This window comes from Crotalus tigris, unplaced genomic scaffold (assembly GCF_016545835.1).
Source record: "Crotalus tigris isolate CLP2741 ecotype Arizona unplaced genomic scaffold, ASM1654583v1 scf7180000019756.288389, whole genome shotgun sequence".
Lineage (NCBI taxonomy): Eukaryota > Metazoa > Chordata > Lepidosauria > Squamata > Viperidae > Crotalus > Crotalus tigris.
Genome location: NW_024097696.1, coordinates 159,305 through 231,393, shown reverse-complemented (window position 1 = coordinate 231,393; position 72,089 = coordinate 159,305). Strand labels below are relative to the sequence as shown.

General features: G+C 41.2%; 1 protein-coding gene across 1 annotated transcript; it reads right to left on the bottom strand.

Moving 5' to 3' along the window:
- Positions 1 to 29,164: 29,164 nt before the first annotated feature.
- On the bottom strand, positions 29,165 to 62,638 carry LOC120317654 (ceramide synthase 4-like). The gene is made up of 10 exons (XM_039364398.1): positions 62,359 to 62,638; positions 54,341 to 54,458; positions 54,019 to 54,137; positions 52,937 to 52,994; positions 44,833 to 44,883; positions 40,548 to 40,640; positions 38,622 to 38,750; positions 37,372 to 37,478; positions 31,216 to 31,372; positions 29,165 to 29,369 (listed from the first exon to the last, which is right to left on the bottom strand). The coding sequence occupies exons 1-10, from the start codon at positions 62,526 to 62,528 to the stop codon at positions 29,172 to 29,174; spliced, it is 1,200 nt and encodes a 399-aa protein (XP_039220332.1). The 5' UTR covers positions 62,529 to 62,638; the 3' UTR covers positions 29,165 to 29,171.
- Between the last annotated feature and the right edge of the window lie 9,451 nt (positions 62,639 to 72,089).

Below are 72,089 nucleotides of genomic sequence, written 5' to 3'. Positions count from 1 at the left end.
CCCTGGGAAGAAATAGCTATGGATTTTATAGTGGACCTACCTGAAAGTAGGGGAAATACTGTCATCTGGACTGTGATAGACCTGTTCTCGAAACAGGCTCATTTCATCGCCTGCAAAGGACTCCCATCTGCCCAACGCCTGGCCAAATTGTTCCTGAAACATATCTACCGGCTGCATGGTGCCCCTAAGCGAATAATCTCAGACAGGGGGGTGCAATTCACAGCGAAGTTTTGGAGAAATTTCCTTACATTGATTGGATCATCTCAAGGGTTATCATCTGCTTTTCATCCAGCCACCAATGGGGCCGCTGAAGCCGCTAACAAAATGGTGGAGCAATATCTTAGGTGCTACGTTTCCTACCAACAGACGAACTGGACTGATCTCCTCCCTTTCGCGGAGGTGGCATACAATAATTCCGTGCACAGCAGCACCGGCTACACGCCTTTCAAAGTAGCCACAGGGAAAGAATTCAACCCAATACCTGAATATCCTCAGTTGCCCTCCGCTTCACAGACACTTGATCAATGGGTGAGAGGGTGGGAAGAAGTTTGGAAAAACACAAAAACTTCTTTAAAAAAGACTTTTGAAACCTATAAAAAGCAGGCTGATAAAAAGAGGGCTCCCCAAAGAACATTCCAAGTTGGGGAAAAGGTCTATCTGTCAACTAAATATCTACGCCTCAAATTGCCCAGCAAGAAATTGGGACCAAAATTCTTGGGGCCTTTCCCCATAGTAAAGGTCATCAACCCAGTCACAGTACAACTAAAACTCCCTAAACTGTTAGGGAAAATTCACCCAGTTTTCCATTGTAGTTTGTTGAAGCCTTATCGAGGCTCCACTTTGAGACCTCCTCCAAAGAAGGCACCTGGACCCCTCGTAGTGGCAGGGCAGACCCACTATGAAGTGAAACGTATTCTTGACTCCAGAATCTTTAGAGGGAAATTACAGTACTTAGTACAATGGAAGGGATACCCATTGTCTGAAGCCACCTGGGTGAAATCGAGTGAAGTGAACGCCAACAGATTGATCGAAACACCCCAGCAAACCGAAAGATAACACTTAACATATGCTTTTGTTTACTTTACAGGATCTGTCCTTCTTGTAAGGGGGGCCAGATGTCAATGCTGCAAATATTGTATATTCTTGCTTTGACAATATGCAAAACTGTCTGGTATTTATTGGGTTAATACTTAGCTTAGAGTGGGGGGGGGAAAGCCCGGGAAAGAAAGAGGAAGTAAACTTTTGACCTTCACACTAATTGGATAATGTGACCTGTTACTGCATGAGAAGGGAGGGGTTTAGCAAGGAAAGCTTGATGCAAGCGAAAGGAAGTTCAGATTCTGGCATCAACCGTCCATCATGGTGACCGGCAAAACTGTAGCTCTGCAATAAAGACTTTAGGAAACATGCCTGAAAGTTCTTTGATGTGCTTCATTAGTCGGAACATGTGACATCCGCATGCTCACTGCCTCGTGTGCGTGCACTGGCAGGCTGGGCTGGGGTGGGCTGGGGCGATGGGGGCCGCTCCCTCATCATCTCTGGGGTGGCCCCATGGGCTAGATCTGGGCACATTGCAGGCTGGATCCTGCCCCCGGGCCTTGTGTTTGACATGTCTGCCTTAAGCCCTTATCTGAGGAGGTTTAGCATAAGACAGCCTGATGGTGGGATTGTCTTTCATGGTTCCCCTTTTCTGGAACTGCTAGTCCACTAAAGCACGGATGTCTCTGGTCTTCTGGAAGCTGGTAGAACCTGCTTCTCCCTGAAGATCTTTGAGTATGAACTACTCCCAGCTGCACCCTATGCCGCCATTTTATGTGAGAACTCTACAAATAGATGTCTCTCTTAGCTTGTGGAAATGAGCTCTCTTAATTTCTCAAACAGTAATTTGACTCTGTAATTGTGTAAGGATTTTCAGCTCAGAATCCAAATAAATCCCAATGAGATTCGAACCCAAGGCTACTGAAAAGAACACAGCCTTATTTTTGATCAAAGGCAAAGCTGGATGACTTCCAACTGGCACAACAAGGCAGAGGAGAAAAAAACACACCCTAATCAAAACGTTTTTCACTTTTATAGCTAATACATGTTCCCATGCTAACAGTTCCTACGTAGCTAAAATTTTTCTTTTCATCCGAATACACCTTTCCTTATCTATCAAGTTAAGCACAGCTTGTTAAAGCTCTGCACTTCAAATGACAAAATTGCTGGCATCCAGCCCTGGGCTTCTCTCCTTGAGCAGTTACACTGAAGCTTTTTCTCTCTCTGAGCAGTACTTTTAAAGTTACAGCTAAACTTTTTCTCTTTGGTCAGCACATCAAAGTGAGGTATGGAAAGCGAGCAGGAAAGAATGAGCAATAGCTGGGTTATACATAAACCAAGTGCCACCTATAAAACATTTTATATAGGTTTATATAGGTTTTCTTTGTAAGAAGTTGACATTGTTAATTTATAATTTCTTTCCCACAAGTTTTGCCATTTTTTCTAAATCTATATTATATCCAAAGTTCTTTGCCCATGTTATTATTGTTTCTTTTACTTGTTCATTTTCCATTTTCAAATTCAATAAAAAGTTATCACCTTGAATTCCATTGACTCTTATCTACCGCTAATTTGCTTTGACTATTAGTAGTTCAGATTCTTGTAGAGACCATAAGCTTATAATAAACCTATTTGATCATTTGAACTGCCTGGATTTCTGATTTCCTGTGCTTGACATGGTGTCTTTGCTGCACACCTCAGCTAACGGATCAGCAGAGAGTTCATCCATTTCCTCTGGTTGGTTGGATCTCCTGTAGTACATACCTGGGTTGGAAGGGACCTGGGAGGTCTTCTAGTCCTGTCCCAGACAAGTAGCTGTCCAGTCTCTTCTTAAAAGCCTCCAGGGATGGAGCACCCACAACTTCTGGAGGGAAGCCATTCCATTGGTTAATCCTTCTCATTGTTAGGACCTTTCTCTTTCATTTCGGGTTGAATCTCCCTCTGACTTCAAGTCCCAGAATTCTCCGGTTGGACTTGGATCCTAGAATCGTCCTGGTTGGAAGGGATCTTGGAGGTCATCTAGTCCAACCCCCTGCTCGAGCAGGAGACCCTATACCATTTCAGACAAATGGTTGTCCAGTCTCTTCTTAAAAGCCTGCAGTGATGGAGCACCATAACTTCTGGAGGCAACTTCTGTTCCACTGGTTAAATGTTCTCACTGTTAGGAATTTCCTCCTTAATTCCAGGTTGCTTCTCTCCCTGATTAATTTCCATCCATTATTTCTTTTTTAAAAATACATTTTATTAGTTTTAGTAGGGTTAGGGATAAAATGGGATCAGGATTAGGACTGAGGTTTGGGTTACGGTTGGGGTTTTCCCAGGTAACATTTTCAATATTTAGCAAACAGCATATTGTCTGGGTACATGTATTTAATTAACAATATAGTTAATTATCATAAACAGTATTCATTAATCATTCAGTAGCCTTCTTCTTACTAATATATATTCAAACTTACATTTCTTTCTTTCTGACTCGTTTTTCTAGCCATTGGTAAAAGTTATCCCATGTTCTAAGGCAGACTGAGTCTTCTTTCTCTTTAATCTCTACCGTCAATCTATCCATTTCTGCGCACTCTAGAATATTCTTAATTAGTACTTCTTCAGTTGGTAAGTTTTCATTTTTCCAATACTGGGCAAATACAATTCTTGCTGCTGTCAATACATGTAGTATTAGATATCTGCAATCTTTCTCATACTTGGCTCCTATTATTCCTAACAAAAACAATTCTGGTTTGAAGTCTATTTGTTTTTTAGTCATCTTCTCCAACCATAGATGTATTTTAGCCCAATACCTTTTTGCTTTAGGGCATGTCCACCAGATGTGGTAATAAGTACCTGGCCTTTGTTTGCATTTCCAACAATTGTTTGAAGTTTTTTTAAACATTTTCGCTAGTCTCACGGGTGTCACGTGCCATCTGTAAAACATTTTATATAAGCTTTCTTTATATGGCACTGCTTTAGTTAATTTAATATTTCTTTCCCATAATTTTTGCCACTCTTCTAATTCTATAATATATCCAAAATTCTCTGCCCATATTATCATTTTTTCTTTTACTTGTTCTTCCTCCATCTCTTAAATTTAACAGGAATCTATAGAGTTTCTTGATCAACTTTTCATCTGTTTTGAACAGTATCTAATTAAAGTCTGTCTGTTCTTTATAAAATCCCTTTGTTTTAACATCTTTTTCATATCTTGTTTGAATTTGCAGATATGGCCACCATGCTAGATCAATGCCTTGTCTGTCTTTCAATTTTCCTTCATTGTCCAAAATATTTTTATAAGTCACAACTTTATTGTAGTTAATTAAATTTGGGTAAGCAAAAGCTTCCATTGTTGAAAGCCATTTAGGTATCTTAATGTAAATTTTTCTTTTATTCTTTCCCATTCTGAAAGAAGTGCATTCCTTATAAAATGGTTTTGAAAGTATCTACGTATTTTATTCTTTCCATACCACAGAAAGGCATGCCAACCGATTTGCAGGTCATGCCCCTCTAGGTACAATAGTCTTTTATCTTTAAGTATTATCCATTCTTTAAGCCATGTTAGAATAGATGCTTGGTGGTATAACCTCCAGTCCGGCAGTCCAAATCCTCCACTGTCTTTTGCTTCTTGTAGCATTTTCACTTTGATTCTAGCTTTTTTTCCTTGCCAGATAAATTTCAATATTATTGTATTCAGTTCATCAAAAAAGGCTTTTCCCAGCCTTACAGGGATCGTCTGAAATAAAAAGAGTATTTTTGGTAAGATATTCATTTTCACTGTTGCTATTCTCCCCAACATTGAAAGTTGGAGATTCTTCCAGTTTTCCAAATCCAATTTTATTTGTTTTAGCAGTCTTACATAATTATCTTCTTTTTCTGTTACACATCTTGCTGCTAGATAAATTCCCAAATACTTAACTTTTTTAACTATTTGAAGAATTTTTTTTGTTAGTTGATTCTTTTGTTTTTCTGTTAAGTTCTTTGTCAGCACTTTTTCTATTTTCTCCAGAAGTTTAGTGCTTGTTTCCAATGGATCTTCCAGTATAAAAACCAAGTCATCTGCAAATGCTTGTAATTTATATTTTTCATTTTTTCTCTCCAGTCCTTTAATTTCTGTATCTTGTCTAATGTTTCTATTCAATACTTTCAATGTTAATATAAATAGTAATGGGGATAATGGACAACCCTGTCTTGTGTCCTTTTTAATGTTGATGTTTTCTGTATGGTCTCCATTTATAATTATTTTGGCAGTCTGTCAGAATCCAATTATATTTCATCTTTAATTATCAAATATAGAAACTCCCAATTCTGCCTTCTCTGGATTCTGCCATAAGAGGGAGAGAAGGGGGAGAGCAAAGGGGCTTTATGGCCCTCACTTCCTTCAGTACACTTCAAAGGGCTGAATGCTGAATGTGTGTTTATTGTGACCTCTAAGCGTTAACATATCAAAGAAGGGTAATTGCCTTTCATGTAGTTATCTGAAGTCTCCATCCAGATGGAAGAAAGAAGAAAGGGGGTGGAATTGTGATACTTGAAACTATCACTGGAAGGGGGTTTGATTGGGTGGGACTACTGGGGAACCCCTTAAAACCTTGAATGGGAGAGCTTGAACCCCAAGTCCTGTCTAGCATGCCTGCAACCATTTTCTCTTAATAAAGGATTCCTGTTGGAAGAATTATTCCAAGAGTTCTGTCTTCTTAAGATGCAAAGTGGGGTGGGTCCTTACATTAGACAGGACTTGCAAAATTAATCCACCTGGAAGGGAGACCCTTGCCGGGGGATTTTGCAAAAATTTACCATGTCAGACAACGAAGCAAGAGAGGGGGAAAACTCCCTGGAAAGAGAGCCGCTGACCCAGTTGGAACCTTGCCAGATGTTGGAATCCGAGAGGCCAGATTCCTCAGGAGAAGAAGTGGTGGAGACACAGGACCACAAGCCTCGCTGGTCGATGGGCGTTGGAAAGAAAAGTGAGTGGGAAAAGGAATCAAGAAAGGTGACCCTGAGACGGGGGACCAAGCAACCAGAATGGAAGCAGGAGATGGAGAAATCCCTGCACGCAAGTGAAGAGGGAGGAAGCTGGGCACCGTACTCAGACTGGATCCTAGAGAAAGCTATTGACTTGATGAAGAGAACTCTCAGCTCCCTAGGAGAGGAGAATACTGAGCCCTACGGCCGCCCCAGTTCCTGGAGCCACAAAGGGAGAGACACCGAGGGGGACGTGGAACCTGCAACCCCAGGGACATCTACTGATCCAGGAGCCCCCACCCCCTACCGGACCACAGATGGTAATCCAGACGGAAGAAAGAAGAAAGGGGGTGGAATTGTGATACTTGAAACTATCACTGGAAGGGGGTTTGATTGGGTGGGACTACTGGGGAACCCCTTAAAACCTTGAATGGGAGAGCTTGAACCCCAAGTCCTGTCTAATGTAAGGACCCACCCCACTTTGCATCTTAAGAAGACAGAACTCTTGGAATAATTCTTCCAACAGGAATCCTTTATTAAGAGAAGTGGTTGCAGGCATGCTAGACAGGACTTGGGGTTCAAGCTCTCCCATTCAAGGTTTTAAGGGGTTCCCCAGTAGTCCCACCCAATCAAACCCCCTTCTAGTGACTAAATTTTTTACTTGTGTTTTCTTTCAGGTGGATCTCTCTTATTTTTAAGAGGGGCCGGATGTCAGAATCCAATTATATTTCATCTTTAATTATCAAATATAGAAACTCCCAATTCTGCCTTCTCTGGATTCTGCCATAAGAGGGAGAGAAGGGGGAGAGCAAAGGGGCTTTATGGCCCTCACTTCCTTTAGTACACTTCAAAGGGCTGAATGCTGAATGTGTGTTTATTGTGACCTCTAAGCGTTAACATATCAAAGAAGGGTAATTGCCTTTCATGTAGTTATCTGAAGTCTCCATCCAGACGGAAGAAAGAAGAAAAGGGGTGGAATTGTGATACTTGAAACTCTCACTGGAAGGGGGTTTGATTGGGTGGGACTACTGGGGAACCCCTTAAAACCTTGAATGGGAGAGCTTGAACCCCAAGTCCTGTCTAGCATGCCTGCAACCACTTCTCTTAATAAAGGATTCCTGTTGGAAGAATTATTCCAAGAGTTCTGTCTTCTTAAGATGCAAAGTGGGGTGGGTCCTTACACAGTCTCTTTACAATAAATTGTTTGAATTGCATTTATAAAGTTTTTTTCCAAAGTCCATTTCTGCAAGCTGCTGAAACATGTTCACTTTCCATTTCCAAAATTAACAAAAAATTATACATTTTCTTAATTAATTTCTCATCGGAGATTAACAAAGTCTTATCAAATACAGTTTGATCTTTGTAGAACCCATTCATTTTCACATCTTTTTCATATCTATTTTGCATCTGTAAATATACTCACCATGACATGTTGATCCCCTGATTTTCCAGTTCTTGCTTAGATTTTAAATTCCCATCCATATTTAGAATATCTCTATATGCCCATACTTTTTCCAAATCTACCAAGTTCGGATGTACAAATGCCTCCATCGTTTAGCCACCCTGGAATTGTTAAGTGTATTTTAGGTTTAATTTTTTCCCATACTTTTATCAAGGCATTTCTTATAGAGTGATTTTTGGAAATACTTATGAGCTCTGTTTTTTCCATACCATAAGAAAGCATGCTACCCCAATTGTAAATCATGCCTCTCTAAATATAACAATCTTTTATTTCTAAGCATATCCATTCTTTCACCCATGTTAAGACAGATGCTTGATAATACAACGCCCATTCCGGCAACACAAATCCTCCATTTTCCTTAGCGTCTTGTCATGTTTTCATCTTAATTCTGGCTTTCTTCCCCTGGCAAACAAAGTTCAAAGTTAATGAGTTTAAATCTTGAAAGAATTTTTTCTCAAGTTTTATCGGAATTGTTTGAAATAAAAATAAAATCTTCGGCAGTACATTCATTTTTGCTGTAGCAATTCTTCCTAATATTGAGAACTTTCCTGGCAATTTCTTTCATCTTTCCAAGTCCATCTTTATTTGTTTCAATAATTTTGTATAGTTGTCTTCTTTTATTGACGAACATTTGGCCGAAAGATATATACTTAAATATTTAACTTTTTTCACTATCTGTACCTCTGTTTTCTCTAGCATTTGCTTTTTCTGTTTATCTGTGAGATTCTTAACTATTACCTTAGTTTTTTCTTTCTTTATTTTTAATCCCGCCATTTCTCCATACTGTTCTATCTTTCCCCATAGATTAGGAATCATCTCTAAAGGTTCTTCTAGAACAAATACTAGATCAGGGCTTTTCAACTGGTGGTACACATACCACTAGTGGTACACGACCACCTGGCTGGTGGTACGTGGCGTTGCCTTCCTCCCCCCTCCTTCCCAGCTCACTTGCTTGTTAAAATTGAAAACATGCTGCTTGGCGACGGCCTGCAGGAACCCTACTGAGGGCACGCGAAGAGCGCAGGTGCAGAGCGAGGCCCCACCCTCCCCAGGGACTCGTTGTGCAGGATCCGTGTCGCCCTTCCCCCCTTCTTACTTCAGAAGCAAGCACAAGCCTGGAGGGGACAGAGCCATCCACTCTCAGGTAGGTGTTTGAGACCACTCACGTCGTGGCCCTCAGTGCCCTCTCACTGCTTCTTCCCCCCCCTCTCTCTCTTTCTCTTCCAGCCTCAGTCTCTTCCATTTACTTTTCCTCTCCCCCCCTCCCACGAGGTTGCGATACCACTCACGGCCCTCACGTTGCCTCCCGGGGCTCAAGTCTTTTCCCCCTCTCCTCTTCCTGAGGTGCCCGGCTTTACGAAGGGGAAAGCAAAGAGGCCAGATGGCGTGCGTCGTCCCAGAGGACTCATCCCATGGTAGCAGGTGAGAATCAAGGCCCACGTTTGTTTTGCTGATGCTGATCAGATTGATGACTCGGGGGCCGGCCGTGGGCGGGGGGGCTGCTCCCTTGCTCCGGGCTCGTTGAGCTCAGCTCTCCACTCCCCACTCCCGATACCAATCGAAGTGGCCACAATGGTGCCGCACACTCAGTAGCCACCCATCAAGTGCCACCCTCCACCTGGCACTCATTGGCCACTACGCGCTGCCTGTTGGGCACAGTGCGGTCTCATCGGTCTCATCAGTCTCAGTCCGGCCGCCCATGATAGGCATCTGATGGTGACTCGGGGGACAGCCGTGGGCAGGGGCTGCTGCTCCCTTGCTTCGGGCTCGCTGAGCTCCGCTCCCGATACCGATCGAACATTGCAATGCCCGCATGCTGGGAAACCAATCCGGGCACCGCAGCGGAAGCCACAAGCTATGGGGGATCCTTGCTGCCGCTGTTGGAGCCAGCTACAATGAAGCACCAGCCAGCTGCTTCAACCAGGCACCAGCGGCCTCCTCGGGATGCCCCGCCCATTGGTGACATTGCCGCACCACATTCCGTGACTCCAGGGAATCCCCGCCCTGCCGGAGCCGGCCACAATGGATCGCTGGCCAGCTGCTCTAACCAGGCTCCGGCGGGCTGTCCTAGGGTGTGCCGGAGTCTCGCATGCTGCCCAGTAGGCTGCTGTCAGCTGTTCTTCCTGTGTGGGTCTAATGGTCGGGCTGGCTGGGGATTGCAGGGGCTGGTCTCCCTTGGGCCGCAGCTTGCAGGAGGGCTGGCCCACTCAGGAGAGCCTCCAGCAGGGATCCTGGGGCTTCCCCGGGGGGCTCCAAGGCCATGAGGCCCTGGCCATGCTTCTCCCAGGGGGTGGAGCACCCGGGTGCAGGGCCAATCAGGAGCCCTGCAGGAGGTAAGTCCACCTAAGAGAGAGAGAAAAGGGAAGCAAAAGTGCCCCCCCCTCTCCAAATGGCGGAGGAGGCTGTGTGGAGACCGATGTGGAGCAGTGTCTCAATTCCTAAGACCATCAGAAATATGTGTTTTCCAATGGTCTTAGTCAACCCCTGTGAAAGGGTCGTTCGACCCCCAAAAGGGTCATGACCCACAGGTTGAGAACGGCTGTTATAAAGGTCTTTCCTCTGTGAAACATATGGACCACTGTTTTGGTTTACTTCACTTTTCCCCATCTACCCTCCTTCAATAACCTAGCAAGCCTAAGAAAATGAAACTGCTGACAGGATGATGGTTGCTAAGCCATGGAAACATAAACCAAGGTTAAAATGAGTGGATTGTCATTTTAGCAGTTGGGTTTGGAGTACCTATTGAGGGAAACTGAAGTGCTTTTTCAAATATGCCCAATTGTCACATGTTCCGACTAAAGAAGGACTTCAAAGAACTTTCAGGCATGTTTCCTAAAGTCTTTATTTGCAGAGCTACAATTTTTGCCGGTCACCATGTTGGACTGGTTATGCCAGAATCTGAACTTCCTGTCGCTGGCATCAAGCTTTCCTTGCTCAACCCCTCCCTTCTCATGCAGTCACAGGTCACATTATCCAATTAGTGAGAAGGTCAAAAGTTTACTTCCTCTTTCTTTCCCGGGCTTTTTCCCCCCGCCCAGTCTAAGCTAAGTATTAACCCAATAAATGCCAGACAGTTTTGCATATTGTCAAAGCAAGAATATACAGTATTTGCAGCATTGACATCCGGCCCCCCTTACAAGAAGGACAGATCCTGTAAGGAAACAAAAGCATATGTTAAGGGTTATCTTTCGGTTTGCTGGGGTGTTTCACATGAAACTTTTCGATCAATCTGTCAGCGTTCACTTCACTAGATTTCACCCAGGTGGCTTCAGACAATGGGTATCCCTTCCATTGTACTAAGTACTGTAATTTCCCTCTAAAGATTCTGGAGTCAAGAATACGTTTCACTTCATAGTGGGTCTGCCCTGCCACTACGAGGGGTCCAGGTGCCTTCTTTGGAGGAGGTCTCAAAGTGGAGCCCCGATAAGGCTTCAACAAACTACAATGGAAAACTGGGTGAATTTTCCCTAACAGTTTAGGGAGTTTTAGTTGTACTGTGACTGGGTTGATGACCTTTACTATGGGGAAAGGCCCCAAGAATTTTGGTCCCAATTTCTTGCTGGGCAATTTGAGGCGTAGATATTTAGTTGACAGATAGACCTTTTCCCCAACTTGGAATGTTCTTTGGGGAGCCCTCTTTTTATCAGCCTGCTTTTTATAGGTTTCAAAAGTCTTTTTTAAAGCAGTTTTTGTGTTTTTCCAAACTTCTTCCCACCCTCTCACCCATTGATCAAGTGTCTGTGAAGCGGAGGGCAACTGAGGATATTCAGGTATTGGGTTGAATTCTTTCCCTGTGGCTACTTTGAAAGGCGTGTAGCCGGTGCTGCTGTGCACGGAATTATTGTATGCCACCTCCGCAAAAGGGAGGAGATCAGTCCAGTTCGTCTGTTGGTAGGAAACGTAGCACCTAAGATATTGCTCCACCATTTTGTTAGCGGCTTCAGCGGCCCCATTGGTGGCTGGATGAAAAGCAGATGATAACCCTTGAGATGATCCAATCAATGTAAGGAAATTTCTCCAAAACTTCGCTGTGAATTGCAGCCCCCTGTCTGAGATTATTCGCTTAGGGGCACCATGCAGCCGGTAGATATGTTTCAGGAACAATTTGGCCAGGCGTTGGGCAGATGGGAGTCCTTTGCAGGCGATGAAATGAGCCTGTTTCGAGAACAGGTCTATCACAGTCCAGATGACAGTATTTCCCCTACTTTCAGGTAGGTCCACTATAAAGTCCATAGCTATTTCTTCCCAGGGTTGAGAAGGGTCTGCCACGGGTTGCAGTAACCCAGGAGTTTTCCCCGGGATTCTTTTCATTGTAGCACATACAGTACAACTTTTTACATAGTTTTCCACATCCTTTTTCAGCCCCGGCCACCAGAATTGCCGGCGGGTGAGGTGTAGGGTTTTCAAATATCCAAAGTGTCCAGCCTGCAGCCTGCTTTACATCGTGGCTGTGGTTGAGAGCATTAAGACGGAGCGCTTCTGGCAAATATAACTTCCCCCCTTTGTAAGCCAAGCCATCCCTGCATGTTAGGGACGCTTGATTATCTTTGAACCATTGGTCAGTGAGGAGCTCTCGTTTTATTTTCTTCACTCCAGGGTCATCCGGATTGGGGACCCTGCGAGGTGTAAGTTGAGTGACAGTTTGTGGATTGGGAATAATTGCCTCGTTAACCTGCTCTCGTTCACTTTTGTACTGGGGTAACCGGGATAGCGCATCAGCTAGAAAGTTCTTTCCTCCTGGTATGTACTTTAGAGTGAATTTGAAGCGGTTAAAGTACTGTGCCCACCGTACTTGCTTTGGTGACAATTTGCGAGTAGTTTTCAGTGCCTCTAGGTTCTTGTGATCAGTCCATACCTCAAATGGCACCTTGCTCCCTTCTAGATAGTGTCGCCAGTTCAATAGCGCCCACCTAATTGCGAAGGCCTCTTTCTCCCAGATTGCCCATCTTCGCTCGCTCTCAGTGAATTTCTTAGAGGTGTAGGCACAGGGTTGCAGGATCCCATTTTTGTTCTTTTGAAGTAACACTGCTCCAACCGCCACATCGCTGGCGTCGGCTTGAATCACAAAGGGTTCCCCTGGGCAGGGGTGCTTTAGAACCGGTTCAGCGGCAAATAGTCTCTTTAAATTCTCAAAAGCTGTTTGACAGCTCATTGTCCATGCTAGTGGTTGGCCCGGTCGTGGCTTCCCTCCTCCTTTGCCTGTTTTGAGTAGTTCTGTAAGAGGAAGGGCAATCTCGGCAAAAGAAGGGATGAATTGACGATAAAAGTTGGCAAAACCCAGAAAGCTTTGGAGCTGTTTGCGAGTCCTAGGGGGTTGCCATTCGATTATAGTTTTTACCTTGGCAGGATCCATTTCAATACCCTCATTGGAAATTCGATAGCCAAGATAGTCTAATTGGGTTCGGTGAAATTCACATTTTGACAATTTGACATAAAGCTTGGCATTCAATAGTTTTTTTAACACTTCTCTCACTAGCTTTATGTGATCATTTATGTTTGTGCTGTATATCAGGATATCATCAAGATACACCAAAACCCCTTTGTACAAGTGATCATGTAGAACCTCATTAATCAACTGCATAAATACAGCTGGGGCCCCCTGTAGTCCAAATGGCATGACTTTGAACTGATAGCTCCCCATAGGGCAGTTGAAGGCAGTTTTCCACTCATCTCCCTCTTTTATTCTCACCCGGTAGTATGCCTCTCTTAGGTCTAACTTAGTGAAGACACTCCCCTTAGCCAGGTGGGTCAATAAATCCTTTAGGAGGGGGAGGGGGTATTTATTTTCCACACTTACAGCATTGAGTCCCTTGTAGTCTACGCAGAGACGAAGAGACCCATCTTTTTTCTCTTTGAACAACACAGGGGCTCCCACGGAAGATTTGGCCCGTTCAATAAACCCCCTCGCTAGGTTCTTGTTCACATATCGCTGCATCTCCTCCATTTCGAGGGGGGACATAGCATACATCCTCGGATGTGGGAGTTTGGCTCTGGGCACCAGTTCGATGGAGCAGTCATTGGGTCTGTGAGGGGGTAGAGCATCACATTCTTTTTCACTGAACACCTCCGCCAGGTCCAAGTATTCTTTGGGGATGACTGGTTCACCTGGGGTCAGTGAGATGGCCATGTGCGCTCGCTCATTGGGTGGCCTAAGATGCCCGGTAACATCTGTTGAATCAATGGGGGGATCAGGCCCTATAGGTAGTCTCACAATTCTCATTCCTTTCTCCCACCAGATAAATGGCTTCCATTTGTCCAACCAGGCTAGTCCCAGGATCACTGCCTCGGTCATCTTTGGAGCCACCAGGAAACGAATAAACTCCCAGTGTGCACCTATTTCTAGGCGTAAGGGCTCAGTTAATTGTGTAATAAGAGTCCCTCCCATCAGGGAGCCATCGGCTTGCTCAAATCTCATCGGTTTGGAAAGCTGTTTTGCCCTTATGCCCATTTTCATGGCAAACGCCAGACTAATAATGCAGCGGGTACATCCCGAATCAATTAGTACGTTTAAGTCTATTTGTGCCCCAGACGTAGGGATTACAAGTTTGGCGGGCAGTGAAAAAGGCAGGATTTGTTGACTCACCATTGGGTCGTTTTCTCCTTCATCGTTGCTATCAAAGAAGGGAAGAGCAGGGGCAGGTCCACCTGGAGTCTTGGCATTCTCCTGTGTGTGGGGTGTAACCTGGGCGACTGGTTCTTGCGTGAGTCGATTGGATTTTTCTCTTGTTAGCCGCTGAGCAGGTTTCTTTTGCATCGCCGGTCCTGGCTTGCTCTGCAGTCGAGGGTAGGAGACTGGACAGGTGGCCGCTCGGTGTCCTCCTTGTCCACACCGGAAACACTCGAAGGAAGGGCGTGCATGTGGCCTGGGTCTCTCAGCCCTTGCAGTGGTTGAAGGCTTTCATGGGGGTGATTGCTGTTCAGGTAGCTCTGGTTGCTGTTCGGGTTCCTGTGGGGGAGGCTTTTTATAGCGAGAGAGCTTAACATCCAGCTTCACGGCCGTCTGGTACCACTCCTGCAGCCGATCAGGTACTTCTCGATAGATGCAAGCCTGGGAGAGGTGATCATCTAATCCCTCAATGAAGTGATGGATGAGGGACTGCTCAGGCCACCCCTCTATTCGACCTGCCATCTTGCGGAACTCTCGCACGTACTCCAGGGCAGGCCTCCCTGCTTGTTTTATTTTGTGAATTTGTCCTGCTGCTTTGAGGCCGATGGATGGGTCTTCAAATCGTTCTCTCAGTCCTAAGAGAAAGAGATGGGGATCCTCCAATTCGAGGGCTTGCTCGCTATATAGATTGTTCAGCCATTCAGATGCTTCTCCCTCCAGGTTGGCCCCAATGACGTCAACCATGGCCCCTGGTTCCGGATAGAGATAGGCCCAGCGATTTAAATGAGAACGCACTTGGTTGAGGAAAAAAATCAGCTTCTCTGGGTCCCCATCGAATGTTGCATTGAAGGGTGGTGCAAACACAGGCTGCTGTGGCCCCCACTGGGGCTGGTTCCATGGCTGCTGGCCAGCGGGGTTGGATGGTACCCCCTGCTGCTGTAGGCCTCCCAATGGTGGCTGTGCAAGTGGGGGTTGTAGTGGTCTTCTCTGTTGTTGGACTGCAGGCGGTGGTGGTGCCCTCTGCTGCTGCTGATCATTCATCTGCTGGGGAAACCCATCTACCCATTGCTGCAGATGCCTCAGACTGGAACTCACCCTCTCTTCAGGGTTGGGGTCTCTGGCTGGCAAAGGCAGGGTCTGACAGGCTTCCTGCTGGGCTCCCCATCGCTCTTGTGGCCACCCCAGTTGCTGTAGGCCCCAACCTGGCTGCAGATTTATGCCCAGGGGTTGCACGTTTGGGGGCTGTGGCCAACCTCCTTGCTGTGGCTGTTCTCCCCCCAGCTGCTGATTTCCTGGCTTCTGTACCACCCCAAGACATTGCAAGGCCTCTATTAGCTGTGGTAAGTTCAGAGGACATGGATCAGCCACTTGCTGGGGAACCCAATTTCCCCTTTGCTGCAGAGGATTCAAACTGGGATTCTCTCTCTTAGGAATGAAGGTTTCACTTTGTAGGGACTGTTTTCTGTTTCTCATTTCTAAGTTTTGAAATCTTTCCAATGACTCACCCATAACTGTGTTATCTGTCCATGCTGCTTTTGAAGTCTTCGCTCTCAGCTGGGAAATCTGCCAACTTTCTCCCTCCCCCGGCTTGCTGGCTGTCGCTTTCCCCCCCCCGGGGAAACTGCTGCAGCTACGGGGCTGGTTTCAGGCAATCGTTCTTTCTCCATGATGAGATCTCCCCCGAAACTTTGCCAGCTCCTTTCAGGCATAGAGGCAGCTGTTGATAGATCGGGACGTAGATCGTTTGAAAAAAGTGTGGATTCTGGCATGATGTCACATGTTCCGACTAAAGAAGCACTTCAAAGAACTTTCAGGCATGTTTCCTAAAGTCTTTATTTGCAGAGCTACAATTTTTGCCAGTCACCATGTTGGACTGGTTATGCCAGAATCTGAACTTCCTGTCGCTGGCATCAAGCTTTCCTTGCTCAACCCCTCCCTTCTCATGCAGTCACAGGTCACATTATCCAATTAGTGAGAAGGTCAAAAGTTTACTTCCTCTTTCTTTCCCGGGCTTTTTCCCCCCGCCCAGTCTAAGCTAAGTATTAACCCAATAAATGCCAGACAGTTTTGCATATTGTCAAAGCAAGAATATACAGTATTTGCAGCATTGACACCAATAGGACTTTAACTGACCTACTGAAGAATCTTGCACAAATGTCCCCCGATTGTAATTTGCTCTGGGTTGATATCTCCTCTCTGGAGGTGTCCACTCCTTTGAACTCAAAAAACCATTGAAGACATTTCAAGGCATTGTGGGAAGGTTTTTCCTCTTTGGATCTTATGGACAACTGGTTTAGTTCAGTTCTGTTTTCTCCCCTTTTCCCCCTATCAACAAAACTTTATATTGACTTCCGGTGGTTCCAGCGACGACGAATGGCGGCGTTTTACAAAGCCGCCCGTTCCTGGTGCGTGTAAAAGCCGCGGGACTTTGACAATCAGCTGTCCCGCGGCTTGAATCTCCTCCCTGGCAAAAAGGGAGGAGGAGAGCTCTCAGGTAGAGGTAAGACCTCCCCTGGATTCCTGTTATTTTGGGGATCGGAGGGTAGCGCTCCCTCGGAGCCTGAGCAACTCCGCGTTCCAGGGAGACTTCATTCCAAAGCTTTTGGGATGAAGCAAGTTGCCGCTTCCACATCTGCTTTCTTTTTCCAGCTGCTTGTGAGTATTTGAAAGCAGACGGAGCAGACCAGGAGAGACTGTACTCAAGTTTGATGGTGCCTTTAACCTCAGCAAGTTTCCTCTTCCTCTTCTTTTGTTCACTTTCCCTTTAGAAGAAAGGGAAAGTGGAAAGTAAAATGGCGATCGTCTTTCTTGCCTGATTTGCATTACAAAGTTAAACTTGGATACAGATTAACTTTTTAAACACAGAAGTAAGAATTTGGTTTTTATTCTTTCTTCTTTTTTCTTCTTTATTTTTTTTTTTCTAAGAATATTTAAAAGAACTGTGCCCCCCCTTTTTTCCCCAATAAGAATCTTTCTTCTTGGAACTTTAGAAAATGGCTTCAAAACGTCTGCCTCCCGCCCCTAAGGTTCCTATTTCTTCTCCAATGCCTCAGCCTGCATCTCAGAAACCAAAATCACCTCCACCTTCTCCTCCTCCTCCTGCAATTTCTCTTAATGATTTACAAGATGCTTTAAAACAGCATGCCTTGGATATTAAGGAGGAGGTAAAAGATCTTATAATTGCAGAGAGGGCTAATACAGAAGTATTATTGGAGAAAAAGAACAAACAAGTAAGAGACCATATCCTTCTGGCCTTTCAGGGCTTAGCCCTGCACATAGAGAGGATTGATGACCAGATGGAAAAGATTACTGAAAATGCAAGGATGGAATTTAGAATGCAGGAGGTAGAGAACAAGATAGAAATTACACAGGATGAACAAATCATTTCACAATATAGGGAAATGGAACACGCCTTGCGTATCAGAGGCCTGAGAGAGAACTCTCAGGAGGACTTAAAGATGCTTATTGTGAAAGATATTGCTCCTAATATTGGCTGGCGGCCTGAAATAATTGAGAATGAGATAGAAAAATTTTTTAGAGTTAATTCACGGGTTGCTAGACAGAGAAATCTACCAAGAGATGTGGTTATTTATTTTTCCAGAAGATCTATCCGTAATGAAATTATACAGGCTTTTTACAAACAAAAGTTTCAAATTGCTGATCAAGATGTGATAATTTTAAAAGAGATACCTCCAAAAATCTTAAGAGCCAGAAAAGATTTTACTTTCCTGTCTGATGAGCTAAAACATCGTCAAATTTAGTTCAGATGGGAGATTCCAAGAGGAATAATAGTAAAATATGAAGGGATACGTCATAGATTAACTACTGTTTCCAAAGCAAGAGATTTTTATCAGTCTATCTTAAAAGCAAGATTGTCACCACCTCCACAAATAAGGATGACGGAAGAGTCTCTTATGGCAGGAGCCTCATCAATGATGGTTATGGAACAAGCTGCACAGAATTCTGACATAAAAGAGCAAAGGATGACACGAGCTGCCCATAAACGTAAAGAAAAAGAGCAGTTGCAGAAGAGTGGTGAAAGTTTGGTTGCTACAGAGCCTGTGGGAGGGGCAAGACCAAAAAGATCTTCGACAGCAGATTTGCAGGCTATGCTCCAGAGGCTCCAGGCCGGTGGAGATGGTCAGGTTCCTGACCTGGAATGTTAATGGCTTAAATGTGCCACAGAAACGAAGAAAGATATTCCATTATTTGAAACAACATAATAATGATTTGATATGTTTGCAGGAGACTCATATAACTTTAAAGGATTCTAAATTCTTGATGAATTCCCGTCTGGGCACACATTTTACTGCTCCAGCCCCTGGGAAAAAAGGGGGAGTGGTAATTTATGTGAAGAAAACTTTTTCAGCTAAACTAATTGAGGCTGATTCTGAAGGAAGATATCTTTTTGTGGAATTATTATTACAAGGCCGAAAGGTTCTTATTGTTGGACTATATGCTCCCAATCAACAACAGAAACAATTTTATAAATTGCTGCATGGCAAGATATCTCAGTTGGATTATAAATCGGTAATTTTGATGGGTGACTGGAATGGGGTTCTAGACCCAACCATAGACAAAAGAAGTTCCTCTAAAACTTTTATTCATACTAAACTACCTATGACTTTCTTTGATTTGAAGGAAGAACTGGAGCTTATTGATATTTGGCGAGAAAGGAATACAAGTGACAGAGACTTTACTTTTTATTCTGATAGACCCCAGTCATTTTCAAGGATTGATTTTTTTTTTTGATTACTAGTGACTTCCTCCCTAGAGTGAGGAAGATGAAAATTTTTCCTAGAACATTGTCAGATCACAGTCCTGTGTGGATGGAGTTATATTCAGAAGATGGGAATAGAAGATCTTGGAGACTGAATGAGAACTTATTTAATCGGGAGGAGTTCGTACAAAAGTGTAAAGAACATTTAAAGGACTTTTTTATTATAAATATGAATAAGGGAACATCGATGTCTATGGTGTGGGACGCTAGTAAAGCATATATGAGGGGAATCCTGATTCAATTGAATAAAGTTTTTAGGGAAAAAGGGTTACAAAGACGTAGAGAAATAGAAGAAGAGATTAAATTAAAAGAACAAGAGTTGGTTCTTAACCCTACTGATAATAATTTAAAGGTATCCATAAAGATGCTTAAGGAACAATTTAACATGTTGATGGCAGATCAGGTGGCTACCAATCTGTCGTATATGAGATATAATACTTTTTGCAATGCGAATAAGCCTGGGAGGTGGTTGGCTTATCAGTTACGAAAGAAACAGAAAGCTAGAATCATAGAGAAAGTAAAATATAAAGGTACGGAGGTTTTTCAGCAAGATTTGATTAGAAAAAGCTTTTTGGACTTTTACACAAAATTATATTCAAGTGATAACATAAGGGGTTTGGATATAGATAAATATTTACAATCAGTACATTTTCCTAGACTTTCAGAGGAACAACAAAATGGGATGAATAGTTTAATTACTGTGGAGGAAATTGGTTTAGCTATTAAGCAGTTAAAAGTTGGAAAGTCTCCTGGAACAGATGGACTGACTTCTAGGTACTATAAGATCTTATCTGAAGAAATGATAGAGCCATTAAAGGAACTTTTTAATAGTATTTTGTTGGGTATGCAAGTTCCTCCTTCTTGGAAAAGAGCCTTTATATCACTGATTCCGAAGGAAGATCAGGATCTTACAGAGCCTAAGAATTATAGGCCAATTTCATTATTGAATGTTGATTATAAGATCTTTACAAAAATTTTGGCTAATAGACTAATGCAGGTTATGAAAGACTTGATTCATAGTGATCAAGCAGGATTCATAACAGGGAGATATATGAAACATAATGTTAGACAAATTATTAATTTAATCGAGTATTCGGATAAGAATAATCAGATTCCTGTGGCTTTTATCTTTTTGGATGCTGAAAAAGCTTTTGATCAATTGGATTGGCAATTTTTATTTTCTTTGGTAGAGAAAATGAATTTTGGGGATAATTTTTTACATGCACTTAAAGCTATATATCAGCAGTAATCTGCACAAATTGTTGTAAATGGGGGATTGACTGAGAATTTTAATATTCAAAAAGGGACAAGACAAGGATGTCCATTATCCCCATTGTTATTTGTTTTAACATTGGAAATTTTATTGATTCAGATTCGGGAATCAAAGTTAATTAAGGGTGTAAAGATAAGGAAGAATGAGTATAAATTGCGGGCATTTGCGGATGATTTGGTTTTAATTTTGGAACAGCCGAATCAGGCAATTGATGGTTTATTAGAACTTATAACACAGTATGGGAATGTTTCTGGTTTTAAAGTTAATAATTATAAGACTAAGATATTATCTAAGAATATGTCAGTTAAAGATAGGGAAAGTTTGATTAAAGCCACAGGTTTTCAGAAGGTAAAAAAGGTTAAATATTTGGGAGTATATCTAACTGCTTCAAATGGAAAATTGTATAAGAACAATTATGAACCACTATGGGCAAAAGTCCAAAAGGATTTAAGAGATTGGAAAAAATTGCAATTGTCATTGTTGGGGAGAATTTCAGCTGTAAAAATGAATGTTCTACCAAAGTTTCTTTTTTTGTTTCAGATGATACCTATTCTTAAAAAAGAGGCAAATTTGGAGGAATGGCAAAAGGGTATCAATAATTTTATATGGGCCGGGAAGAAACCAAGGGTTAAATTTAAGATATTACAGGATGCTCGAGAAAGAGGGGGACTTAAGGCACCTAATTTGAAATTATATTATGATGCAGCCGCCCTAACTTGGTTAAGTGATTGGCTTAATTTAACAAATATGGATATTCTTTTTTTGGAAGGTTGGGATTTAATATATGGTTGGCATGTATATTTAATTTTTAATAAGAAAGTTGATCGGACTTTTAAATCACATATTTTGAGGAATGCCTTACTTCGTGTTTGGAAGAAGTATTATTATAGATTAAATTATAAAATACCTATCTGGGGGGTTCCCAGACATGCAATTGAGGGAACTTCTAAGGGGACAAATTTCGACAAAATCTCGTATAAAGAATTGTTAATTTGTTCTGGTTCGAATTGGCATTTGAAATCCCTAGATGTATTAAGGCAGCAAAATATTCTACAATCATGCTTTCAATATTTACAAATAATGGATAGATGGACTGTAGACAAGAAAGAGGGAATAACACTAGAAGATAGACAATTGGTCATTCAGATTAAAAACCAAAGTCCAGCTCATATAAAAAGAATATACAATGTTTTATTAGAGTTAGATTCGGAAACAGAATTGGTTAAAGACTGTATGATTAAATGGGCTCAGAATATACAGGAGCCAATCTCATTGGATTTATGGGAGACAATTTGGATAAGAAATGTTAAATTTACACAAGCTCAAAATTTGAGAGAAAATTTTTATAAAATGTTTTATAGATGGCATTTAGATCCTAAAAAATTATCTTGTATGTATTCCAATATACAGCCCAAATGTTGGAGATGTGGCAATAATGATGCGACATACTTTCATATTTGGTGGAATTGTAAAAAAGTAAAGGCTTTTTGGATTATGATTTGGTGGAACAGTCAAAAGATTTTTAGAAAAAAGATAAAGTTTACACCTCAACTATTTTTACTTGGTATTTTTGTTGACTTAAATGAAAAAGAAACTACTTTGATGTTGAATTTATTAACTGCAGCAAGGTTACTAGTAGGTTTATATTGGAAGAAAGATTCCTTGCCTACTTTAGAAGAATGGATATTTAAAGTATCTAGTTTTGCAAAAATGGCAAAAATTTCTGCTTATTTAAAGGATCATACACAAGAAAGATATATTACTGTATGGGGAAGGTGGATAAATTATATTCAGAAAAAGTATGGAATTAATTTCATTTATTTTATGAGTGAATATTAAATATTATAGAGAATTGTTTTATAGGTTATGGAGTTAAAGGTTAATTATGATATTTTTTTCTTCTCTCTTTTTTTTTCTTTTTTCTTAATTATTATATTTTTTTCTTATTATTAACCCTGTATTCTGCTCTGGGAAGTGAAGGGAGGGGGGTTGGGGGTGGGAGGGAGGGTAAGGGGGGGTTTCTACTTTAAAATTTTATTGTATTTTTATAAATGATTGTATGTTTTTTAAAAATAAAATAAAATTTTTTTTTAATAAAAATAAAATAAAAAATAAATAAATAAATAATAAAAAAACTTTATATTTAATTTATATTATATATTTTAAAATAATTTTTTAATCTGTACTGAGATGTATTTATATGGTAGTATATGGATATTTAATCTGTAATTCAATAAATTTATATCGGGACCTTCCTGCCTAAGAATCTGAAGACTACCTAAAATGTCCCAGAATACCTGCCATGACTGGACATTGGAGACCCTCTGTCCAAGCCTCCTCATGGCTGGTTTCATCCCTGATGCATACATTGTGTGTAGTGCATGTGTCAGAGCATAAATAGCATTGTAGATGTTGTAACTTTCACCTGTCAAGCTTGTTTCAAAAAGTAGGCATACTAAATTCTCCTTTCCAGTACATATTTTTTTGCCGGTCTGTAGAAATTTCACTTGGTTTGTTGATCTTGCAGTTAAAGATCATTTCCCCAAAATACTGGAGAAAGACATCCCCTCATGGGTAGAAAGAGTCTAAAGGCAGGAGGAAATGGCTGAACTCTGAGATAATAATAATAATAAAGTTGGAAGGGACCTTGGAGGTCATCGAGTCCAACCCCCTGCTCAGGCAGGAAACCCGATACCATTTTGTACAAATGGCTGTCCAGTCTCTTCTTAAAAACTTCCAGTGTTGGAGCATTCACCACTTCTGGAGGCAGGTTATTCCACTGGTTAATTGTTCTAACCGTCAGGAAGTTTCTCCTTAGTTCTAGGTTGCTTCTCTCCTTGATTAGTTTCCATCCGTTGCTTCTTGTCCTGCCTTCAGGCACTTTGGAGAATAGCTTGACTCCCTCTTCTTTGTGGCAGCCCCTGAGATACTGGTACACGGCTATCCTGTCCCCCCGTCATCCTTCTCTTCATTAAACTAGATATACCCAATTCCAGCAACTGTTCCTTATATGTTTTAGCCTCCAGTCCCCTAATCATCTCTTTTATATAAATATTTTATTAGATTTTATATGGGTAGGGAGAGGATAGGGTAAGTACAGGTATGGAAAGGGATAGGGATGAGGAATTGAGGGTAGGGTAGGGAAAGGTACAATAATGGGGTAACTCCTAACAATAATCTCATGCTTTAACAAGCAAACTACCGTCCGGATATACATATTGAATAAACATAGTTTATATAATACTAAACATTATAATGAGTAGAGTTGGCTATAATCATATAATTAGAAATTAATAAGTAAATACAATTCCTCTAAGTAGGTAACCTTAATTAATAAAATATCAACTAATTCTAACTGTCGCCACTAGTATTTAAAATCACTAATAATAACGCTATTGTTAACATAGAAGATAAAGCTTAGTGAAAACCTAAAACCATATATTCTATTTAATTTCAAGCTCTTTTCTCAATCTGTCATATTTCTAACCATTGATAAAAATTTTCCCAAGTTTTAAAGTAAATTGAATCTTCTTTCTCTTTCATCTCCAAGGTTAATCTATCCATTTCTGCACATTCTAAAATTTTGCTAATTATAATCTGATCAGATGGTAGATTTTCATTTTTCCAGAATTGGGCAAATACTATTCTTGCAGCTATTAAAACATGTAGTATTAAATAATCATTCTCTTTACCATAATTAGGTCCTAATATTCCTAGCAAGAACAATTCTATTTTAAATTCTATCTGTATTTTCATCATCTTTTCCAGCCATCTATGAATCTTAGACCAATATTTCTTTGTGTTAGGGCATATCCACCAGGCATGGTAGTAGGTACCTGGCTTTTGTTTACATTTCCAACAAGTATTCAATACATTTTTAAACATTTTCGCTAATCGAACTGGTGTCATATGCCATCTATAAAACATTTTATATAAGTTTTCTTTGTATGAGGCTGCTTTAGTAAGTTTAATATTTTTATCCCAAAGTTTTTGCCAGTGTTCTAAGTCTATGGAGTATCCAAAATTCTTTGCCCATACTATCATTGTTTCTTTTACTTGTTCTTCCATCTTCCAGCTTAGCAGGAATTTATAAAGTTTCTTAATCAAGTTTTCATCTGTTTTTAAAAGTATTTTATCAAGTGGAGTCTGCTCTTTATAAAATCCTGTTGCTTTTGTATCTTTTTCATATCTTGTTTGGATTTGCAAATAGGACCACCATGTTAAGTCAATACCTTGGTGTTGAAGAGCTTGGCTGTCTTTAAGTTTTCCATCCTTATCCAAGAGATCTTTATAACTAACAATTAATTAAGTTTGGATATGCAAATGCTTCCATTGTTGAAAGCCATTCAAGTATTTTTGTATACATTTTGTGTTTAATTCTGTCTGATTCTGAGAGCAATACGTTTCTTATAGCATGATTTTGAAAGTATTTATGTGCTTTAGTTTTCTCGTACCATATAAAAGTGTGCCAACCTAGTTGGAGATCATGTCCCTCTAAATAAAGAAGTCGTTTGTTTCTCAATGTAATCCATTCTTTGAGCCAAAGCAAAATGGCTGCTTGATAATAAAGTCTCCAATCCAGGAGTCCAAAGCCCCCTCTGTCTTTAGAATCTTGTAACAGTTTACTTTTAATTCTTGCTTTCTTTCTTTGCCATATAAATCTTAATATTGTTGCATTTAAATTGTCGAAAAATGTATTGCTCAATTTAACAGGAACTGTTTGAAATAGAAAAATTAGCTTTGATAAAATGTTCATCTTAACAGTCGCTATTCTTCCTAACAGTGATAACTGAAGATTTTCCCACTTTTCCAAATCTATTTTTATTTGTTTTATTAATCTCTCATAGTTATCCTCTTTTAATGTTGTATATTTTGCTGTTAGGTAGATACCTAAGTATTTAACTTTTTTAACTATTTGAAGATTTGTCTTTTTGGCAAGTTGGATTTTCTGTTTATCTGTTAGATTTTTTGTTAGTACTTTAGTCTTTTCCCTATTTATTTTCAGTCCAGCCACTTCTCCAAATTTCTCAATTTTCTGCAAAAGTTTGATGGCTTAGAGTGGCTCCTCTCAGATAAAAACCAAATCATCTGCAAAGGCCTGTAATTTATATTTCTGGTCTTTAATCTCCAATCCTTTAATTTCTGTGTCCTATCTGATATTTCTAGCCAATACCTCCAATGTAAGAATAAATAACAAAGGGCACAATGGACATCCCTGTCTAGTGCCTTTTTTGATATCAAATCCATCTGTATAGTCTTCATTTAAAAGTGTCCTTGCTGTTTGTTTCTTATAAATTGCTTGAATTGCTTTTATAAAATTTTCACCAAAATCCATTTCCTATAACTGTTGGAACATAAATTGCCAATTTAAATTGTCAAAAGCTTTTTGTGGATCAAGAAATATGAGTGCCATCTGATTCCCTGGATGATTTTCATAATATTCCAAAACATTTAAAATAATCCTTAAGTTGTTCTTTATCTGCCTTTTAGGCAGGAAGCCGTTTTGGTCTGAGTGAATAAATTCAGTCAAAAATTTTTTCATTCTTTCCGCCATTATTGCAGCAAAGAATTTATAGTCCACGTTTAGTAGCGATATTGGTCTATAGTTTTTAATTTGTGTAAGATCAGTATCTTCTTTGGGTATCAAAGTAATATTAGCTTCAGTCCATGAATTCGGTATTTTTGTCTCTCTAAAAATTTCATTACACAAGTCTTTCAAGATTGGAGTTAGAATATCTTGTAAGGCTATGTAGAATTCATGAGTGAGTGTTTCAGAGAAATTCACCCTTTGACCACTAGGGGTCACTGCTTGCATCTGTGGGTACTTCAGTGAAGTTCACCCTTTGACCACTAGGGTCACTGCTTGCGGGTCAGCCACCAGGGTGCTCTTCCTTGAGGTTCACCCTTTGTCCACTAGAGGGCTCTCTCTGTGCGTAATTAAAGGCTCATGTGAAGTTCCTTCTTTAACCACTAGGGGGTGTTTGGAGAAAGGTCAGCTAAATTCTGTCTTCTTAGTACCACATTGCATGTTAGTGGCCACCTGGAGGTTACTGATCTTCGACCAGCTCCCATAAACTTCCACCATGGTTGTTACGTTGCAAGCTGTTGACTGCCTAGAAATTACTGAGCTCTAACTAGCTCCTATAAATATCCACTTGGTCGCTACAGCTTTGTGATAATAAGCAAGGTTAATTTGCTGCCTTTTTTCTCCTTAATTTGCCCTCAGCAAAGACACCACCAGGAGTGACTGCTTGCATGAGTGATTACTTCGGGTGAAGTTTACTCTGTGCTCACAAGGGGGTGCTGGTTACTTTGGATGAATTCAGGGAATTTTGCTCTTTGACTATCAGAGATACACTCTGCATAGTTAGAAATTTCAGCGAAGTTCCTCTTTCACCCCCAGGGGGTGCTATTAACTTGGATTGGTGCAAGCCTGCTATTTGCAGATCAGCTACCAAGGTGGGGGGTGCTGTCCTTTCAGCAGGGCTGTGAGGCAGAAGGCCTGTAGTGTAATTTTTAATTACTTTGCTTAAAATTAGATTCCAACTTGGGTCTTTAAGAACATGCAGTTATAATGATTAGCATTCCAGAGCCAATAAACTTGCACATAAATTCGCTGGCTTAGTCTGTTTGCAAACATTAAATTCAAGCTTTGTTAGCAAGTAATAAAATGTGGGCTTGCTGTTTGCAGGTTGCCACTAGAGGGGGTTACTACATTTGCTATTTGCAGCAGTGGGCTTGGTTCTGTCTTTGAAACCAGAAATCTTTTTTCCCCTCTCAGATTGCTTGGTTACTATGGCAACATATTAGTTCCTTAGCTTGGCATTTGGGGACAGCCGGAGCAAATGCTTGTTTTCAAGCAACACTGAGCTAGCAGGGGGGGGGGAATCGCCCATTCTGAACGTTAGACAAAGGCAACAGAGCTTTTTGATATGCTTTGAATTGCTAGCAGGTTTGCAGAAGATACATATTCTTTAACAACATCAATTAGCTCTCTTTCTTTTGAATTAGCACATTGCAACAGGCAGGCTGAAGAGCTTTGAAAGATCCCTTAAACAAAGTAATTAATGGGTGGGTTACATCAGATCACGGTCATTGGGAGGTAAACATCTGGTGTGGAAGAGGGGGCTTGCATTGACCTACAACCAGCCTATGAACCCCTCAGAATCCAAATCAACCACACAGCCAACCAGAGACAGCACTGACCCTCAACCAACCCACGCAAGCTCCCTCTTCCCCACCAGCAGTTCACCTCCCAATGACCCCAACTTGATCACAAGACCCATCACAAGCCTCTCACTGATGAACTCACACCTGACCCATCACAAGACCCTCACTTGACACACCCACACCTGAAGCCCTTATAAACAGAAGAACACTCACATCCCCTACACTCTGCTAAAGATGTTACCTATGCTGGTAATGAAACGTTCAGAAACCAACCCACAACCTTGGAGAATGAACCTTCACCCTACACCCAAGCTACAGATATTTGCCACTATGGCCTGCTGGTTCTTATCATGTAAGTTTTGTAGGCCATCTAGTGTCCAGTTGGTTTCAGACACTAAACAAAGTAATAAAAATGAAATACTGCAATCTTGGTCATCTCATGGTTCTAGCAAGAACCAGTCAGAACTTGCAGATTTAGGCTGCTATGTGGATTGTGTTTCAGAGATATAGTAATAGTAGTAAAGTTGGAAGGGACCTTGGAGGTCATCTAGTCCAACCCCCTGCTCAGGCAGGAAACCCTACACCATTTCGGACAAATGGCTGTCCAGTCTCTTCTTAAAAACTTCAGTGTTGGAGCATTTACTGCTTCGGGAGGCAGGCTGTTCCACTGATTAATTGTTCTCACTGTCAGGAAGTTTCTCCTTAGTTCTAGGTTGCTTCTCTCCTTGATTAGTTTCCACCCGTTGCTTCTTGTCCTGCCTTCAGGTGCTTTGGAAAATAGCTTAATTCCCTCTTCTTTATGGCAGCCCCTGAGATATTGGAATACTGCTATCATGTCCCCCCTTGTCCTTCTCTTCGTTAAACTAGACATACCCAATTCTCGCAACCGTTCCTTATATGTTTTAGCCTCCAGTCCCCTAATCATCTTTGTTGCTCTTCTCTGTACTCTTTCTAGAGTCTCAACATCTTTTTTACATCGTGGTGACCAAAAATGGATGCAGTATTCGAAGCGTAGCCTTACCAAGGCATTGAAGAGTGGTATTAATACTTCACGTGATCTTGATTCGATCCCTCTGTTAATGCAGCCTAGCACTGTGTTGGCCTTTTTGGCAGCTGCAGCACACGGCTGGCCCATATTTAGGTGATTGTCTACTAGGACTCCGAGGTCCCTCTCACAGTTACTACTATTGAGCATGGTGCCACGTATGCTGTAGTTGTGCATTTGGTTTTTCTTGCCTAAATGTAGAACCTGGCTTTTTCCACCATTGAATTTCACACAGTTGGCTTAAAAACAAACCAAAATGCATTTTAAAAATGTGCTTTGGGCCATCAGGCGCACATTTCAAGAACCTTCCTAGAAGGTTCATTAGAGACTGCCGCCTGGTGGCCAGATGAGGGAGTGCCCTAAACCTCCTGACCGCTCCTTCCTTAACAGGACCATCGTCTTCCTTTAAATTGGAGAACTCTTTCCTGCACAAGGAAGAACTTGCTCTGGGGGACTTGTAGAGGTGGCCGGACATTCAGTGACCCTGAATGGTGTCTCACGTCCGGGGCTTTGTTGGCAAATTGCCATCCCCCCCAAAAAGATGAGGGGGTCTATTTTCCAAAGCACCAAGAGGCAAGACAAGAAACGATGGTTGGAAACTAATCAAGGAGAGAAGCAACTTGGACTTAAGGAGAAACTTCTTAATGGTGAAAACAATTAACCAGTGGAACAACTTGCCTCCAGAAGTTATGGGTGCCTCATCACTGTAGGCTCTGAAGAAGAGACTGTATAGCCCTTTGTCTGGAATGGTATAGGATCTCTTGCTCGAGCATGGGGTTGGTCTAGAAGACCTCCAAGGTCCCTTCCAACTCTATTATGCTATGTTCTAGGGTGAAGGGGGAGCAGTGATCAGAGGCTCAGCTGGCTTCCAGGCTTTAGTGAGACCACTGAAGGGGAAACTCCCACTGCTCGCCTAGTGAGGCAGGGCACCTGGCAGTTGGGCTGGTGATCAATGGTGCTGTTTTTCTGCTCTATCTTCTGGCCCACCTCATCATCATCATCATCATCCGTGCTGCTCTCCGAGTCTCTCCGCACATCCTTTTTCACCTGCAAGAGAGAAAAAGAGACTTTCCTTCAGTGGGTTCTTTCATCACTCCCTTTGTAGGTGGTCACCAGCAGAAAGGCAACATCTATCTCAAGTCTACAACACAGTCCTTTCAGCAGTTCCAAGAGGCTCCACTCAGGTGATGCTGAAGACACAGATAAGCCTCCAGGTAGCTTTAATGGCTCACTAATAGAATGCAAATGAACATCTGTCTGCAAGGAGCATAAATCCTGCCATTCCGCACCACCCAGTCAGAGCTGAAGAAGCTTCTTGGATGAGAAGCGAAACGTCTTCAAAGAAAACCAAGAAAGTCCAGTTGCAACATGGAAAAGCATCTTTGGGATAACTATGACCTGGAGGACTGAGAATCTCCATAGACAGATCCTAGAAGGGGCTGCCATGTTCCAAGCGACCGTTATGTAATGCAGCCACTTAACAGAACAGAATAATAGAATAACAGAGTTAAAAGGGACATTGGAGGTCTTCTGGTCCAACCCCCTGCTTAAGCAGGAAACTCTGTACCATTCTGGAAGATGGTACAATCTCTTTTTAAAAATTTCCAGTGATGGAGCACCCACAATTTCTGAAGGCAAGCCATTTCAGTGGATAATTGTTCTCACTGTCAGGAACTTTCTCCTGAGTTCTAGGTTGCTTCTCTCCTTGATCAGTTTCCATTTGTTGCTTCTTGTTCTGCTTTGGAAAATAGCTTGACTCCCTTTTCTTTGTGGCAATCCCTGAGATATTGGAAGACTGCTATCATGTCATCCCTGGTCCTTCTCTTCATTAAACTAGACCATGGGTCGACAACCCGCCACTCTGGAGCCGCATGTGGCTCTTTCAGCCTTCTACTGCAGGTCCCAGGCCATTTGCAGAGAGAGAGAGAGAGAGAGAGAGAGAGAGAGAGAGAGGGAGGGAGGGAGGGAGGGAGAAGAGAGGGAGGGAGGGAGGGAGAAGAGAGGGAGGGAGGGAGAGAGAAGAGAGGGAGGGAGGGAGAGAGAGAGAGAGGGAGAAGAGAGGGAGGGAGAGAGAGAGAGAGAGAAGAGAGGGAGGGAGGGAGAGAGAGAGAGAGAGAGAGAGGATATGAATGTATGTGGTTGTCCTTACTGGACTTTTAGTAAAGAACGTTTAATGAAATAGTTTGATTTTTTTTTAATTAAGAGATGAGGTATGGGGATAATTATGCTGTATTTAAACATGGTAGATAAGCTACTAAAATTGTTTTTACCTGTTGGGATGAAGGAGAAAGTTTTCCCCCCCCCCCTCTTTCTCCTGTCCTTTTCTTCCCCCCCGCAATTTTTTTCTTTTCTATTTTTCTATTTGTAGTTTTTATAGTTTGCACCAGCTTTTTATTTCATAAATACGAGGAGGACTCAAATAGACATTGAGTATTTTATTTGAAAGTAACTCTTTTTGGGGGGGGGGAGTTCAGAATGTTTTTGTTGCATGCAGAAATAAAAATTTGTTTTCTTTGTAGTTCATTGATTTCATAAATGCAACACACTATAGTTTTTTTATACATAGCACAAAGGTAAAAAATGATATATGCAGTTTTATCTTCATTTTAGATGTCAAAGGGGTTTTGTGGCTCCCAGTGTTTTCTTTTCTGTGGGAAACGGGTCCAAATGGCTCTTTTGAGTGTTTAAGGTTGTTGACCCCTGAACTAGACAGACCCAATTCCAGCAACCGTTCTTTATATTTTTTAGCCTCCAGTTACCTAATCATCTTTGTTGCTCTTCTCTGCACCCTTGCTTGAGTCTTTTTTTTACATCGTGGTGACCGAAGCTGGATGCAATCCTCCAAGTGTGGTCTTCCCCTCCCACTCCCCAAGTGTCCAATTTCTGATCTTACCCTGCCATGGATCAGGAACTTATAACTCATGAGGATGATTAGGTAGGACCAAAAGATGAAAAGGAGCTGCAGGACCATCAGGAGGGCATTGAAGAAGTAGTAGCCGAAGAAAGGCTGGTAGAACTCCATGCATTCGTAATATGTGCTGTGGAGAATCCTTGTGGAGGGTCAGGGAGTACAAAACAGAATGGGAAAAAAAGGTTACCCTGATCAGTGCTTTTTAAGACTGGGATAATCAATCAGGTTGGAATAGAATATAACAGAGCTGGAAGGGATCTTGAAGGTCTTCTAGTCCAACCACCTGCTCAAGCAGGAGACCCTATACCATTCCAGACAAGTGGCTGTCTAGTAATAATAATAATAATAATAATAATAATAATAATAATAATAATAATAATAATAATAATGATGATGATGATGATGATGATGATGATGATGATGATGATGGACATGGCTCACTTCCTGTGGATCAAGCGGCTACGATGGCTGCTTCTCACAAATCAGCCCATTCCTGGGTTGTGTAAAAGCAGCAGGACTTTTACAATCAGCTGTCCTGTGGCTTGAATTTCTTCCCTGGGAGAAAGGGAAGAAAAGAGATGCTCAGGCAGAGGTAAGAGCTCCCCTGGATCCCTATAATTTCAGGGATCGGAGGGTAGAGCTCCCTCGGAGCCTGAGCCAACTCCGCACTCCAGGACGTCTTTGTCCCGAAGTTCTGGGATGAAGCAAGGCGTCGTCGCTCCCACATCTGTTTTTTTGGGGAGGCTTGTGAGTATTCAAATGCAGACGGAGCAGACCAGGAGAAAGTGGATTTATTGTGACTTTAACCCCTGCAAGCATCTTCCCCCTCTTTTTTTGTTTACTTTCCAATTTCTGGAGGCAAGCTGTACCACAGGTTAATTGTCCTCACTGTCAGGAAATATGTACCACTCAGGTGATCCTGAGGACACAAGTAAACCTCCAGGTGGCCTCAACAACTCTCCAGAAGAAGACAAATGACCAGCTGTCTGTAAGGAGTATAAATCCTTCCATTTCCCCACCATCCAGTCAGAGATGAGGAAGCTTCTTGGATGAGAAGTGAAACGTCTTCAAAGAAAAACAAGAAAGTCCCGTTGCCTCCAGAAAAAGCACCTTCGGGACAACCAACTAAGAAGCTCCATAGACATTTACCTGTACTATTAGTAAATACAAGAGGGAAAGGTTTAGACTGTAAATTACATGCAGCAGAGACTTGTTCCTTTGGCTCATCTTGTACCCTGGGTTAACAGCCATTTGTCTGAAATGGTATAGGGTTTCCTGCCTGAGCAGGGGGTTGGACTAGATGACCTCCAAGGTCCCTTCCAACTTTATCATTATTACTACTACTACTACTACTACTACTACTACTACTACTACTACTACTACTATTATTATATGGATCATTGCACAGTCAGCCAGATGTTCAGACTGGATTTGGCATTTTGTCTACCTATCGAGTCCTTACCCAGGACCTGGGATAGGCAGATGTGGATGTTTGATGGTATTACAGATATCGTCGCAGGATGGAAGCAGTTCCTATTAAGGCCGCCTTTTGCAATTGACTAATAGCGAATTTGTCAATGCCAATGGTGTTCAAGTGGTGCTCCAGTTGTTTTGGGATTGCACCCAAGGAGCCTATTACTATTGGTACTATCCTTGCTTGCTTTTGCCACCGTCTTTCTACTTCTATTTGTAGGTCTTTGTATTTTGTTATCTTCTCCAGTTCTTTCTCTTCTATTCTGCTGTCTCCAGGCACTGCCATGTCCACTATCCAGAGTTTTTTGTCTTTCTTATCGACCATTGTGATGTCCGGGGTGTTATGTTGCAGGTGCTTGTCTGTTTGAATTCTGAAGTCCTAGAGCAGCTTAATTTTATCATTTTCTATGACTTTCTCTATTTTATGATCCCACCAGTTTTTGCTTACAGACAAATGATATTTTTTGCAGATCTTACAATGCACCTGTAAGGACCCACCCCACTTTGCATCTTAAGAAGACAGAACTCTTGGAATAATTCTTCCAACAGGAATCCTTTATTAAGAGAAAATGGTTGCAGGCATGCTAGACAGGACTTGGGGTCCAAGCTCTCCCATTCAAGGTTTTAAGGGGTTCCCCAGTAGTCCCACCCAATCAACCCCCCTTCCAGTGATAGTTTCAAGTATCACAATTCCACCCCCTTTCTTCTTCTTCCGTCTGGATGGAGACTTCAGATAACTACATGAAAGGCAAATACCCTTCCTTGTTATGGTAATGTTCTTGGGTGCTAACACTTTGAGGTTACAATAAACACACATTCAGCATTCAGCTCTTTGAAGTGTACTGAAGGAAGTGAGGGCCATAAAGCCCCTTTGTTCTCCCCTTCTCTCCCTCTATGGCAGAATCCAGAGAAGGCAGAATTGGGGTTTCTATATTTGATAATTAAAGATGAAATATAATTGGATTCTGACAGCACCATTATTGCTACTTTGTCATGCCGCTGCTTGTAGTCAGTCTGTGCAATCTTCTTGCAACAGCTTACCAGGTGGCCCACTGTTTCTTCAGCTTCTTTGCATAGGCAGCCCTTACTGTCTGTTGCTGTCTTCTCAATTTTGACTTTATATGCATTTGTCCTTAAGGCTTGGTCTTGTGCAGCCAGAATTAGTCCCTTGGTCTCTTTCTTCAATTTTCCTGCTCTTAGCCATTGCCAGGTCTTGTTAATATCTGCTATTATTATTATTATTATTATTATCGATCATCGCACAGTCAGCCAGATGTTCAGACTGGATTTGGCATTTTGTCTACCTATCGAGTCCTTACCCAGGACCTGGGATAGGCAGATGTGGATGTTTGATGGCATTACAGATATCGTCGCAGGATGGAAGCAGTTCCTAATAAGGCCGCCTTTTGCAATTGACTAATAGCGAATTTGTCAATGCCAATGGTGTTCAAGTGGTGCTCCAGTTGTTTTGGGATTGCACCCAAGGAGCCTATGACTATTGGTACTACCCTTGCTTGCTTTTGCCACAGTCTTTCTATTTCTATTTGTAGGTCTTTGTATTTTGTTATCTTCTCCAGTTCTTTCTCTTCTATTCTGCTATCTCCAGGCACTGCCACGTCCACTATCCAGACTTTTTTGTCTTTCTTATCGACAATTGTTAAGTCTGGGGTGTTATGTTGCAGGTGCTTGTCTGTTTGAATTCTGAAGTCCCAGAGCAGTTTAATTTTATCATTTTCTATGACTTTCTCTATTTTATGATCCCACCAGTTTTTGCTTACAGGCAAATGATATTTTTTGCAGATCTTCCAATGCACCATTGTTGCTACTTTGTCATGCCGCTGCTTGTAATCAGTTTGTGCAATCTTCTTGCAACAGCTTACCAAGTGGTCCACTGTTTCTTCAGCTTCTTTGCATAGGCGGCACTTACTGTCTGTTGCTGTCTTCTCAATTTTGACTTTGTATGCATTTGTCCTTAAGGCTTGGTCTTGTGCAGCCAGAATTAGTCCCTCGGTCTCTTTCTTCAATTTTCCTGCTCTTAGCCATTGCCAGGTTTTATTATTATCTGCTTTCCCAGCTATTTTTTTCATGTATTGGCCATGTAGTGCTTTGTCTTCCCATGCCTCTATTCTGTTCTTCATTTGGTCTTTCTTGTAGGCCAGTTTGGTCTCTCCAGTAGTTAGTAAGCCTTCCTGATATACTAATTTCAGTGCATCTTCATCATTGTTCTTCAGATATTCTTCCAAAGCCATTTTTTCTTCTTCAACCATCTGATGTACTTGTAGCATTCCACGCCCACCTATTTGCCTTGGTAGATAAAGTCTATCAATGTCACTGCGTGAATGAAGGGCATGATTCATTGTCATTATTTTTCTGGTCTGCCTATCCATTGCTTTTAGTTCTGCTTGAGTCCAGTCCACTATTCCAGCTGTGTACCTAATGACTGGGATTGCCCAGGTGTTGATTGCCTTTATGGTATTTCCTCCATTGAGTTTGGATTTTAAGATCTTCTTCACTCTCTTGATGTATTCACCTCTAATCTTTTTCTTGACTTCAGTGTGCTTGATGTTGTCAGCTTGAAGGATACCCAAGTATTTGTAGTACTCTTCCTCATCCAGACTCTTAATGTTATTTTCGTGGGGCATCTTGATTCCTTCAGTTTTCATTATTTTTCCTTGTTTGATAGTAAGTGTGGCACATTTGTCCAAGCCAAACTCCATTACAATATCTTGGCTATATATACGGACAGTGTTGAGCAGCGATTCTATTTCAGATGATGTTTTTCCATACAGCTTCAGATCATCCATATAAAGGAGGTGGGATAGTCTGGCAGATGTTTTTGATGTTTGATAGCCATGTCCTGAGTTATTCAGTATTGTTGACAGAGGAAACAGTGCAATAACAAATAGTAATGGTGATAATGAATCTCCTTGAAATATTCCTCTCTTGATATTAACCTCTCCCAGCCTCTCACCATTGATCTGCAACTGTGTTTCCATTGTGCCATCGATCTTTGCACAAATTTTCTGATGTTTCTACTGACTCCTGTTATTTCTAGGCACTTTATTATCCAATCATGTGGCAGAGAGTCAAATGCCTTTTTGTAGTCAATCCATGCCACATTCAGGTTGGTCTTCCTTCTCTTGCAGTTTTCCAAGATCATTTTGTCTATTAGGAGTTGATCTTTTGTTCCTCTGCTGTTGGGGCGGTTTCCTTTCTGCTCAGGTGGAAAGAGATTGTTTTCAACTAGATGCTGTTGCACTGCATCAGCTACTACACCAGTTAGTAATTTGAAAGTTGTTGGTAAGCAGGTAATTGGCCTGTAGTTACCTGGTGTTGCCCCTTTTGCTGGATTTTTCATTATTAGGTAGGTTTTCCCAGTTGTTAGCCACTTTTCAATTTCTCCTCCTTGTAGTATATTGTTGAACTGCTTGGCAATGAGTGGGTGTATAACAGTTAGATGTTTCAACCAAAACCCATGCAGTTCATCTTCACCTGGTGCTGACCAATTTTTGATTTTCTTTGCTCTTTTTTCTACCATTTTTGTTGTTATTACTAGTTCTTTCATTTCAACTTCTGTTTTATTTGCATCCACCTCTTTTAACCAAGCCGCATCCTTGTTGTATTTCTTTGGGTTATCCCATATCTGCTTCCAGAACTGCACTGTTTCTTCCTTGTCAGGTACTGACTGATTCTTTGCAGTTTCTCCATTGATGGATTGGTAGAAACGTTTCTGATTGGATTGAAATTGGAGGTTCTGCCTATAGTTTGCAATTCGAGCTTCATATCTACTGATTTTCCTGGCTATAGCTGTTATTTGTTGCTTTATTATTTCCAGTGCTTCCTTGATCTTCCTTGTTTCTAAGTGGTATTTCTTGATTAGGTATTCTTTGGTCTTCTTGTTCTTCAGCTTCTTTTCTTTCATCTGTTCTAGCTTGCTTGCATGTGATCTTAACTTGCTGATCTTATTTTCTAGTCTAACCTTCCATTTTTCTGGTGCACTGTTTGTTTGTTTTTCTTCTTTGTTGATTTTGCATCCCAGGTATTCTGTTATAACTGCAGCTGTGCTGTACATTAGTTGGTTTGTTTCTTGCAATGAATTGGTGCTTATACTTGATATTGCAATATTTGCATCTTTTAATGCTTGTGCTAGCTGTTTCTTTGGAACAAGCTTCAATGCAGGTAGCCTTATTCTGTTGTTTTTGTGCTGTTCTAGATGCTCAGTTATTCTTTGTTTCAATTCTTTTATTTCTTTAGTTAGAGGGTTTTGTTCTTCCTGAGGTAGAGGTGCCTGGTTTTCAAATGAGAACAGTTGTATATCTCTGCTAGATTCCTTCACTGCCAACTCCCCCTGGTTTGCCTCTACATTCTGAATTACTTCTGGTAAGGCTTTGATTTCTTTGCCCTGGGTAAACCTTTGCAGTTCGTTTATTATTATTATTATTATTATTATTATTATTATTATTATTATTATTATTATTATTAGTTACCTCCTACCTCTGGCAGTTTGATGGACTATATGCAGGTTGAACCTCCCATTTGTTTGTAGCAATGACAAGCTGTGGGGTCCCAAGGGTGGAGAGTGTAAAAAAAAAAAGAGAGGTCAAGATGGCGCTGCAATTGTGCCATCAAAGCTCCACCCTTTTTGCATACATTCCTGAAACGTACTTGGAAGGAAAAATCACCAGATGGATGAACAGGAAGACTGCTGCGAAAATGACAAAGAGCCTGTCACCAGTTTTCTGCCATTTCAGATAGTGAAACGTCTTTGTAGCCTGGGGAAAAAAAGAAAGAAACAAAAAGAAGTAGAAACTGTTGTGCGTCTGAAGTTATTATTATGAGAACCCTTGACTTTTAGGATACGATGGAAATTTTCTCTGGATTTAGCAGAATGATAGAGTTGGAAAGGACGTTGGAAGTCTTCTAGTCCAAACAACTGCTCAAGCAGGAGACCCTAAGCTATTCCAGACAAATGGTTGTCCAATTTCTTCTTAAAAGCCTCCAGTCTTGGAGCACCCACAACTTCTGGTAGCAAGCTGTTCCACTGATTAATTAATCTATCAGAAAATTTATCCTTAGTTCAAGATTGCTTCTTTCTTTGTTCAGTTTCCATCCATTGCTTCTTGTCCTGCCTTCAGGTGTTTTGGAGAACAGGCTGACTCCCTCTTATTTGTGGTAGCCCCTCAAATATTGGGACCCTGTTATCATGTCACCCCTAGTCCGTCTTTTCATTAAACTAAATATGTCCAATTCCTGCAACTGTTCTTCGTATATTTAAATTACAGCACCTAGTTTCTCTCTTCCAGAGGGATGCTGAGAATTGTAGTTTGGAGAACCCGGAAATGCCAAAGAGAAATACATACAAAGATTAACGTGCATTAAGATATTACCAACAAGTATAGCTTGATGAGAATACTGCAATCCCCAAGATTAACTCAAACCTTTTTGAAGATCCTGGCTAAATGCAGGACAAATGCAAATTTCTCCAAGTCAAAATTAGGTATCTGAAATTTGAAACAATTTTAGCTGCAAATTCTTTGCATTCTCCTTTCTCTGAATTGCTTTGGTGTAGGTTTTTCTCCCTCCAAACAAGATCTTTAAATTGGAACTACAGCCCTCCCCCCTTAGTTTAGCCAATCCAACACATCTGGCAAACTGTAGGTAAGAGGAGGCTGGTATAAACTTCTTTCTAGATTTATTTTCTCTTTCCAAAGAACATGGAAAAGGCTTTTTTTAAAGAGACAGAAAGAGAAGGAGATGAGATGAGATGAAAAGAAGAGAAGAGAAGAGAAGAGAAAAAAGAGAAGAGAAGGGAAGGGAAAGGAAAGGAAAGAGAAAAAGAGAAAAAGAGAAAAAGAGAAAAAGAAATTGTTCTTCCTTCTTCGGTAGAGGAAGAGAGTTCCTGAGCATTAACTTACCAGCAGGAGACAATGCGAAAAGTCAGTTAGGAGCAAGATAAGCGAACCGATACGGATGTAATTGAGACAGTATGACAAGCCAATAAGGATGATGGTGACCAAGTGGTGAACAATTTGCTGGTAAAAATCCTGCAGCAAAAGAGAATTGAACGGATGGATTTTGTAGCTGGTGCATGGAGGCCAAACATCCCCATTATGGAAAATGAGTATAGAGTGAAACTAGACAACTGTGCACGGTTGAGTCATTGTTTCAGAAATATTTCCTTACTTTTCACAATAAGGCTGGGAGCATTTGAAATCTTCCTTCCTTCCTTCCTTCCTTCCTTCCTTCCTTCCTTCCTTCCTTCCTTCCTTCCTTCCTTCCTTCCTTCCTTCCTTCCTTCCCCTTTCCCTTTCCCTTTCCCTTCCCCACCCTTCTAAGGAGTTGCAGGTTCTTGGCTGCTGCTGGATAAGGAAAGAGAACAAGGGATTGTGAGAGTGCCTGGGAAACTGTCACAGGACATTGAAAACGAAAACGACATAATCGCAGTAGCAACCCAGCAGTGCAGCAGCAGGCAGGAGCATTGAAGCATTCCCCAAATTTCATTACTCCTGGATTTTGGACATGTACTGTAAGTTAGCTCATTTGGGTTATATTGCTTAAAAAATGATTGCCTATGATGCCCCATTTCGCCTAGTTAAAGGTCATAACAACTAATGTCTATGGAGATTCTCAGTCCTCCCATGTCATGGTTGTCCCAAAGGTGCTTTTTCAAAAGGCAACTGGACTTTGTTTTCCCTTGAAGATGTTTCACTTCTCATTCAAGAAGCTTCTTCAGTTCTGACTAAATGACGGAGCCATTCATTCATTCTCATTCTTGGATGAGAAGGTAAACGTCTTCGAGGAAAAAAAAATCCAGCTGCCTTTTGAAAAAGCACTTTTGGGTCATAACAACAAGAATTTTAGTAACATAAAGATGTTTTGCATCTAAAGATACATAGAACTAGCACCTTGTTTTTTGTTTTTTTTTTTACTTTTTCTCTTCATTTGATTGTGCAGTTTTAAAATTAACCACCTGAATCACATTAATGAAAGACATAAATTTTGGTGAAGCACCAAAAGGAGGAATTGTGTCCCTTCTGGTATCTGAATGGAGCCTTCAATCAGAATAAAGTTGGAAGGGACCTTGGAGATCTTCTAGTCCAACCCCCTGCTTTCAGGTAGGTAGCTGTCCAGTCTTTTCTTAGAAAAGTGATGAAACACCCCCAACTTCTGAAGGCAAGCTGTTGCACTGGTTATTTGTCCTCATTGTTAGGAAGTTTCTCGTTAATTCCATGTTGCTTCTCTCCTTGATTAATTTCCATCCATTGTTTCTTGCCTTGCCTTCTGGTGCTTTGGAAAATAAATTGACCCCCCCTCTTCCTTGGTTGCTGGAATTGGGTCTGTCTAGTTTAATGAAGAGAAGGACTAGGGATGACATGATAACAGTGTTCCAATATCTCAGGGGTTGCCCCAAAGAAGAGGGAGTCAAGCTATTCTCCAAGGTGCCTGAAGGCAGGACAAGAAGCAAGGGATGGAAACTAACTAAGGAGAGAAGCAACCTGGAACTAAGCAGACATTTCTTGACAGTTAGAACAATTAATCAGTGGAACAACCTGCCTCCAGAAGTGGTGAATGCTCCAACACTGGAAGTTTTTAAGAAGAGATTGGACAGCCATTTTTCTGAAATTGTATAGGCCAGGGTTCCCTGCCTGAGTAGAGGGCTGGACTAGAAGACCTCAAAGGTCCCTTCCAGCTCTGTTATTCTATTCTATTCTATTCTATTCTATTCTATTCTATTCTATTCTATTCTATTCTATTCTATTCTATTCCTTGTGGCAGTCCCTCATAGCCCCTCAGCTTTCTGACCTGCTGGTCCACATATCTTTTTGCTAGAGACCACTCACCTTCTGTTTGTCATCAAAAGGCAGCGAGATGATCAAGAAGCAGTTGAAGGAGAACTGCATGATGTAGTAGCCAAAAAGACTCAGCTGGAAAGGCTGCAATGCAAAAAAGAGAAGAGTGGGAGGAAAATAAATGGTGCCATGACAACTCTCAACTTCCAAAGCAAAAATAAAGTCCTAGATTGGTGTTTCTCAAACTCAGCAATTGTAATGGAATGTGTGAATGACCCTAGCAAAAGAAGGGAAGACACATTAGCTAGGAAACAATCAAATATGAGAGAAGCAAGAGCTCCCCTGTGTCATAAAATTCAAAGAAAGAATTTGGAAGAATAGAATGGAATGGAATGGATGCAATGGAATAAAATCTCAGAGTTAGAAGGGACCTTCAAGGTCATCTAGTCCAACCTCCTGCTCAGGCAGGAAACCCTATACCAATTCAGACAAATGGTTGTCCAATCTCTTCTAAAATACTTCCAGGGTAGGAGCATACACAACTTCTGGACGTTCCACTGATTAATTGTTCTATCAGGAAATTTCTTCTTAGTTCCAGGTTGCTTCTCTCCTTGATTTGTTTTCATCCCTTGTTTCTCGTCTTGCCCTCAGGTGCTTTGGAGAATAGTTTGACTCCCTCTTCTTTGGGGCAACCCCTGAGATATTGGGACACTGCTATCATGTCACCCCCTAGTCCTTCTTTTTATTAAACTAGACATTCCCAATTCCAGCAGCCGTTCCTTATATGTTTTAACCTCCAGTCCCCTGATCATCTATGTTGCTCTTCCCTGTGCTCTTTCTAGAGTCTCAACATCAGTTTTACATCGTGGTGACCAAAACTAGATGCAGTATTCCAAGTGTGGCCTTACCAAGGCCTTGTAAAGTGGTATCAATACTTACAAAGGCCTTCATGTGATTTGGATTCTATCCCTCTGTTAATGCAGCCAAGGACTGGGTTGGTATTTTTGGCAGCTGCAGCACATGGCTGGCTCATATTTAAGTGATTGTCTACTAGGAAGGATTCCCCCCTACTGGATCAAGCAGGTAAAACTTGCAATGGCAAGTACATACTTTCAGATTTGCAATATTCTTTCAGGTAACCTTCATAATAAAGTAGAATTATTATTATATACCCAACTGAATGCAGAATTCCAGAGAATAGCTAGAAGAGATAAGAATACCTTCTTAAATGAAAACAGTGCAAAGAAATATAAGAAAACAACAGAATAGGGAGGACCAGAGATCTCTTCAAGAAAATTGGAGATATGAAGGGAATATTTCATGCAAAGGTGGAGGTGGCAAAATTATACAGAAGAACTATACAAGAACGAGCTTAACGTCCCAGATAACCACAATGGGGTGGTCACTGACCTCGAGCCAGACATCCTAGAATGTGAAGTGAAATGGGCCTTAGGAAATCTGAGCAACAACAAAGCTAGTGGAGGTGACAGTATTCCAGCTGAGCTATTCAAAATCTTAAAAGACGATGCAGTAAAAGTGCTACACTCAATTTGCCAGCAAATTTGGAAAACTCAATAGTGGCCACAGGATTGGAAAAGGTCCGTTTACATTCTAATTCCAAAGAAAGGTAATGCCAAAGAATGTTCAAACTATGGCACCATTGCACTCATTTCACATGCTAGTAAAGTTATGCTTAAAATCCTACAAGCTAGATTCCAGCAGTATATGGATCGAGAACTACCAGAAGTACAGGAAGGATTTCAAAGAGGCAGAGGAACTAGAGATCAAATTTCCAACATATGCTGGATCATGGAGAAAGCTAGGGAGTTCCAGAAAAACATCTACTTCTGCTTCATTGACTATGCTAAAGCCTTTGATTGTGTGGATCAAAACAAATTGTGGCAAGTTCTTAAAGAGATGGGAGTTCCAGACCATCTTATTTGTCTCTTGAGAAACCTATATGTGGGTCAAGAAGCAACAGTGAGAACTGGACACGGAACCACTGATTGGTTCAAAATTGGGAAAGGAGTCCGGCAAGGCTGCATACTGTCGCCCTGCCTATTTAACTTATATGCAGAGCACATCATGAGAAAGGCAGAGCTAGATGAATCAAAAGTTGGAATTAAGATTGCCGGGAGAAATATCAACAACTTAAGATATGCAAATGATACCACTCTAATGGCAGAAAGTGAAGAGGAACTAAAGAGCCTCTTGATGCGGGTGAAGACGGAGAGTGCAAAAGTTGGTTTGAATCTCAACATTAAGAAAACCAAAATCATGGCATCCGGCCCTCTCAATTCCTGGCAAATAGATGGGGAAGAAATGGAGGTAGTGACAGATTTTATTTTCCTGGGCTCCAAGATCACCTCAGATGGGGACTGCAGCCAAGAAATTAAAAGACGCTTGCTCCTGGGGAGGAAAGCTATGGCAAATCTAGACAGCATCCTAAAAAGCAGAGACATCACCCTGCCAACAAAAGTGCGTATAGTCCAGGCCATGGTTTTCCCAGTTGCAATGTATGGCTGTGAAAGCTGGACCATAAGAAAGGCTGAGAGCCAAAGAATTGAGGCCTTTGAACTATGGTGCTGGAGAAGACTCCTGCGAGTCCCCTGGACTGCAAGGCATTCAAACCAGTCAGTCCTAGAAGAGATCAACCCCGACTGCTCCTTAGAAGGCCAGATCCTGAAGTTGAAACTCAAGTACTTTGGCCACCTAACAAGAAGGAAGGACTCACTGGAGAAGAGCCTAATGCTGGGAAAGATGGAGGGCAAGAGAAGAAGGGGACGACAGAGAAGGAGGTGGCTGGATGGAGTCACTGAAGCAGTAGGTGTGAACTTAAATGGACTCCAGAAGATGGTAGAGGACAGGAAGGCCTGGAGGAACGTTGTCCATGGGGTCGTGATGGGTCGGACACGACTTCACAATTAACAACAACAACATTATTGCTTGTACAATTGCAAAGAACAAAAGATTTAGAAAAATAATTTAAATGAGAGGATAGAAGGGGAGCTCATCAAATTTGCAGAGAACACCAAGCTGGCAGGAAGAGCCAACACTCCCGAAAGGAGTGGTGTTCAATGTTTGCTCAATGCAAAACCTGTGTCAGCTGTTGTACACTTAGGGATTCAGTCACATATATGTGACACATTTAATAGAACTCTAGGTTCAGGCAGTTAATTTTCACCTCTCCTTCTCCTGACGACATCATCCTATGGTTTTGCCAAGGATAAGGCATTGGTGCTTTGCTTGCACTTTGTCTGAGGTGGTTTTCCTTATTAATATTTAAGCACTGAGGCGTGCTGTTTTTTAGCTGTAAGAAACTGAAATAATTGAATTCTTAAGGCTTGGAGGTAGCCCAATGTATTTGGCACAGGATGCCAGGAGGAGGAGGAGGAGGAGGAGGAGAAGGAGGAGGAGGAGGTGGAGGAAGAGGAGGAGGAGGTGGAAGAGGAGGAGAAGAAGGAGAAGGAGAAGGAGAAGGAGAAGGAGAAGGAGAAGGAGAAGAAGAAGAAGAAGAAGAAGAAGAAGAAGAAGAAGAAGAAGAAGAAGAAGAAGAAGAAGAAGAAGAAGAAGAAGAAGAAGAAGAAGAAGAAGAAGAAGAAGAAGTGGCGCAGCAGATAGAGTGCAAGTCCCGCAGGCCACTTTAGCTGACTGTGTTCAGCAGGTCAGTGGTTCAAATCTCACCGGCTCAAGGTTGACTCAGCCTTCCATCCTTCTGAGTTAGGTAAAATGAGGACCCAGATTGTTGGGGGCAATGTAAATATATATATACATTGCTTACTGGTGTACACCGCTTAGAGAGTGCTTGCACTTAAAGCGGTATATAAGTCTCATAAATTAAATAAAGAAGGAGAAAGAGAAGGAGAAGGAGAAGGAGAGGAAGAAGAAGAAGAAGAAGGAGGAGGAGGAGGAGGAGGAGGAGGAGGAGGAGGAGGAGGAGGAGGAGGAGAAGGAGAAGAAGAAGGAGAAGAAGAAAGATAGAGGGGGAGGAAGAGGAGGAGGAAGAGGAGGAGGAAGAGGAGGTGGTCCTTATCAGTGTTTAAGCACTGAGGTGTGTGGTTTTTTAGCTGTAAGAAACTGAAATAATTGAATTTCTAAGGCTTGGAGGTAGCCCAATGTATTTGGCACAGGATGCCAGGAGGAGGAGGAGGAAGAGGAGGGGAAGATGTAGAAGAGGAGGAGAGAGGGAGGAGGAGGATGAGGAGGCTTGGATGAATGTGATGTTTATGGCAGGGCAGGATGTATTGCAATTTCATATTATCTATGAGAAATTGGATGCTGATTGACGAACAGTTCTCCCTTGATATGTTCATTCAAATATCTCTTGACTCCTTACCTGCTTGGGGTACCCAACCCAATATTTGCGGAGATCCCAGAACCAGGGTTTCTGCAAGAAGACACCATTCATTAGGAATCACAACACACCAGCCCAGCAACACTTCTCTAGAGCTACCTTAGAAGGGAACGATGGAAGGGAAAGGAGTCCACAAAGCAACTGCGGTCACCAAGATATTTGAAAGATGATAATAATAATATTGTCTGGTTAATTGTTCTCATTGTCAGGAAGTTTCTCCTTAGTTCTAGGTTGCTTCTCTCCTTGATTAGTTTCCATCCGTTGCTTCTTGTCCTGCCTTCAGGCGCTTTGGAGAATAGCTTGATCCCTCTTCTTTGTGGCAGCCCCTGAGATATTGGAACACGGCTATCATGTCCCCCCTCATCCTTCTCTTCATTAAACTAGACACACCCAATTACAGCAACCGTTCCTTATATGTTTTAGCCTCCAGTCCCCTAATCCTCTTTGTTGCTCTTCTCTGTACTCTTTCTAAAGTCTTAACATCTTTCTTACATCGTGGTGACCAAAACTGGATGCCGTATTCCAAGTGTGGCCTTACCAAGGCCTTGTAAAGTGGTATTAACACTTGATGTGATCTTGATTCTCTCCCTCTGTTAATGCAGCCCAGCACTGTGTTGGCCTTTTTGGCAGCTGCAGCACACTGCTGGCTCATATTTAAATGATTGTCCACTAGGACTCTAAGATCCCTCTCACAGTTACTACTATTGAGCAAGGTACCCCCTATACTATACCTGCACATTTGGTTTTTCTTGCCTAAACGTAGAACCTTACTTTTTTCACCATTGAATTTCATTTTGTTATATAGCGCCCAGTGTTCACGTCTGTCCAGATCCTCCTGTATCCTAAGCCTGTCTTCTGGAGTGTTGGCTATTCCTGCCAGCTTGGTGTCGCCTGCAAATTTGATGAGTTCCCCATCTATCCCCTCATCCAGATTGTTGATGAAGATGTTGAAGAGCACTGGGCTCAGAACAGAACCCTGGGGCACCCCACTACACACTTTCATTGAGGACCACATGCTGAGTACTGCCGGTCAGCCAGGTATGGATCCATCTGGTGGTGATGCTGTCTACCCCACATTTTTCTATCTTATCAAGTAGTAGGTTGTGATCTACTTTGTCAAATGCCTTACTGAAATCCAAGTAAATTATATCCACAGCATTCCTCTGGTCCACTAATTTTGTCACTTGGTCAAAGAATGCAATAAGGTTTGTCTGGCATGATCTGTTTTTGACAAACCTGTGTTGGCATTTAGTAATGACTTTGTTTACCTGTAGGTGTTTGCTGATTCGTTGTTTGATTATCTTTTCCAGAATCTTCCCAGGTATTGAGGTTAGGCTGATAGGTCTGTAATTTCCTGGGTCCTTTTTCCCCCCTTTTTTGAAGATGGGAACTACATCAGCATTTTTCCAGTCCTCTGATAGTTTCCCAGTGCTCCAGGATCTTTGAAAAATATAGTTCAGTGGTTCTGAGATCACATCTGCCAGTTCCTTAAGATGCTATTTGGGTGTAATTCATCTGGTCCTGGTGATTTGAACTTGTTGGAATATTCATGAGCAGGAAGACTCACGTGGTAACTCAGTCAGCCAATGTGAAGAAAGTGCTACTGAGTCCGTGCAAAAAGGGTATTGAGTTAGGAGCTGAATTTTTCGGTCTCAGGTCTGTCTCTGTATCTCTCTATAAGAAGTCTTCATAAAGAAGAATGTATGGTATTGTAAATATTTTTATATGACTATAAAGAAGTTATTTTGAATCAGCTAAATGCAATCAACTGTGAGAGCTTCTGATTTATTTTTTCACCAATAGAGAAATTAAAATTCTCTAACAGGTTATGGGCCCAGAGCTTAATAAGGACTGCATTGTAATTTAAAGCTGGAAGAAATTGTCTGTGTTTAGAAAATATAAGAACAAGGCAGAATTAGCAGAATGGCTGCAATGGAATTTAAGGAAAGCTGTGTGCCTCATTTGGGCCAGAAGAAATACATTGTGTGGGCTGCTAAAATGAAATGTTTGCTGAAAGCTAAAGAGCTGTAGTATATTGTAGAAAATCCACCACAAGTATTTGCAGCTGCTGATCAGAAGAGTCATGATCAAGCAATGGCTTATCTCATCTTGAATTTAGATGATGAACAATTTCTAAATGTTGCAAATTTAAAGACTGCAAAGGAGATTTGTTTGAAGTTGAAAGCTGTGCACGTGAATGTTTCTGCATGCAATATAGTGCAATTGTCAAGAAAACTTTACCGGGCCTGTTTGCAACCAGGTGAATCTGTGGAACAGCATTTAAATAAAATGCAAAGCTTATTTTTGGACTTAGAACAATGTGGGATTAAATTCCCTGGGTCCCAGAAGGTTTTATTGGTGTTGAACAGTTTAGATAAAACCTGGGATACAGTTTCTGCTATATTTGAGTGTAAAGAAGAGCAAGACTTAAATTTTGAGGCTTTAAAGGCACGTTTGCTTAATGAAGAAATAAAGCGCCATTTTAGGAACAGTCACGAGGAGGAGAAATTCCTGAGGAGGGGGTCCAGACTGCAAGTCTCCGGAGGAGAAGAAACAAGCAGATCAGACCTGGACCAAGTTGCAACAAAGGAGAGATTTTGCAGGCAGAGAGCTAAGCGAGAAAAGAATTGCTACATTTGTGGAGCAAAGACACATCTGAAAAGGAACTGTTTGCAAAGGAACTGTTTGCAGCAAAGGACATTTGAGCAATCAAAAAGGACTGATTTGCAAAAAGCACATTTTGGTGTTGCAAAAGTTTGCTATAGCAACAACAGAGACAAGTGGCTAATAGATAGTGGGGCAAGTCAAACAATTGTTAATGACTCTGAATTATTTTGCAGGTTTGTTCCAGTAGCACAAGAAGCTGTGGCTTTGGCAAATGGCCAGAAAGCAAAAGTCATCGAAAAAGGCGATGTAAAAATTCCATATTTGGAATCAAAGTTTACCAATGTGCTTTGTGTACCTGAGATGGAACATAATTTGTTAAGTGTGTCTAATTTAGACAAACAAGGTTTTGAGATCATTTTTGTAAATGGGAAGTGTCTCATCAAAAGGAATGGGAATATTTGTGCAGAAGGCATAAAGGAAGATAATCTATATGTATTGCAGGGACAAAAGGTTCAATGTTCCCATATATTTAAGAATGTTGCAGAGCATGATTCATGTGTTCATCTTCTACATAGAAGACTTGGCCATGCAAGCTTTAAAGTTTTGCAGCAAATGCAAGATTTTGCAGAAGGGTTAAATTTGAAGGGATGCAAAACATATTTGGACTGTGCAGTATGCAAAGCATCAAAGTCAAAGGCATTCCCAGTTAGTAAATGTAGCACAAGACAAACAAAAAGAGTTCTAGAGCTGGTCCATGCAGATCTGGTGGGACCTATGCAAGCCAGTTTGGGAGGAGCAAAATATGCACTGGTAATTGTTGATGATTATAGCAGGTATAGTTTTTGCTACTTGCTTAGAGGAAAGACAGACGTGCTACAACAATTCAAACAGTGGGTAAGTTTTGTAGAGAGAAGGTACAGACAACAAGTGTGTCAGTTGCAAACTGACAGAGGTACTGAATTTATGTCAACTAAATTCCAACAATGGTTGGGGCAGTTGAGGATAAGACACAGACCTACAAATCCTTACACAGCAGCAGAGAACGGTGTAGCTGAAAGAAGGAATGGTGTTTTGGAAACAATGAAAGATTCATTATTGGAGGATTCTGGTATGAGCAGGTCATATTGGGGAGAAGCCATATTGACTGCCAATTATATAGTTAACAGGCTGTGGAGTTCCTCCATTAATAATACTCCATATGCCATTCTATATGGGAGAAAGCCATCATTGGCACATTTGAGAATTTTTGGAAGTACTGCATGGGTACATATTCTGAAAGCAATTAGAAGAAAGGGACAGCAAAAGGCAAGAAAGCTCAGGTTTGTGGGATACGAGCCAGAGTCAAAGGGATATCGCTTTAGCGATGGAAGTAAAAGAATTATAATTTCAAGGTCTGCTAATTTTGCAGAACAAAATTGGGACAGAATTAATGCAAATTCTGGGTATGTCTCACTTAATGACGGTGATCTATTTAAAGCCAAGAAGTTATAAAGAAGTTTTATTACCAAAAGCTGAACAAGAAAGATGGAAGGAGGCTATGGATAAAGAGATGAAATCCATGGGAGACCATGAAGTATTTAAATCATTGACTTTGCCACAGGGAACCAAAGCTGTGGGTTGTAAGTGGGTATATAAGAAAAAGGTATTGCCAAATAATGATATACAGTATAAGGCCAGGTTAGTGGCACAAGGTTTTTCACAATTAAACAATGTGCACTACGATGAAGTATTTGCGCCAACTGTGAAAAGTGAGAGTATAAGATTAGCACTGGCATTGGCAGCGGCATATAAGCATAAAATCTGGCACTTTGATATCACAACTGCATTCCTCAATGCTGAGTTAGAGGAAGAAATTTATATGATCCAAGCACCAGGATATGAAATTGCAAAACCTAACATCGTATATAAATTAAACAAGGCTATTTATGGGCTGAAGCAGTCAGCCAGAAACTGGAATATCTGTTTAGATACTGCTTTAAAGGATCTTGGATTTAAAAGTTGCAAAGCTGATAATTGTATATATACTGGACAGTTACAAGGAGGGAATTGTCTACTGTTATCATTTGTGGATGATCTTTGCTTCATCGCAAAGGATGCATCACAAGTCAAGGAATTTGCTGATAAATTAGGAAAGAAATTTGAATTAAAGAGTTTGGGAGAAATAAAAAATTATCTCAGTGTAGAGATAGAGAACAATGAAAAGGGTGGTTATATTCTCAGTCAAAGGAGAAAAATTGAGCAGTTATTGGAGAAATATAATATGAAAGATTGCAATACTGCTCCCACACCCATGAGTATGGATTTTTATAATAGTTTAAATGCGGACAAAGGTGAAACCTGTGATCAAGAGATATATCACTCAGCAATAGGGAGTTTGTTATATCTATCACAGTGGTCCAGACCAGACATAGCTTGCGCAATAAGCATTTTGAGTCGTTTTACTGCTGCACCTACAAAGTTACATTGGATGGGTGTAAAAAGGGTTCTCAGATATTTAAAGGGAACTATAAATTTGGGTCTTCAAATACAGATTACTGAGGAATTGAAATTAAAGTGTTATGTTGATAGTGACTATGCAAATGACATAAATACAAGGAAATCAAATTCTGGGATTATAATATTGTTTGGAGGGACTCTGATTGGATGGAAGTCCAGAAAACAAACAACTGTTGCTATTTCAACAGCGGAAGCAGAGTTTATTGCTTTATCTGAATTGTGTTCTGAAGTAACATGGTATGTACAGTTGTTGCAAGATTTAAATATTAATGTAAAAGAATCTGTAAAGGTATTTGAAGACAATGCTGCCTGTATAAAAATGGCAACTGGTGACAGCGTGAAGAACAGAAGTAAACATGTAGACATTAAGTATTGTAATGTCAGGGAAGCTGTAAAAGGAAAATTGATTAGTTTACATCATTGTTCTTCTGTAGATAATTTGGCAGACGTGATAACTAAACCATTGGGTAGTGTTCACTATGGAGAATGTGTTAAGTCAATAGGTCTGATGTCTCTTCCTGTCATGAAGGGAGGAGTGTTGGAATATTCATGAGCAGGAAGAGTCATGTGGTAACTCAGTCAGCCAATGTGAAGAAAGTGCTACTGTGTCTGTGCAAAAAGGGTATTAAGTTAGGAGCTGAATTTTTCGGTCTCAGGTCTGTCTCTGTATCTCTCTGTAAGAAGTCTTTGTTTGTGCTATGTTGCTGTAAAGAAGAATGTATGGTATTGTAAATATTTTTATATGAATATAAAGAAGTTATTTTGAATCAGCTAAATGCAGTCAACTGTGAGAGCTTTTGATTTATTTTTTCACCAATAGAGAAATTAAAATTCTCTAACAGAACTCATCTAGGCTGGACAGGTATTCAGTTACCATTTTCTTGCCTATCTTAACTTGTATTTCTATTTTGTTTTTTATGGCACTATTTTTGATAGGTTGGTCTGTTTTTTTCCCTTTATGTAAAGACAGATGCGAAAAATGAGTTAAATAGTTCTGCTTTCTCTCTGTTGCTTGTCACCTTCTTGCCTCTTTCACCCACTAATGGACCAATCGTTTCCTTCACTTTTTTTCTTGTTTTTTACATGTTGAAAGAAGCTTTTTTTGTTATTTTTGACTTTGGTTGCAAGCCTTAGTTCATTTTGAGCCTTAGCTTTCCTCACTTCATCTTTGCGGGCTCGGGCTATTTGCTGATATTCTGACTTAGTTATGTGTCCCTCTTTCCACTTTCTATACTTGTCCTTTTTATCTTTCAATTGATCAGAGAGTTCTTTATGCAGCCATGCTGGTTTCTTTTGAGAGCTGTTATTTTTCCTCTGTTGGTATTGTGCTAGATTGGGCCTTTATTATCTCACTTTTCAAAATTTCCCAAGCCTCTTGAGTTGTTTTCCCTGGAGGATTCTCATCCATGGAATCCTTCCCAAACCCTCTCTAAGTTTATTGAAATTAGCTCTCTTGTAGGCCAAGACTCTAGTTTGACTGTGTTCTATTGCTTGTGCTTCCGTAATGTTGAATTCCAATATTGCATGATCACTTCCTCCCAAGGTTCCTATGGCTTCAACACCTTCTATTATTTCATCTCTGTTAGTGAGAATTAGGTCCAAAATGGCTAATCCCCTAGTTCCCTTCTCTACTTCTTGGGAGACAAAGTTGTCTGCTAGGTTTGTCAGGAATCTGTTTGATCTTCCACTTGGTGCAAAGTTTGTCTCCCAGTTGATGTCAGGGTAGTTAAAGTCCCCCATTACTATTGTGATGTGCTTCCTACATACCTTAGTTAGCTGACTAGCAAAAAGTTCATCTATTTCCTGTGTTTGGTTGGGTGGCCTATAGTATACATCTATGGCAATGTCATTCCCCCCCCTCCTTTTATATAGACCCAAATGCATTCAGGACAGTTTTCATCATTGTTGTGCTCTATTTCTGTAGAGATATAGTTACTTCTTATATAGAGAGGAACTCCGCCTCCTCTTTTATTTGGTCTGTTTCTTTTAAATAATTTAAATCCCTCTAGCTGTGTGTTCCATTTGTGGGTTTCATCCCACCATGATTCTGTAATAGCAACAATATCGTATCTGCCCTCGTTAACCTGAATTTCTAGTTCACCCTGTTTGCTGTTCATACTCTGTGCATTGGTGTATAGACATTTGAGTCCTTTATGGCCGACCCTGTGTTTACTTTCTACATAACCTGTGTGGTGTCTGAGTTCCCCTAATGTCTTACCACCTATTTGGTTAGTGCACTTTGTGTGGCACTCACTATTAAGAGCTTGATTTTGCTTGACAGCAAGGTTGATGTTCTTGTCCACACACACATCTATGTTACATGCACTGATAGCCCTATAATTTTTAGATTGCTGGGGACAGGGATGTTCTGTATCAGTTAGCTCACTGTCCCCGCTGTTTAGTTTAAATATTCCTCCAGAAAATCTGTGAATTTATAGCCAAGTAACTCAGTCCCTTTCTTTGATGGATGCAAACCATCTCTATTGTACATTTCTTCATTGGACCAGCTGCTGACATCATGACTAATATATCCAAAGCCTTCCCCTTCACTCCACTCCTTTAGCCACATATTGAATTGTGCTATGTGCTGGCCTTTTCCATTTTGGTCCTTATACACTGGTAAGACCTCTGAAAAAATAAGCCTACAGCCTATTCTGCTAAGTTCCTGCCCCAGGCTCTGGAAGTCATTCTGCACAGTGAGTACATCTTTTTGGGACAGATCGTTAGTGCCAAGATGTATAATAGCCTCCACATCACAGTCCTTGCTTGCATTTTTGATTATTTTACAAACACGCTTCTTGTCCCTACTGGCAGTAGCACCTGGAAGACACTTTCTTTTCTACACTGCCAACTTTTTGTAATCACATAGAGAAGCATTAAATTCCAGGGACCAGGAGACAGAGAAGAGTCACCAGCTGCATTACACATGGCAAACTCTCTTTTGATAATGACCAACTAAAATGGGGAAAGAATTGGAACTCACATCATAAAGGATGACCAGCCCCGTGCAGAAGGAAGTAAAGTAGTAGGTGGCTCCCAAGCTGGAAAACAATCAGAAAAAAATATCAGGGCAGAATTAGACAGCAGAGGTGGCGATCCAGAGCGTCTAAAGCTGGAGGTGTATACAAAGATCATCTAGTCCACCTGACAGAGGTGCAAGACATCCACTATTCCAACAGCCCTCACTTCCACCTTCTGAAACAGTTTAGCATTCCTTGATCCTGTTTAGCTTGGTGGATGCATTCATTGCCAGTTGCAATGTCAACATGCCTTGCTTGGCCTGGACAAGTTACAAAAACCCACCAGATATTCTCTCTAACAACCCAATGGACCTTCAACTAGTTGAGGATCCAAAAAGTATCACTGCAGGTTGCACAGGTGCTCCAATACTGGAGGCTTTTAAAAAGACATTGGAGAACCAATGGTATAGGGTTTCCTGCTTGAGCAGAGGTTTGGGCTAGAACACCTCTAAGGTCCCTTCCAACTATGTGATGTGGTGTGGTGTGGTGTTGTTATGTTGTTATGCTATGCTATGCTATACTATGTTGCTGTGTTATTATGTAGAATAGAATGGAATGGAATGGAACAGAGCAAAACAGAATAGAATAACATTATTCGTCAAGCTAAACACACAAGCAATTTACATCTGGTGCATCACAGGGTACATCAACTAATTGGTTATAGATCATAATAAACAATTATTGATAAATCATAAGAAACCAATAGGAGAAAATAGTAGGAAAGATGAGCAGATGAGAAACAATGAGAAATGAGACAGTGCTGTGGGAATTAAATATTCAGCAGAGTGATGGCAGGGGGAAAAACCATCTTTGCATCTAGTAGTTATGTTATGTTATGTTATGTTGTTATGTTATGTTATGTTATGTTATGTTATGTTATGTTATGTTATGTTATGTTATGCTATGCTATGCTATGTTCTTCTTAAATCATTCACAATCATCTTGGAAAGTGGGACAGGACAGAAAAGCCATTGGGCACTGAAAGATCCACCAGAGCCAATGAGCTGCACTTTGACTATGTGGCCCCAGGAGTTTCTCTGCTCACCTGGTTTCACAGAATTCCTTGGTCAAGCTGGGCCGGTTCTGGTTCAGCTGATATCGAAACCACCTCTCTACCTGTCTCGGTTGGAGGTCACAGTGCTTGGCTAAACCACTGACTTTTTCCTGGAAGGCAGGACATGAAACCAGGTGAGAAAAGCTGCACAGCCAAGCATGAGTCCACTTTACTTGGAAAAGCAACAGGCTCTAGTTGTTTTAACTAATAAACAAACAAACAAACAAAGCCAGTGAATATCAGGAACATTTTATCCAAGGCCAGAGTTTCATCCACCTTTAGCCATAACTTCCAACATCTGGAAGAAACTCACCTTTGGGGGACTTTTCCTCCACTTCCTATAAAAAGCTTCCAGGATGGAGTCTGGAGAAGGTTTCCGCCTCACCTTTTCTTGCAAACCTAGTTTTTTGCTCAAGAGCATGGCAATCATCCTGGCAAAGAGAACAGCTTGGATCAAACGAACAAACATTGGCTAAATTTAACTAGACCTTGGCTTCCGCTTTCATGCTTCATTCAAGAACAGATCCTTCAAAACCAACAGAAAGAAAACAAGGCCGCTGAGCATAATTGCTCTCTTTCTCTCTCTCTTTTTTTTTTTTAAAGAAAAAAACGTTTTCAAACTGCCAAAAAAGCCAATACGGTCCTAGGGCGCATTGACAGAGGGATAGAATCAAGATCATGTGAAGTGTTAATACCACTTTATAATCCCTTGGTAAGACCACACTTGGAATATTGCATCCAGTTTTGTTCTTTATTATGTAACAAGGATGTTGAGACTCTAGAAAGAGTGCAGAGAAGAGCAACAAAAAGGATCAGGGGACTGGAGGCTAAAACATATAAAGCACTGTTGCTGGAATTGGGTATGTCTAGTTTAATGCAGAGAAGGACTGGGGTAACATGATAGCATCTTCCAATATTAGAGAGGCTGCCGCAAAGAAGAGGGGGGGTCAACTTATTTTCCAAAAGACCTAAAGGCAGAACAAGAAACAATGGATGGAAACTAACCAAGGAGAAATAAGGAGAAATTTCCTAGCAGTGAGGACAATTAACCAGTGGAACAACCTGCCTCCAGAAGCTGTGAATGCCCCAATACTGGAAGTTTTAAAAAAGAGACTGGACATTTTTCTGAAATAGTATAGGGTTTCCTGCCTGAGCAGGGGGTTGGACTAGAAGACCTCCAAGGTCCCTTCCAACTCTGTTATAATAAAAATAATAATGGTGAAAGGTAATACAAATGACTTTAAAGGTAGTCTTTGACTTATAACCACTTATAACTCATCATGAGATGAGATTTTCCGTGACTAAGCAAGGCAGCTGCCAAGTAAGCCATATCTGATTTTTATAATCTTTTCTGATATAAACAAATCATTGCAGTTGTTAAGTGAATCATGCAGTCGTTAAGCAAATCCAGTTTTCCACATTGGCATTGTTTATATCAAGCCAGCTGGGATGGATGCAAAATGGTGATCAGGTGATCCCAGGGCACTGCAAACTTCGTAAATACCTGCCCGTTGTCAAGCACTCAATGTTGAATGGTCACTAAATGAATAGTTGTAATGTTAATATAGCACAAGCTTAATCTTTACCTATATCATCAAATTTGGACCATATCAAAACCTATTGCTCTGTCTTCCCATTTATAAAAACAAGTATCAGAACGATATTAGCCCTAGCAAGACTGAACAGAATTGTGTTCTATATCCCTCATTGTGATTATTTTTCATCTTTTGTTCTGAGATGGTTGCACTGTTCCAAATAGAGCCAGGACTTAATTAGGGCTCTTGTAGACATTTTAAAGACCGGGGGGGGGACATGTTAGCAGTATTCCAGTATTTAAGGGGCTGCCACAAAGAGGAGGGGGTCAATTTATTCTCCAAAGCACCAGAAGGTAAGACAAGAAGCAACAGATGGAAACTAATCAAGGAGAGAAGCAACCTAGAATTGAGAAACTTCCTTAACAGTGAGGATAATTAACCAGTGGAACAGCTTGCCTCCAGAAGTTGTGGGTACTTCATCACTGGAGGTTTTTAAAAAGAGATTGGACAACCATTTGTCTGGAATGGTCCAGGATTTCCTGCTAGAGCAAGGGGTTAGACTACAAGACCTCCAAGGTCTTTCCAAATCTGTTATTCTGTAATCCGAGACCAATTAATCAGGGGAACGACTTGCCTTCAGAAGTTATGGATGCTCCATCACTAGAGGTTTTTAAGAAGAGATTGGACAGTCACTTGTCTGAAATAGTATACGGTCTCCTGCTTGAGCATGGAGTTGGACTAGAAGACCTCCAAGGTGTCATGGTTCCGACAGATGAAACTCTTCAAAAGAACTTCAAGGCATTGTTTACCTTAAAGAATCTTTTATTAAAGAAACAAAGTATCGGCACTACACAGTTAAAGCCAAAAACTGAATTCCCCTCCCCTGAGCACAAAGTAACAAAGCACAATTCCCTCCTCCAATTAACTGTCATAAATCACATTCCACAATTAGCTTGAAGCACGGGCTTTCTCCCCAGCTCTCCAGCCCTCCAAATATTTATCAACTCTGGGCGCAATAACCTTGGATTCCCATGGCTGAGTTATTATTGTTATGACTAAGTGGACTCTCATTCACATTCCCTCTCCCAGCATCAACTAACTCTAAAAGCAAAAGAGTAAAATAGCTGCATTTCCATCTGTTGTCAAAGCAAGAACATCCAATATTAGCAGCGTTGGCATCTGCGCCTCCCCCCCCCCTTACAAAAAGGACAAATCCTATAATACAAACAAAAGCACAGGTTAAGGGTTGCCTCTTGGCTTGTTTCTTATAGAATCTATTAATGAGTCTGTCAGCTTTTACATCACTAGATTTCACCCAGGTGATCTCAGACAACGGATATCCCTTCCATTGCACTAAATACTGCAATTTCCCTTTAAAAATTCTTGAATCAAGAAAACACTTTACTTCATAGTGAGTTTGTCCTGCCACTATGGTCCAGGTGCCTTCTCATGGGGAGGTTTTAAACCTGAAAAGGTTTCAACAGGCTACAATGGAAAACAGGGTAAATTTTCCCTAAGAGCCTGGGACCTTTTAATTCTACCATGACCGGGTTAATGATATTTATGATGGGGAAGGGTCCTAACTTCTTACTAGGTGACTTGAGCCATAAATATTTAGTCAACAGATAAATCTTTTCCCCAACTTGAAATATCCTTTGAGGAGCCCTTTTCCTATCTGCCTGTTTTTTGTATGTCTCGGAAGCCTTTTTCAAAGCAGTTTTCGTGGTTTTTCCAGACCTCCTCCCACCCCTTCACCCATTGATCAAGAGTCTGGGAATTGGATGGTCCTTGGAGATATTTGGGTATTGGGCTGAATTTCTTCCCTGTGGCCACTTTAAAAGGCGTGAAGCTGGTGCTGCTGTGAACAGAATTATTGTAAGCCACCTTTCCAAAAGGGAGGAGGTTAGTCCAGTTCGTTTGTTGATAATCCACATAGTATTGGAGATATTGCTCCACCATTGAGTTCACTGATTCAGCCACACCATTGGTAGACAGGTGAAAGGCTGATAATAGTCCTTGAGATGAGCCAATTTGTTTGAGAAAACTCTTCCAAATCTTAGCTGTAAACTGCACCCCTATCAGAGACTATGCATTTTGGTGCACCATACGGTCTATAGATGTGTTTCAGGAACATCTTGGTTAGTCATTGGGTGGACGGGAGTCCTTTGCAGGTAATAAAGTGAGCCTGCTTTGAAAACAGATCTATCCCAGTCCAGATGACTCTATTTCCCCTACTTTCAGGTAGATCTACTATAAAATCCATAGCATTTTTCCCCCATGGTTGGGAAGGGTCCACCACCAGTTGCAACAACCCAGGGGATTTCCCCAGGATTCTTTTTATGGTGGCACATATAGCACAACTCCAGACATTGTTTTCCACATCCTGTTTCAATCCCAGCCACAGGGAGAAAGCAGAACTATTTAACTCATTTTTGCATCTGTCTTTACACAAAGGGAAAAAACAGACCAACCGATCAAAAATAGTGCCATAAAAAACAAAATAGAAACACAAGTTAAGATAGGCAAGAAAATGGTTAGTGAGCACCTGTCCAGCCTAGATGAGTTCAAATTGCGAGGATCAGATGGATTACACCCCAGAGTTCTCAAGGAATTGGAAGGTGATATTGGAGCCACTGAACTATATTTTTCAAAGATCCTGGAACACAGGGGAACTACCAGAGGACTGGAAAAGAGCTGATGTAGTTCCCATCCTCAAAAAAGGAAAAAAAAATGGATCCAGGAAATTACAGACCTATCAGCCTGACCTCAATACCTGGGAAGATCCTGGAAAAGATAATCAAACAACGAATCAACGAACACCTAGAGGCAAACAAAGTCATTACTAAAAGCCAACATGGGTTTGTCAAAAATAGATCATGCCAGACAAATCTTATTGCATTCTTTGACCAAGTGACAAAATTAGTGGATCAGAGGAATGCTGTGGACATAATTTACTTGACTTCAGTAAGGCATTTGATAAAGTAGATCACAACCTACTACTTGACAAGATAGAAAAATGTGGGGTAGACAGAACCACCACCAGATGGATCCGTAGCTGGCTGATTGGCTGTACTCACCGAGTGGTCTTCAATGGAACTGCATCTATATGGAGGGAAGTGTGTAGTGGGGTGCCCCAGGGCTCTGTTCTGGGCCCAGTACTCTTCAACATCTTCATCAACGGTTTGGATGAAGGGATAGATGGGGAACTCATCAAATTTGCAGATGACACCAAGCTGGCAGGAATAGCCAACACTCCAGAAGACAGGCTTCAGATACAGAAGGATCTGGACAGACTTGAACACTGGGCACTAACTAACAAAATGAAATTCAATGGTGAAAAAAGCAAGGTTCTACATTTAGGCAAGAAAAACCAAATGCACAAGTACAGCATAGGTGGCACCATGCTCAATAGTAGTAACTGTGAGAGGGAACTCGGAGTCCTAGTAGACAATCACCTAAATATGAGCCAGCAGTGTGCTGCAGCTGCCAAAAAGGCCAACACAGTGCTAGGCTGCATTAACAGAGGGATAGAATCAAGATCACGTGAAGTATTAATATCACTCTTCAATGCCTTGATAAGGCCACACCTGGAATATTGTATCCAGTTTTGGTCACCACGATGTAAAAAAGATGTTGAGACTCTAGAAAGAGTACAGAGAAGAGCAACAAAGATGATTAGGGAACTGGAGGCTAAAACATATAAGGAACGGTTGCTAGAATTGGGTATGTCTAGTTTAACGAAGAGAAGGACAAGGGGGGACATGATAGCAGTATTCCAATATCTCAGGGGCTGCCATAAAGAAGAGGGAACTAAGCTATTTTCCAAAGCGCCTGAAGGTAGGACAAAAAGCAACGGGTGGAAACTAATCAAGGAGAGAAGCAACCTAGAACTAAGGAGAATTTCCTGACAGTGAGACCAATTAATCAGTGGAACAGCCTGCCTCCAGAAGCGGTGAATGCTCCAACACTGGAAGTTTTTAAGAAGAGACTGGACAGCCATTTGTCCGAAATGGTGTAGGGTTTCCTGCCTGAGCAGGGGGTTGGACTAGATGACCTCCAAGGTCCCTTCCAACTTTACTATTACTATTACTTACTTACTATTACTCTGAATCATTGGTCGGTGAGGAGCTCTCGCTTTATTTTCTTGGCCCCAGGGTCATTGGGGTTTGGGGCTCTTGAAGGTGGGCCTGTGCGGCGTTAGTTGAGAGGCAGTTTGTGGATTGGAGATAATTGCCTCATTAACCTCTTCACACTGGCTTTTGTACTGGGGCAATCTGGATAAAGCATTAGCTAAGAGCTTTTTCCTCCTGATATGTACTTTAGGATGAAATTAAAATGGTTAAAGTACTGTGGCCATCGTACTTGTTTTGGGGACAATTTGCGGGGAGTTTTCTTTGCTTCTAGGTTTTTTGATCAGTCCATACTTTGAAAGGCACCTTCCTCCCTTCTAGATAGTGTCTCCAGTTTAATAGAGCCCAGCGAATTACGAAGGCCTCCTTTTCCCACATAGCCCACCACCTCTCGAAGTCAGTAAATTTTTTTGAGGTGTAGGGACAGGCTTTTAGGGTCCCACTCTGGTTTGTTTGCAGTAGCACAGCTCTGACGGCCATGTCGCTGGCATCGGCTTGAATTACAAAGGGCTTCCCTGGGCAGGGATGCTTTAAGATCGGTTCAACTGCAAATAGTCTTTTTAAGTTCTCAAAAGTGGTCTGGCAGCTCATAGTCCATGCTAGTGGTTGGCTAGGACATGGCTTCCCTCCCTCTTTACCTGTTTTTAGTAATTCCATAAGGGTAGAGCAATTTCAGCAAAGGAGGGGATGAATTGATGCTAGAAGTTGGTGAATCCTAGGAAGCTCTGGAGCTGTTTGCGAGTCATGGCTTATACTTTGTTCGGGTCCATTTCAATGCCCTCGCTGAAAATTCTGTAGCCAAGATAACGTAGTTGGTCTGGTGAAACTCACACTTTGATAGTTTGACATAAAGTTTGGCATTCAACACCTTCTTTAACACTTCTCTCACTAGCTTTATGTGGTCAGTCATATTCGTACTGTATATCAGGATGTCATCAAGATACACCAGAACCCCTTTGTATGAATGGTCATGTAGGACCTGATTAATCAGTTGCATGAAGACAGCTGGAGCCCTCTGTAGTCCAAACGGCATGACTTTGAATAGGTAGCTCCCCATGGGACAGTTAAAAGCAGTCTTCCACTCATCTCCCTCCTTTATCCAAACCTGGTAATATGCCTCTCTCAAGTCCAACTTAGTGAAGATATTCCCCTTTGCCAGGTGGGTTAGTAAGTCATTCAGGAGGGGGAGGGGGTATTTATTTTCCAAACTCACCATGTTCAGACTTTTATAATCCACACAGAGATGAAGCGACCCATCTTTTTTTTCTTTAAATAACACTGTGGCTCCCACCCATTTGATAAATCCCCTCGCTAGGTTTTTGTCCACATATTGCTGCATCGCCTCCATCTCAAGGGGGGACATAGCATACATTCTTAGTTATGGGCGTTTGGCTCCTGGTAACAGTTCGACAGAGCAATCATTGGGTAGGTGGGGAGACAGGTTGTCACATTCTTTCTCCTTAAACACCTTCGCTAGGTCCCGGTATTCATTGGGGATGAGTGGCTCCACTGGTCTGGGGAACACGATGTATGGGAATCCCCTTTTTGCAGCTCAACCTCGTTTGCCTTCAAAGCACTTGATTGTGGCAAGGCCATCTCAAGGTACCTGGAGTCTCTACTGGGTAAGGTCCATTCCGATGACCAGATCAGCTATCCTCACAGCTTGGACTTTGCCCCCAACTGAGAGCCCTGAAAAAATTCCTTCCCTGCCAGTACGCTGGCTTGCATTCCCCCCTCTGGGGTAGCAGCCACCACCGGGTTCTGGTTTCAGGTGCTCTTTCTTTCTCCATGTTGAAATCTTCCCCAAATTTTTGTTGGACTATCGCTCAATTATAGGGTTAGCGACTGGGGCTTGGGACCCCAAGATAGTTAGGTAAAAATTGTAGTTTTTGGCTTAATGTCATGTTCCAACAGATGAAACTCTTCAAAAGAACTTCGAAGGCATTGTTTATCTTAAAGTATATTTTCTTCGAGAAACAAAATATCGGTACTACATAGTTAAAGCCAAAAACTGAATCCCCCTCCCCTGACACAAAGTAACAAAGCACAATTCCCTCCTCCAATTAACAGTCATAGATCACATTCCCCAATTAGTTTGAAGCACGGGCTTTCTCCCCAGCTCTCCAGCCCGCCAAATCTTTATCAACTCTGGGCACAATAACCTTGGATTCCCACAGCTGAGTTATTATTGTTATGACTAACTGGACTCTCATCCACATTCCCCCTCCCAGCATCAACTAACTCTAAAAGAGAGTAAAATGGCTGCATTTCCATCTGTTGTCAAAGCAAGAACATCTGATGTTAGCAGTGTTGACACAAGGTCCCTTTCAGCTCTATTCTGATTGACTGGAAGGTAGTAGCCAAGATCAAAAGGGTCTTTACTTAGTTCCTCAATGTGCCTCAATTTTGCCTGTTCCTAGACTAGCAGAGAATGCAGAAATAAGTATTGTCAGAAGGATTAATAACCTCCTGTTCAGTTTCCCTTGCTTTTCATTAGATTTTCCATCAAACTGTCATATTTCAGTTTGTCAAAAATGATTGCTAAAACACAGGATAAAAAAGGGGACATGACACTGTATCTGGAGACATTGTGTTTTTGGGTGAGGAGGAAAGGAAAGTTCTCTCCAAATAAGTGGGGAGTCAGTTTTGTCTGGCCAAGGGCTTGCCTTTTGAAGAAGAACCGGAGGGCAACCAGAAGGAGCATGATGGGAAGGCAGAGCAGGAGATGATAAGGTTGTGGATAATGGATGTCCTCTGTCTCCTGCATGTCCTCCCAGGTGATTCCCGGAGGTAGCCAGTATTCCTGTCTCCACAACCACTGCATGAGCTGCGCCATCTCCCTGAGAAGAGAGAAAAAAAGCAGAGCTGGGAACTACAAGAGTATTTCTGGAAGGAGAGTCCAGCCCCTCAGCCCTAACTCCTCCAATAACACTACTTCTCCCCTCCTGCCACCTCCCATTTCAGGGAACACAAGGACTATTGGAACTCTTCTGTGATCAAGCATCATAACATAATCTTGAAAGACTGCCACTCCATCTTATACCAAAGGGAATCAAGAAGGAACAATCTTGAGTTTTGTTCTCACCCATTCATCCTTCCAAGGGCTAAGTTGGGAGTTTCTTAACATTCCTGCACTCCTTCAAGATCTCCAGACCCATCCATACCTTCCTGGATTTTTTTCAGTTCAATTCAATCAAAATAGAACTGCAAGGGACCTTGGGGGTCTTCTAGTCAACCCCCCTGCTCAGGTAGGAAACCCTACACCATTTCAGACAAATGGTTGTCCAGTCTCTTCTTAAAAACTTCCAGTGTTGGAGCACCCACAGCTTTTGGAGGTGAGTCGTTCACTGATTAATTGTTCTCACTGTCAAGAAATTTCTTCTTAGTTCTAGGTTGCTTCTCTCCTTGATTAGTTTCCATCCATTGCTTCTTGTTCTGTCCTCAGGTGCTTTGGAGGATAGCTTGACTCCCTCGTCTGAGTCCCTGAGATATTGGAATGCTGCTATCATGTCACTCCTAGTCCTTCTTTTCATTAAACTAGACATACTCTATTAATGTTTAAATTTAACAACTCTCTCTCAACAGCGTCGGAAGGATACAACACCACCTGTCTCCTGTCTACAAGACAATTCTTTTAGCAGTCTCAAAAAGATTCCACATTCATTTGTACTCTGAATGAGGTGACCCAGATGGCACAGATGATAATTCTACCTCAGTCAATGAATTAAGTAGATTCTGAAAACACTTGGAGTTTTCTATTTCTATTAAGAGTTGGCTTGATGTTTATTTGATATTTAGGTCCAGATGGTAGCTTGTTTGTTAAAGCTTGGGATTATTATGGGGGGGTTACCCCATTATTGTACCTACCCTTATCCTACCCCAAATTCCTGTTCCCATTCCCTGCTTACCCGTATTGACCCCAGCCTTTCCTTACCTATATAAAACCTAATAAATTTTTTATATATAAAAAAGAGTTGGCTTGGCACAAGTTAAAAAACAACTTGGGTGAAAAAAAGCTGGGTGTGGAATATTTCCTGAGAATTAAATGAGCCACAACTTGACTACTTTGCAAAACTGATGGCAATCTTTTTTCAGGAATTGTATAGGGTCTCCTGCTGTATAGGTTAAAACATATGGATTACACCCCAAGGTTCTCAAAGAACTGGCAGATGTGATCTCAGAACCACTGAACTATATTTTTCAAAGATCTTGGAGCACTGGGGAACTACCAGAGGACTGGAAAAGAGCTGATGTAGTTCGCATCTTCAAAAAAGGAAAAAAATGGATCCAGGAAATTACAGACCTATCAGCCTGATCTCAATACCTGGGAAAATTCTGGAAAAGATAATGAAACAACAAATTAGCGAACACTTAGAGACAAACAAAATCACTACTAAAAGCCAACATGGGTTTGTCAAAAACAGATCATGCAAACAAACCTTACTGCATTCTTTGACCAAGTGACAAAATTAGTGGATCAGAGGAATGCTGTGGATATAATTTACTTGGACTTCAGTAAGGCATTTGATAAAGTAGATAACAACCTACTACTCGATAAGATAGAAAAATGTGGGTTAGACAGCATCACCACCAGATGGATTCGTAGATGGCTAACCGGCCGTACTAAGTGTGTGGTCCTCAATGGAACCACATCTACATGGAGGGAAGTGTGTAGTGGGGTGCTCCAGGGCTCTGTTCTAGGCCCAGTGGTCTTCAACATCTTCATCAATGATTTGGACAAGGGGAAAGATGGGGAACTTATCAAATTTGCAGACAACACCAAGCTGGCAGGAATAGCCAACACTGCAGAAGACAGGCTTAAAATACAGGAGGATCTGGACAGACTTGAACACTGGGCGCTATCTAACAAAATGAAATTCAATGGTGAAAAAAGTAAGGTTCTACATTTAGGCAAGAAAAAACAAATGTAAAGGTATAGTATAGGGGGTACCTTGCTCAATAGTAGTAACTGTGAGAGGGATCTCAGAGTCCTAGTGGACAATCATTTAAATATGAGCCAGCAGTGTGCTGCAGCTGCCAAAAAAGCCAACACATTGCTGGGCTGCATTAAAGGGATAGAACCAAGATCACGTGAAGTATTAATACCACTTTACAATACCTTGATAAGGCCACACTTGGAATACTGCATCCAGTTTTGGTCACCACGATGTAAAAAAGAAGTTGAGACTCTAGAAAGAGTACAGAGAAGAGCAACAAAGATGATTAGGGGACTGGAGGCTAAAATATATAAGGAACAGTTGCTGGAATTGGATATGTCTAGTTTAATGAAGAGAAGGATGAGGGGGGACATGATAGCAGTCTTCCAGTATCTCAGGGGCTGCCACAAAGAAGAGGGACTCAAGCTATTCTCCAAGGCACCTGAAGGCAAGACAAGAAGCAATGGATGGAAACTCATCAAGGAGAGAAACAACCTAGAACTAAGGAGAAAGTTCCTGACAGTGAGAACAATTAACCAGTGGAACTACCCGCCTCCAGAAGCGGTGAATGCTCCAACACTGGGAGTTTTTAAAGAAGAGACTGGACAGCCATTTGTCCGAAATGGTATAGGGTCACCTGCCTGAGCAGGGGGTTGGACTTGATGATCTCCAAGGTCCCTTCCAACTTTATTACTATTATTGTTGTTGTTGTTGTTGTTATTATTATTATTATTATTATTATTATTATTATTAAATATAAATAATGGAAATGGAAATGGAGAAAGAAAATGGATTTTTTTTCGGTAAATGTAAATGGACTAAACTCCCCATCAAAAAGAAATAAAATCTTTAGGAAATTTCAGAAATTAAATATAGATATAATTTGTTTGCACGAGACACACATAAAAAAACAACATCATAAAATATTGGAACACTCAAAAATGGGGAAGCTTTATTATACATGAGCACAACAGAAAAAAGAGGGGTTGCTGTATATGTTAAAGAGACAATAGTGTACTCAGATGAAGAAGGAAGAATTGTAATGGTTGAAATATATCTACATCAAAAACAAACATTATTAGTGGCAATCTATGCTCCAAATAACAATCAAGAACAATTTTATCAAAGCCTACATAGGAACCTAATAGAAATGGAATACCAAAATATTTGTTTAATATGGGACTTCAATGCGATAGTAGACGGAACAATGGATTACAAAAGCAACAAAACAGGAAAATCCGCAAGAAGATTACCTAAGACATTTTTTGATATGGCAGAGGAAATTGGAATAAAAGATGCCTGAAGAGAAATTAATTCACAAAACCTACAATATACTTTTTATTCAAATAGCCATAAATCCTGGTCAAGAATTGATATAATTTGGATGACTTCTGAATTGAGGATGGATAGACAGGGAATTGAGATAGAAATACGTACATGGGCAGACCATAATCCTCTAAAAGTGACATGGAAAGGAATACAAATAAAACCAAGATGGACTTTAAACCAATCTATACTAAAAGAAAAAGAATTCACAGAGTTAGCGAAAAAAGAAATGGAATTCTTCTTTTAAAGAAAACAAAGGAGAAGACACATCATTACAAAACTATAGGACACAGCCAAAGCGTACTTCAGAGGCATAGCTAAAATGTATACGGCAAAGAAAAATAAACAGAGAAGACAGCAATATTTATTACTAAAAGCAAAATTTGGAAAGTTAGAAACAGAACTACAAAAAAACCCACAGAAAAAGACTTTGAAAAGAGAAATGGAAATAATAAAACACAAACTAAATCTGTTGGACTCAGAAAAACTGGCACAACAGATAAACAGAGCAAAACAAAACTTTTTTGAAAATGCTAATAAACCAGGAAGATGGTTAGCTTATAAACTTAAAAAACAGAAAGAGAAGAAAATAATACTGTCAAGACTGCTAACATCAGCTGTTCTTGCTTGCCATATATGAAGAAGCAAACCTGTTTTATTTAGCCTGTATAGCACTTCTAGAGTTAAAGCAGATAGTAATAGTCTAGTGGATGGGAAAATATGCTAGTTAATCATAACAATGTCTGAGCACAGTGTGGCCAAGGTCAGCTGCAACGGGAGGGGCACTTCACACTTTACATTAATTGGAGAATGTGATTGATGACTGTAAAATGAAGGAGTGAGTTATGCTTTGTTACAGGTGTTTGGGGGAGGGAGGATTCAGTTTTTGGCTTAACTTTGTTAGTGCTGAAGCTATGCAGAATAATAAAAGATTATTTTAGAGGAATAAGCCTCAAAGTTCTTTGAAAAGCTGCTTCTTTTTGGAACCATGACAAATACATAACTTAGTAGATGGAAAAGGTTGTCTACAATTCAAAAATGAAGAAATAAAAAAGATAATTAAGGAATACTATAAGGAATTGTATGATAAAGAGGAGATTTCAAGAGAGAGAACTGCTCAATACGTAGAAGAAAGTAAACTTCCAAAAATTCCAGTGGCATTTAAAACTATGTTAGAAGAAGGAATTACAATGATGGAGATATCAGAGGCTATAAAACGACAAAAAAAAAAAAAATAGGAAAACACCGGGCCCAGATGGGCTTCCAGCGGAGTTTTATAAAAAAATTACAAGACATATTAACTGAACCACTGAAAGATGTCTTTAATGGACTTTTGTTAGAGGCTAAGCTTCCAAATACATGGATAGAAGCAAATATTACTTTAATGCCAAAAGAAGACTCAGATTTGACGTATATTAAGAATTATAGACCGATCTCATTACTTAATGTGGATTATAAAAATTTTACTTCAATAATGGCGGAGAGACTGAAAAAATACTTAATTGAATTCATACATCCAGATCAAAATGGCTTTTTACCAAAGAGACAAATACAAAACAACTTAAGAGTGATAATGGATGTATTAGAATACTATGAACTACATCCAGGGAAACAATTAGCATTAATATTTTTAGACTCCAAAAAGGCATTTGACAATGTTTCCTGGGAACTTATGATTCAGCAACTACCAATAATGGACTTTGGAAAAAACTTTACAAATATGATAAAAACAATATATAGCAATCAGACAGCAAAAGTGATTGTGAATGGAGACTGTACTGAGAGCTTTGAGATAAGAAAAGGCACGTGGCAAGGATGCCACTATCCCCATATTATTTATTTTCACTTTGGAAGTTTTAAATAGAAGGATTAGACAAGATATAGAAATTAAAGGACTGACGATAAAAGACAAAACAGATAAGTTACAAGCATTTGCTGATGATCTAGTATTTATTCTAGAAGAACCTTTAGAGATGATTCCTAACCTATGGGGAAAGATAGAACAGTATGGAGAAATGGCGGGATTAAAAATAAAGAAAGAAAAAACTAAAGTGATAGTTAAGAATCTCACAGATAAAGAGAAAAAGCAAATGCTAGAGAAAACAGAGGTACAGATAGTGAAAAAATTAAATATTTAGGTATATATATCTTTCAGCCAAATGTTTGTCAATAAAAGAAGACAACTATATAAAATTATTGAAACAAATAAAGATGGACTTGGAAAGATGAAAGAAATTGCCAGGAAAGTTCTCAATATTAGGAAGAATTGCTACAGCAAAAATGAATGTACTGCCGAAGATTTTATTTTTATTTCAAACAATTCCGATAAAACTTGAGAAAAAATTCTTTCAAGATTTAAACTCATTAACTTTGAACTTTGTTTGCCAGGGGAAGAAAGCCAGAATTAAGATGAGGTGGGCAGGAAATAGTTCAATATATCTATATCTTAATAGGAATGCTTGTTGCTGATAATAGTTAATAGATGATATTAAGTTTGGCTGTGAAATGTAACCTAAATCATATAACCTGTGTGTCATAATTATAGAGATGTGTTCATGCTATGTAGAAACCATTTTACAAGAAGTGTCAGTGTCAACTAAAAGTCACAGATGTTGTAAGATAGCACCCGTGCAGAAAGGTGTGGTAAGACAACCGTTTGTGTGAACTTCTCCTTTTTCCTTGTGTAGCCTCAAGATATAAACTTCTCTGTTTTAGTGTGTTAAAGGTGGATAAGAAGTCATCTATTAGGTTAAGCGTGGGCGGCAAGCTGTATAAAAGTGACACCCTCAGAGTAACTCAGGGTTCAGAATTTGTCATGCTAATACTCTGAACCATCGTGCACGAATAAAAACCTGTTTTCTCCAACCCTTCGTGGTCTTGTCTTCTGATGTAAGTATCGTGGTTTTTCCCACAACAATTATCTGGCGACCGCGGCAGGACGGCAAGGAGTCTTGGGGCTCTCTGGAGGGCACACCCTGATGCCAGGGGCCTGTAGTGTTAGGGGGAACATCCCAGGCGCCATCGGACCTTTTATTCCGAGGGACTTCCCTGTGACACAGGGCTCCAGCATTGGCGGTCGGCCACTCCAAGAACCACTGGTGAAGGGTAAGGAGACCAGGCAACTTTCCAGCCGGCTAGAGGACAAAGGATTCGCCTGCAGGCAAGTATTGAAAGGGAAATAAGGAATCCCTCCCTGTAAGCAGGGACGGAGGAGAGGACTGATCACCCTCTCTTTGGAATAAGGTGGGAGGATTGTTGTGTGTGTTTGCAGTGAGTGAGTGGCGCTCGAACTTCCCATCGGTGACCGTTGAGTTTCCGGCTCCCTGGGTCTAGCGCGTATAAGTGAAAAACCCTCAGTGTAATCCCGAGTGGAAGGACCCCTTACCTTCCTCTCATCCCCTTTCCTCATTTGTCTTGTCTGGTGCCCTGGGAGGCTCATGGGGTGATGGTGAAAGTGTACCCCTTACTCCACTGGGGTGTATGTTAAAGCATTTTAAGTCTGCTTATGAGGATCAGGATTGTGGTATTAAGTGGAGCAGGCATAAGTTGAGGATCTTCTGTGAGGTAGATTGGCCCAGCTTTAACATAGGCTGGCCAAGCACAGAGACACTAGATCCATTCATTGCTCTAAAAGTACATCAGTTAGTGTTCAATCCCATGTTAGGGCACCCAGACCAGGCACCCTATATTGATGTGTGGCTCAGCTTGTTGCAAAGACCTCCACCATGGATTCAGAAATGCAAAACTGTTCCCTATGTTAAAAAGTTTAGAAGATAGTCTAAACTTTACTACATCAGACCTTCTTGCTTGGAAATTTAGTGGAAAAAAACAAATCAAGTGTCCGAAAGACTTTTGTGAATAGAGAGAAGGAGGAGGAAAAGAAAAAGGATCAGAAAATGCAAAGGAAAGCTGAATTGCTTGCAGTTGCTATGATGGGGGTGTCAAGGGGAGGTGGCAGAGGTAGAGGATGGGGAAGGGTGTTAGGACAAAACCAGTGTGCCATATGTAAGAAGGAAGGACACTGGAAGGGTGAATGTCCAGAAAGAGAAAAGGATGAAGAAAAAGGAGGGGGAAGAGGCAGGTTTGCGAAGAGCTACAGAGGTCGCCCAAGGAGAAGCCAGGGAGGGAGAGAAAGAAGAAGAGGATTTTCAAGGACTCCCCTCATAGGCCTGGCAGAAGCAGAGGAGTGGGACTGAGACCGACTGGGTTCAGCCCGCCTCCCAGAACCTGTGGTCAGTTTAACAGTAGGAGGCAAACCTATTCCCTTCCTTGTGAATACTGGAGCCACCTGATCAGTCCTAACCCAACCCCTAAGTCAAGCCTCCCCTCACTCTATCAACATACAAGGAGCAACAGGAAAAATATTGCAGCGACCCTTTTTGGAGCCCTTAAGTTGCACTAGGGGAGGAAAAACTATAACCCATCAGTTTGAATATATGCCAATTCTTTTATTGGTAAGGGATCTGCTTTGTAAACTAAGGGCGCAGATCTCCTTTGAAGAGGATGGCGCAATGGCCATAAAATATGGAAAGGTGATGATGGAAGTACCCCGTGCAGAGGAATGGAGAATGGTGATGCGGGCACAAGCAGTAGAAGCAAATACAAAGTGGAAAGAGTTCAATATGCCACACCTGTGGGCAGAGGACAACCCCCCTGGTTTTGCAAGGCATCATCCACTATCTGCCAGCTGCCTGTACTGAAGAATAGGAAAGAGTTAAGAGGATTTTTTAGTTGCTGCTGGCTTCTGCCGAATATGGATCCCTACCTTTAGTTTAATAGCAAGATCCCTAAATGAGGCCACAAAGGGGGGGGGAGATAAAGAACCATTGCGATAGGAACAGCAAGAAAATAACAGCTTCATCGCTCTCAAGGAGGCTCTAATGTGTGCCCCTAGTTTAGGTCTACTAGACTTGGAAAAGTTATTTCAACTGTTTGTAGATACAAAGCAAAATGTGGCAGTAGGAGTTCTCACCCAGAAAACAGGAACCTGGCATCACCTGGTCACTTATCTGTCTAAACAGCTTGACAATGTAGCCAGAGGATGGCCGGCTTGCCTTAAAGCAAGTGCTGGAACAGCGTTATTAACACAGGAAGCTAACAAGTTGACTTTTGGACAAAAGTTAGATATCTACACACCCCATGCTCTTAAAGCTGTCTTAGAAGCAAAAGGACATTTGTGGCTGACCAACCCATGCATGCTGAAGTATCAAGCTCTAATAATACATAATCCAATGATTATATTAATTTAATCAAACTCACTGAATCCAGCCACGCTGTTGCCTGAATCAGACTTGGAAACCACACATAGTTGCATACAAGCTATTGAAGAAACTTACGCTAGCCGCCCAGACATGAGAGATGTCCCCCTGCTTGATCCAGACTTTACAATATACACGGGTAGAACTAGTTTTATGCAAGAAGACATTCGAAAGGCAGGATGTGCTGTGGTGATTTTGGAGGAAGTATGGGAAGCTGAGCAACTTCCGCCCGGTACAAATGCTCAGCTAGCTGACCTGCATGCATTAACTAGAGCTTTGGAGTTGGCAAAAGGAAAGTGCATCAATATTTACACAGACTCTAAGTATGCATTCCTAACAGTGCAAGTCCATGGAGCCTTATACAAAGTAAGAGGACTTATAACTTCAGGGGGAAAGGATGTTAAATATGGACCACAGATATTGCGTCTGCTGAATAGTGTGTGGGAGCCTAAGGAAGTAGCTGTAATGCATTGCAAAGGCCATCAGAAGGGAGCTTCAGATATTCAATTAGGAAATAATAAGGCAGACAGGGAAGCTCACATTGCTGTACTAAAGGCACCTTCTGAGCATACAAATTGTCTAGCTTTGTGGACCTCTGAGGAACAGGAACAGGGTAAACCAAACTACTCTCAGGAAGACTTGGACAAGTCTTGGACAAGCTGGAAGCAAGGCAGGAAGATGGTTGATGGATTTTGCCAGACCAGCGAGTCTTTATCCCAGGATATATGGCATGGGATGCAGTGCAACAGGTTTATAAGCAACTGCACCTGGGAAAGGCGGCACTGGCAAATGCCCTGAAGAGAGAGGTCTATATTGACAAAATACACAGTATTGCAGCAAATGTTTATGCTAGATGTGAGATCTGTTCCACCAACA

What these genes read in the sequence shown, in the direction of transcription:
- LOC120317654 (XM_039364398.1), bottom strand. Translation starts at nt 62,528, where the DNA reads ATGGCGCAGCTCATGCAGTGGTTGTGGAGACAGGAATACTGGCTACCT. An exon ending in GGAGGAAAAGTCCCCCAAAG is followed by an intron (nt 54,138 to 54,340) that starts GTGAGTTTCTTC and finishes CCTGCCTTCCAG; the next exon opens with GAAAAAGTCAGTGGTTTAGC. An exon ending in CTTTTGATGACAAACAGAAG is followed by an intron (nt 38,751 to 40,547) that starts GTGAGTGGTCTC and finishes CTTTTGCTGCAG; the next exon opens with GATTTTTACCAGCAAATTGT.